This window comes from Rhinichthys klamathensis, unplaced genomic scaffold (assembly GCF_029890125.1).
Source record: "Rhinichthys klamathensis goyatoka isolate OS25496 unplaced genomic scaffold, OSU_Roscu_1.1 h1tg000029l_1, whole genome shotgun sequence".
NCBI lineage: Eukaryota > Metazoa > Chordata > Actinopteri > Cypriniformes > Leuciscidae > Rhinichthys > Rhinichthys klamathensis.
The window spans coordinates 1,243,802-1,301,891 of NW_026606579.1; the positions used below are offsets into that span (position 1 = coordinate 1,243,802).

The 58,090-nt window shown below is 43.6% G+C and overlaps 2 protein-coding genes across 2 annotated transcripts; one reads left to right on the forward strand and one right to left on the reverse strand.

The window, feature by feature from the left end:
- Window positions 1-18,304: 18,304 nt before the first annotated feature.
- On the forward strand, window positions 18,305-49,468 carry LOC130080098 (CD9 antigen-like). The gene is made up of 8 exons (XM_056245396.1): window positions 18,305-18,482; window positions 39,799-39,898; window positions 41,673-41,770; window positions 48,638-48,712; window positions 48,800-48,901; window positions 48,995-49,084; window positions 49,176-49,259; window positions 49,361-49,468. Exons 1-8 carry the CDS (start codon window positions 18,411-18,413, stop codon window positions 49,466-49,468), a joined length of 729 nt encoding a protein of 242 aa, XP_056101371.1. The 5' UTR covers window positions 18,305-18,410.
- A 1,554-nt stretch (window positions 49,469-51,022) lies between these two features.
- On the reverse strand, window positions 51,023-51,671 carry LOC130080122 (small lysine-rich protein 1). Its single transcript, XM_056245415.1, has 2 exons — window positions 51,510-51,671; window positions 51,023-51,381 (listed from the first exon to the last, which is right to left on the reverse strand). Exons 1-2 carry the CDS (start codon window positions 51,513-51,515, stop codon window positions 51,124-51,126), a joined length of 264 nt encoding a protein of 87 aa, XP_056101390.1. The 5' UTR covers window positions 51,516-51,671; the 3' UTR covers window positions 51,023-51,123.
- Window positions 51,672-58,090: the final 6,419 nt, after the last annotated feature.

Consider the following 58,090-nt stretch of genomic DNA (forward strand, 5'->3'; position numbering starts at 1 on the left):
ATACATTTCTGTGAGGCACTAGTAATATTCAAACAAACATTGTAATCTGGAAGATGTGGTTTTGCGATTATCGCAACATAAATGCAGGAAATTTCTTCATTAAGGATGCAAATTGTTTTTGACAAGAGAACATCAATGTTTATATCCTAATGAGAAGTCCTCCTCAGGCGGCTACTGTAACATAAAGGTAGGTCGTTGGAGTCTGAGACATATTGAACTGACACTCAAAAGAGCTCATAATAGTGAACTAATCCAATCATGTCAGCATCACTTCCTAATTATTACAATTTTTAAACATATTATCATTATTAGTATTATTCTATGTTTAAGTTTGAATTAAACAGAGAACATACGTCCATCCTTTGGTAAGAGTAGTAGTCACAATCTCAACCTGTAGCTAATGTATTTGGGGGGATATAATATGCATAAACTGGTTTCCACAATGAACCCATTTGAGGCACAAGCTTCTGAAATGTTATGACCATGTTAAGAGTAAAAAAAACACAATTGTTCACTTTTTAGACATGTTACTTTTGTGATTAGTAATTAATTGGTTATTCTTTCTTAGTTCACAAGTAGTTCTCAATGAGGATATATTTCTTTAGTAATAATCAAATACCTACCAAGGAACTACCTTTGTACTAAATTAGATATTACTTACTGCTTAGTTAATATTGCTTCCATATTAGTTAATAGTATTAAGTTCGGTGTTAATGCAGTACTACCTATACTTCCTGCATAGCTACTTGTTAACTACGGACCATTATTCTAAAGTGTTACCCTATTATTTGCAGTCACAGGCTTCTGTAAACCAGATTAACTTAATGTCCTACTTTAAGGTTTAAAGGTGACTCTCAGGACACGCCTCGCACTCCGTAGTGTTGTGATACGTCATATTCATGTAGCAGCTGCAGCAGTCATGATGAGAGAACGCGCTAGCAACAATTCAGAAAGGAGAAATCAATCTAGTCGACCTGGACGCGCAAATGAGGCGAAATCGTGTCCAGTGCACCGCGCTAAATGCGTCTCGCACCGCAGGACCTCCAGACCCGCGTCAACGCGTCTTTACAATGACTTAACATGGAAAACACTCGCTACAGACGCTCTATCCGCGTTCGGTGTGAACGGAGGAGTTACATAATAAAATATTGGTCACAAATGATTGGTCACTTTCTAAATAGTAAAAGTATAGCGCATCGACTAATAATTATATATGAATAAATCGTTTTTTACCGATGCAGATGTTAGAAACGATGCATCGCGATACAAATGCCAACTTGTATCCGATGCACACTTATTTAAATCGATGCATCGCATCGTTAGCTTTTATGCCGATGCACCGATGCGAATCTTACCATCCCTACAATGTACACAAAGCCCTGAACAAAATGGGCATTAGCACAAGTAAAAAAAAAATAAAAAAAAATGTTGCACTTTTGCAGGACACCTTGAGCCTTTCATGTTTTCCCTTCCACATATCTGTCATGGCAAATGCGTCCATGTGGAATGCCTTGCCTGGTGAAGTCAAATTGTGCTCCCTCACTTTCAGGGACAGGTATGCATTTATAACCTTGACAAACATGGCAAAACATTCATACAAAATATTAGCATAGCAGATGAAAGGGTTATCTGTCAAAATCAATGAAAGAGGATGGAGGTGATGGTGGGGGCTGGTGTTCATGTGACTTGGTGATGGTGAGGTCTACAGGTGTAAGTGAAGGGCATAACGTTTCTTGATGTGCTCTTTTATGTTGTGGTTCTTGGGTAATTCTATGGGGTATCCGGGGTGTGTCTTCTTTAAAGGGTTTGAGGTGGTCAGTGTTGATTTTGGGGAATATCTTTCCATTTTCATCCCTTAAATCTGCACTTATTTCTTGCAAATAAACAACTTCATATGGTCCCAACCAGCTGCGCTTAAGCTTGCCCCCTTTCCTCTGTTGGGTCCGTATGTTTTTTCGTAAGACCTTTTGCCCTAAAAAAGTGGTGCCTGATTTCCCACCGCAGCCACCCTCTGTCTCCTGTCCTGTTTTTTTCTTACATTTTTTTTTACAATGTTGTCCATGTTCTCCTTCAGAGAAATGGCCATTGAAATGGTGTCCTCTGCCATCACAGATTCCACTGTACTGTTGACCTTTAGAAACATTGAAGATTGAAATTATTTCACTAAATTGATGCATGATATTTATATGGAACAATGTAAATGATCACATACCTCATATATCTCCGGCACCTCAAAAGGATATCGTGCCTCCATACCGAACATTAAAAAGAATGGTGAGAACAAATCGGTTACCTAACGTAACCTCGGTTCTCTCTAGATGAGGGAACGAGTATTGCATAAGCTAGCTTACGCTGCGGGAAAGATGAATCTTTTGAAGCCAAAAAATTATCCTATAATTTTGTATCCATTGTCAACGCAGTTCAGCTGCAGCAGACCATGAGCGGGCTAGCTAGCAGCTCATTGGTTCGCTCACAGAGAACTGCTTAAGCCTATGAGGAGACGCGAATGAACTCTCGGCCAATGAGAGTCTGACCTGCTCTCATTGCGTCAGAGCCCGCCGAAACGGGCGTGGTCAGAGAGTATAAATTCGCCTCTCAGGCTGCAAACTCTGGTTTTCATAGAATGAAGCGAGAACGCTAGTAGCACAAGCACGGCCAGGAACGCAATACTCGTTCCCTCATCTAGAGAGAACCGAGGTTACGTTAGGTAACCGATTCGTTCTCTTACGAGAGGTTCTCTCGTATTGCGTAAGCTAGCTTACGCTGCGGGAACACCTGGTCAACGCCGTGCGTGCTAAGCATCCACTATGAGGCCCAGGGGAGACCCCAGGGAACCCTTATGAGTGGGAATAATATATGTACATGTGACAAAGGCCAGCAGAGTGGGCCGGGGATTGTGTAGTACATAAGCACATGATAGAGAGGGACAGAGCGAAACCGGTCTGAGTGAATAACTCCCTATAGTGCAGCTCAACCAGAAGAGATGTAACGTACTAGACAGCTAGTAGTTTAGCCTGCAAGGCGGGAACTTCCAGATTGTAAAATCTGACAAAGGTGGAGGGGGAAGCCCATCCCGCTGCCACACAAATGTCATGAATGGAAATTCCGCTGGACTATGCCCACGATGAGGCCATGCCTCTAGTGGAATGATCCCTGATGCCCAGAGGGCATGGCAGGTCTTTTGATGTGTATGCGGCTGCAATGGCATCAACTATCCATCTGGATAGAGTCTGTTTCGAGGCGGCCAACCCCTTGGTGCGCCCACCGAACGAAACAAAAAGCTGCTCAGATCGTCTGACCGGAGCAGTGCGAGTAAAGTATAATCTCAGGGCCCTGACCGGACACAGGAGATTAGAGTCAGATTCGCTATCGGATGCAGGCAGAGCCAATAGGGAAATAACTTGTTCCCTGAACGGGGTACCAATCGCTTTTGGGACATAACCATGTCTAGGTTTGAGAACGACTAAGGAGTCATTGGGCCCAAACTCCAGACAGGAAGCGCTACTGGACAGCGCGTGAAGGTCTCCCACACGTTTCAATGACGCGAGCGCGAGCAGAAAAACGGTTTTGAGCGAAAGGTATTTGAGGTCCACGGTGTTTAGCGGTTCGAATGGGGGGGCTTTCATAGCTTCGAGAACTATGGAAAGGTCCCAAATCGGCACCGAAGGGGGGCGTGGGGGGTTCATCCTTCTAGCTCCCCTGAGGAAGCGGATGACCAAGCCATCTTTGCCCAGTGGCTGGCCGCGCCGGGGTTCAGCGAACGCCGCGACGGCTGCCACATACACCTTGAGAGTGGACGGGGACCTGCCCTTGTCCAGCATCTCTTGGAGCAAAACTAGCAAGGAAGGGACCTCGCATGACCGTGGGTCCAAGTTTCTGTCGGTGCACCATTTTGAGAACACAGACCATTTAGACGCATAGAGCCTTCTAGTAGAAGCCGCTCTAGCCTGCATGACCGTGTTTAACATTCCCTCTGGCAAAGCAACGGGTAGTCGTTGATCACCCACGCATGAAGCGCCCAGCGCTCTGGGTGGGGATGCCAGATCGTGCCGCGAGCTTGGGAGAGGAGATCTGCTCTGACTGGAATGGGCCACGGGGCTGTCTGTGACAGCTGAGTGAGCTCCGGAAACCAAGTCTGACCCTCCCAACGCGGGGCTATGAGGAGCACCGAGTGGCGTGTTTCCCTGATTCTCTGAAGCACCTGCGGTAGCAGAGAAACCGGAGGGAATGCATAAAGCGGGCGGCTGGGCCAGGTCTGGGCTAGCGCGTCCTCGCTCTTTGAGAAAAATATTGGGCAGTGGGTGTTCTCTTCTGAGGCGAAGAGGTCCACCTCTGCTCAGCCGAATATTCGCCACAGCTTTTGGACTGTAAGAGTGTGCAGGGACCATTCCCCGGGGGGAATGGGGTTCCTGGACAGACTGTCTGGACTGTCGTTCAGATGGCCCGGCACGTGCGTCGCTCTGAGCGAGAGCAGGTGACACTGGGACCAAACTAAGATGCGTTCTGTCAGCCGGAAGAGATTTCTGGATCTGACTCCGCCCTGACGGTTTAGATAGGAGACCACGGCTATTGTTTTGATGATTGGAAAGGACTGTATAATTTGACTGGTCTTTAAAGGGTTGTGGCCACCAGGGGGCATCGATTAGAATGCAGACAAGATGTTCCGTTTAGGTGTTTTATTAAAATAAAAGTTTAATGTGTGTGGTTCTGAAAAACAGAGATACAGGCATAAATCAGTAAATGTAGACTCTCTATATAAATATCAAAAAGTTATTACATGCATAGCAGGTATATAATAAACAAAAACGATCAAGATATTACATTATAGTTTTGTTATGTATGACTTAAATGCAGTGTTATAATAAATGCTTATCACTAAGCAAATACAAACTTAGAAATGCAACAATACACTATATTCCTGGTCAAAGATTAATTTGCTGCACATTAACTGCAACAATATAGGCTAATTCAGCTGAATATAATAATTATGAACTGCAGAGTTATTCCTTCAAATAAACAATGTTACACATTGTGCAAGAACAACAGACGTTATTTCAATAGAGACACGTAAGGCTTGCAGAGCAACAGCGTTCTCAACAATTAAACACACAGGCGGTGAGAAGCCCCGCCATTATACGAAAACAAGCACTAACGTACCACGACATTATTGTGAGGTAAAACTGACAACAAACATCAGTATACTTACTGGTAGTTGCACGCATACAATTCTAGGAACTTATAATAAGTACAGCAACACTATATTATATTCTCTATATCAATCAATATAGACTACACAGTCTTTCAACATCAGCGCTCTTTCAAACTTTCCCGAAACTGAATGAAAGTCTTTTTCCGCGGACCGCAGAGCGCAGTACCGCTCCTGATTGGCTGATTCCCAAGCAGCCAGTTTTATCCGCCTGAAGAAGTCATTCTTCGTCACAGCCGCCCCCAAATTTGTTATATTAAATTTGCCTCTCTAAGAAGGACTGACCGTATCAGTATCTGGTATGGCAGGCAGAGCTACAAGGCGAGCGACAGGCCTCGTGAAGAATTTGTCCTTGACCTTGACTACTGCAGTCCTGACTCTTCCATCAGTTCCTGGAATAACCTCAGTGACATGACCTAAAGGCCACTGCGCTCTTGGCAGCTGCGGGTCCACCACCATCACTATGGTTCCAGTTTGCAACTGTGCTGGGTCCTTGTACCACTTACCTCTGCTCTAGGAACAGCACCTGTTCTATGTGACTTTTCCTCATGTCTCACTGATGTACATACAGTAGCCTGTTTGTCGACATGTACCACCATGTCATGTGAGCGTATAGGCGGAGGGCTTGATGAACCAGAAGGTGTCGGAGATGACTGTGGTGCTGATGTAATAGCCTGCTCTGGTTCATTGTCCTTATTTTCCTCTTCTTCCCTCAAGAATGATTTGATGTGTTCCATCATCTCGTTTCGGCGGTGCTTACGTTTCTTAAGCCGCTCTAGTTTCATGAGAAGATCGTCCATTTCAAATGTCTCCTCTTTCTCCCTTTCATGCATGGATTCCATGAGTTTTGTCAATGAGTCCATACTCAGTACGTCCGCTTGACTCGGACTGGGCGTGTCTCGATGTCCACCTTGGCTGGAGGCTGCATCTGCTTGACTAGTATACACTGCGGCTGCTGCTCCTCTCTGCTCCTCTGACTCCCTCTGAACAGGACTGGAGGAAAGGGCAGGTCGATGATGCAAGTCAAGGATGTAATCCTCAAGACGCTTGGGGGTTTGACATCGACGTGACTGTCTCACTTGAACATCCGCATGGGGAAGTGATGCTGGTTTGTCATCTGATGACATTCTGAAGCAGTCAAGATCCGGCTCGAAGGACCATTTGTTGGGGATTGCCCCACTGAATGCCGGTTCTTTAATGTTCGTAACCACTTCAGTACTCTGATCAGGGAGTAGGAGTCATCATATCTTTTCCACCTTTTATTTATGTGCAGGGTTTTACCATATAAACATATGAACTATGCATTGGAGGTAGTTTCTGCAATAAACAATTAAACAGAAGTAAATAACTAAATGTTAAACATACATGCCCACATACTGTTGTGATAAACAGTACATTACCAATTAAACAATTTCAACAGCTCTCTCAAAGTGTGTTAAGCAGAATAAGAAACAAGCAAACGTCTCGGGTTACGTCTGTAACGCTCGTTCCCTGAGAAGGGAAAGAACGCTGTGTCGAAAATCGACACTACGGGGAATGCCCTTAGCATGACGCGTCTGAAGCCTGAATAGAACTAGTCCAATCCTGATTGGTGCTGCGTGATGACGTCAGCCGTGACGTCGTAGGTGACGGTGAGCGGAACTATAAAACGGGCGCCGGAACCCGGAAGCGGCAGCTTTAAATAGTCCGAAGCAAGTCGTCTCTAGGGGCGCGAAGAGTGTGGCCGAGGGACGCAGCGTTCGTTCCCTTCTCAGGGAACGAGGGTTACAGACGTAACCCGAGACGTTCCCTTCCGAGGGAACTTCGCTGCGTCGAAAATCGACACTACGGGGAACGCAATGCCCACTGCGCCACACTAAGAGAGTACGCCCTGGTGTGAAGCAATCTGGCACACTCAAGACGAGAGAACCTGTGAACCTGGTGTAGAGGTCAGATCCAGACTGTAATGTCTTATAAACGTGTGAGGGGAGGCCCAGCCTGCGGCATCACAGACCTCCTGAAGGGAAACACCCGCAAGAAGGGCTTTAGAGGAAGCCACTCCTCTCGTGGAGTGGGCCTTAAGCAGAAGAGGTGAAGGCAGGTTGCGCACCTCGTAAGCTGCCGAAATAGCCTCTACAATCCATCTACTTATAGTCAGTTTGGAAGCAGGAGAACCCTTTTTAGGCGCCCCAAAGCACACAAAGAGCTGGTCCGACTTTCTCCAGCCTGAGGATCTCTGCATATAGACCTCCAGGGCTCCGACCGGCCACAGTAAATGAAGGTTAGCTTGCTCAACCGACACATGGGGTGGAGGATGAAAAGCCTGGAGGATAATAGACCGTGCCACATTTGAGGGCACTTTAGGGACATAGCCCGGTCTAGGATGGAGAATAGCCTTTACTTTGCCAGGAGAGAACTCGAGGCAAGAAGGAGCGACCGATAGAGCCTGTAAGTCCCCAACTCTTTTAAGGGACGTGATGGCAAGCAGGAATGCTACCTTAAAAGACAAAAATTTCTCCGACACCTCACCCAGAGGTTCGAAGGGCGCCAGGGATAACCCTTCGAGGACCACTGTTAAGTCCCACGAAGGAACTCTGGACTGGGTGACAGGCCTCATCCTCCTTGCTCCACGAAGGAAACGAACAATAAGAGGGTGCCTCCCCAAGGTGCCCACCCCTAAAGGCGTGTGGAAGGCAGCCACGGCCGCCACATAGACCTTAAGCGTGGACGGGGAGAGCCCGTCAGAGAAGCGGTTTTGAAGGAACTCCAGCACTGAAGCCACTGGGCAGTTAACTGGGTCCAAAGAGTGATCTCTACACCATAAAGAGAACACATTCCACTTCAAAGCATATAGTCTCTTTGTGGAGGGGGCTCTAGAGTTTAGAATGGTCTCAACAACCTCGGTTGAGAGACCTGCATTTATGAGCTGGTCCCCCTCAGGGGCCAGACCCACAGTTTCCATAGCTCTGGACGAGGGTGAAAAATTTTGCCCTCTGCTTGAGAAAGAAGGTCCCTCCTGATAGGGATCTGCCACGGAGGACCTGCTAGGAGGACCACAATGTCCGAGAACCATACTCGGGCCGGCCAGTACGGGGCTACTAGAAGTAGGCTGACTCCGTACCGCCGGACCCTCTCTAGAACCCCTGGGAGCAGAGCGATCGGGGGAAAAGCATACAGACGTAGCCTCGGCCACGTCTGTACCATGGCATCCATTCCCAGAGGACCTGGATGGGTAAGGGAGTACCATAGCGGGCAGTGAAAATTCTCTCGGGAGGCAAACAGGTCCACCTCCGCCTGACCGAACTCCTTAAATATTAACTCCACCGACTCGGGGTGGAGTCTCCACACTCCCCGGGCCTCAGCCCCTGCCTCGACAGGATGTCTGCTCCCAAATTGCTGTCCCCCGGGATAAACATTGCTCTGATTGACAGAGTTTTCCCTGGGACCATAGGAGAACTTGATGCGCCAGTCTGCACATAGGGCGCGACCTCAAGCCCCCCTGACGGTTTAAATATGAGACCACCGACATATTGTCTGTTCGCACTAGAACATGATGACCTCTGAGGTCCGAGAGGAAATGCCTGAGAGCCAGAAACACTGCCATCATCTCCAGGCAATTGATGTGCCAAGAAAGATGATGGTCCCTCCAGAGACCTCTGGTGTAGCGGCCTTCCATTACCGCACCCCAGCCTGTGAGGGATGCATCCGTGGTCAAAATTTTCCTCTGACACGGTGCTCCCAACACAGGACCCAGGGACAGGAACCACGGTTTCTTCCACATGATCAAAGAACGAAGGCATCTGCGCGTTACTTTGATCGTGCGAAAAGGGTTCCCCCTCGGGGAAAACCCTCTGGTCCTGAGCCACCACTGCAGGGCCCTCATATACAGCAGGCCAAAAGGAATAACGTTGGACGCTGCTGCAAGAAGACCCAGAACCCTTTGGAAATGTTTGACAGTGACAGCCTGGCCTAGTTTGATACTCGTTACTGTGGTCAGGATGGAGTCTATACGAGCGGGAGACAGCTGTGCCCACATCGTGACTGAGTCCCAAACCACCCCCAGAAAAGTTGTTCTCTGTAGGGGAATTAACGAACTTTTCTTGACATTGAGCCGTAACCCCAAGCACTTCAGGTGATGCAGAACAACATCTCGATGTTGAACCGCCAACTCCAGCGACTGCGCCAGTATCAGCCAGTCGTCGATGTAGTTGAGGATGCGAATGCCTTGAAGTCTCAAAGGAGCAAGAGCAGCATCCATACACTTCGTGAAGGTGCGAGGGGACAGTGCTAGGCCGAACGGAAGAACCCTGTATTGATATGCTACTCCCCCGAAAGCGAATCTCAGGAACTTCCTGTGCTGAGGAAGGATGGGGATATGGAAGTAAGCATCCATTAGATCTATGGTGACAAACCAGTCCTCGGATCTGATTTGACTCACAATTAGAGGTATAGTTAACATTTTGAACCTGTATCTCCTCAGAGACCGATTCAATACCCTGAGATCTATAATCGGGCGCAACCCCCCATCCTTCTTGGGAACTATGAAGTACCGACTGTAGAACCCGGTTTCCCAATCTTGAGGAGGAACACGTTCTATGGCCTCCTTTGCCAAGAGGGACTGAACTTCCTGTTCCATGACCTGACCCTGCTCTGGTTTGACCAGCGTGTGAACCACTCCGCTGAATCGAGGTGGACGATATTCGAACTGAATTCTGTACCCCTTCTCTACTGTGAGCAGGACCCATTGAGATATATCTTGAAGACCCTTCCAGGTGTCTAGATAATCCACTAAGGGGATCAGCCTCTCGGGACTGACCTCTGGTCTTAAAATAGAAATATCGGTGACCTGAAGCATTTGACTGGCAGGAACTAACCGACTTAATTTTCCTGCAGACCTCGTGAGAGGGAACACAATGCGCGGAGCCGCAAACTTTACGGGCGGACACTGCACCTTGCATTCGCTGGAAACCGATGCGTCCCGAAGGCTCCGTGAAGGAGCGAGCTGTTGTTGCTCGATCACGGAGGGGACCCCCCTCAGAGGCCTGCGCAACGCATCAGGACCTCTTTGACGAAGCCTTCCTAGCCTGAATGACAGTCCTCAGATCTGCCCTCGGTTTGGAAGACTTCGTTTGAGAGTGTTGCCCCTGGCTCCAGGCCTTCTTCGGGGGAGCACGAGAGGCAACACTCTCCTTCTGCTTAGAATACTTAGAACGACGGCGGGGGATAAGGTGTTTAAGTGCGGCTGACTGTCGTTTCGCTTCCTGGTACCTCTCGACGACAGTGTTGACTGCGTCGCCGAAGAGGCCAGTAGGCGAAATCGGGGCATCGAGGAGGAAAGCCCTGTCTTTATCCCCGATGCCCGACAGATTCAGCCACAGGTGTCTCTCCGTAGCTACCAATGCTGCCAAAGAACGGCCGATGGCACGGGCCGTCTCTTTGGTAGCACGGAGAGACAAGTCTACCGTACGACGCATCTCGCGAATATCGTCGTAGGCGACCTCCCCGCCGTCGTCCACCTCCTTGAGGAGGTCGGCCTGGTACGCCTGCAAAAGCCCCATAGTATGCAGGCATGCACCAGCCCGACCTGCCGCCATATAAGCTTTCCCAACCAAGGCCGAAGTGGTACGGCAGGGCTTGGAGGGAAGCGCCGGAGCTCTCAGGGACGATGCAGCATCGGGCGAGAGATGGTTTGCAAAAGCCTCTTTGACCCGCGGCATCGTCCCGTAGCCCTTCTCTCTCGACCCCATAATCGATGAATATAAATGAACATCGGGACTGGAAAGTCGAGAAGAGAAAGGCTTATTCCACGATCTCGACACCTCGGTGTGGAGATCAGTGAAAAACGGGAGACTCCGGCACGAAGGCTGTGACCGGGCTTGCAGGAAGCGCTCATCGAGTTTACTTTTTTTAGTCGCTTCCTGCACTTCTGGGGGCCAATCGATGTTTAATTTAGCCACAGCCCTGGTCACAACCTCCAGCAGCTCCTCAAAGGCAGGGGAATGTGGTGATGGAATTTCACAATCCCCTACCCCGATGCTGAGAACATCTAAATCCTCGGATTCAGATAGCTCTAGCATCGGTTCCTCTCTGCGGTCGGGAGAAGCCGCAGGGCGGGCTCCCGAACCGTGAGCGGGACCATGAGCACTGGCCGATGAATGCTGAAAAAGAGCCAAAGCTGTCTCAACATTATCAGCCAGATCTTTCTGCGATCCCCATGAATGCAAGCGCCGCGCTGCCTCGACAGACGCGGGACCTGATCCATGGGGAGCGCGAGCCTGGCCTGATTCATCGCCCTTAAGCGCTGCCCGAGCATGCTCCACACCCAAACAAACAACACAGAGCGAGTGTGTGTCACCCTCGCTTAAATAGCGTGGGCAAGGGGACGCACACTGTCTGAACTGTTTCACACTTTTCTCCATCACAAATACCTTGCTTTACCGAACAAACAACACCAAATAAGACAGACAGATTCACATATAACGCTTGCTGAAGGACAGAAAGCTGCCGCTTCCGGGTTCCGGCGACCGTTTTATAGTTCCGCTCACCGTCACCTACGACGTCACGGCTGACGTCATCACGCAGCACCAATCAGGATTGGACTAGTTCTATTCAGGCTTCAGACGCGTCATGCTAAGGGCATTCCCCGTAGTGTCGATTTTCGACGCAGCGGAGTTCCCTCGGAAGGGAACAGAATAACAGAGCATATAAACAACTAAAGGTACATTATACAACGTCCTCATTATGGTATTAAAGTATAACAAATATAGAATACCTTATACAGATGCATAGACAAAGTTAAACGAAGTATGGCCAATATTAGCAAGATAAGCCACGATGCTAGCGGCACTCTCACGTGCGTTTCACATGTCAAACTAATATACATATAGATCGCGAAACACCCGCGACTTACAAGCTTAATGTTAGAGAAAATCTCAGCAGTATAAACATCCAGTATTACGAATATAAAGTCAGGAAATAAACTCACTTCGTCAATAACTTTTGTCCTGCACTCAGAGATTCTGCACGGGTGGATAATTGCGTCATATTCTGACTGCTCTGTATTCGTAACTGAGAACGCGTCACTTACGCCAAAACAGTATCCAGTAAAATTGCGCACTACGTACTTTCCACATGTATTAAGTTTTCTACATAATACTTCTTTCTACATAATACCCTCAAGGATTCAAGGATATAGAATACAGCAGTAAATAATACTTAAAGACATAAATTGCAAAGAATTCACAACACAGAGCGATTGAGTGCACGCACTGAGACGAGAGAGCTATGTATCAACTCGACTTAGTTAAGGGAATAACATAGTTTAATATGAAAAAAACGGTGGAGTATCCCTTTAAGCATGACGGTCTTTGTCAAAATGTCTCCCGCAGTACCGCAGCCGAGCCGCTGCCTTGTAAAACCCGCAAAGTCAAATGCTGTATCCTTCCGCAAAATCAAATGAGCCATAATCTAGATCCTTCCATTCTCTGTAGCGATGCGCTTTTTTGTATTTACTACCAAAAATAGACGGCTTAAATTCAAGATTTAAAAAATTAAGCTTTTATATATTAAAGTGTTGTATAGGATCCATCCGCTCTCATAGTGCAGAAACGAAACCTCGACAATTTGACAAATGTTGTTTTGATATTATATCAAATGTTTATTAAATGTTTATAAATGTTCATTTTAATAACAAAACAACAAATATGTTCTGTTTTACGCATTAAAATATTGTATAGCATATAGCTGGCCTTAACACTTTTAGCAAATATTGGCTAGATTTGTGATTATTAGTCCAGTCAACATTAGCCATCCTAAAGTTGACTGGATTTGAAAATATCCATTCAATTATTATTTTTTTTCAAATATATTTTTGCAGACTTAATATAATGTCTTCTTATCTAGAAGAAGATAACTAATCCCAAGCATGAATATTGGTTCAACTTAAATATTTTTGCTCTTCCAACATTTTAATAATTGGCGTTTTTACAGTGTAGATTCGAGATCGACCTGTAATTGACTAATTCTGTAGGATCAAGTTGCTTAATCATAACCAGCTTAAACGTTTTTGGTACGTATCCTAATGACAAAGATGAATTAATGATATTAAGAAGAGGATCTGTGTGACCTCTGGAAGCATCTCTTTCAGTAGTTTAGTCGATATAGGGTCTAACATGTTGTCGATTTAGATGATTTAACAAGTTTATAAAGATACTCAGGGAGTATCCCCAGGATACCCAGGGAGACTACAATGCACTGCCTGATTCGATACTGTAGTAGACGGTTGTATAGTTCTAATTTTCTCCCTGATATTATCAATCGTGTAAGTAAAGAAGTTCATAAAGTCTTTACTGCTGTGCTGCTTGGAAACATCTGGGCTTGAAGCTTTATTTTTCGTTAATTTAGCTTCTGTTTCAAATAAATACCTAGGGTTTTGTTTATTTTCTTCTAGGGTTGAAAAATAAGCAGATCGAGCTGTTTTTAAGGCCTCTCTGTTACGTAACACAGGAGAAAGATGCAATAGCAAAAATGCTTTATTAGAGGTAAGTATTTAACTGTTTGGTCAGAGTCACAAAAACACAGCTGGAGAGGAATGGAGGATCGGGCAGGATCCAGCGCTGATGTAGAGTGACGCAGGGACTTCGGTGAACAACCAGTGCAGTGCTCCCAGTCCAGTGAAGATGATCCGTGAGTGAAGTGAATCCGTGGGAGTGCGAGGAACTCGAAGAAGAACGAAGACGAACAGGGAAATCCACAGGAGACATGAGACACCAGTTACTGAACAACATATAAAGGGTAAAACGGATTGAAGCCAGCTGGCGCTGCTGATCATTGCTGATCAGTGACCACGCCCCCAATTACACACACACACACACACACACACACACACACACACACACACACACACACACACAACAGCACGCAAGACGAGAGAGAGACAATGAATTCATACACCGTGACAGTACCCCCTCCTCTAAGAACGCCTCCTGGCGTTCCCAGACGGACTTACCCATCGATTGTAATCATCGATAAGGGAGTGATCCAGAATGTCTCTAGCAGGAACGCAACTTCTCTCCTCCGGACCGTAACCTTCCCAGTCCACCAGGTACTGAAATCCACGTCCCCTCCGTCTCGAGTCCAGAATACGGTTAACCGAATAAGTTGGTTCCCCATCTACGAGACGCGGCGGGGGAGGAACCGGGACTGGCGGATTAATGCGTGCATGAAACACAGGTTTAATCTTAGACACATGGAAGGCGGGATGAATTCTCCTGTACGCAGGAGGAAGTTTGAGTCGGACTGCCACCGGACTAATGATTTTGGTGACAGGAAACGGGCCGATAAATTTGGGAGCATGTTTATTAGATCGGAGAGGAATATTCTTAGTAGAAAGCCACACTTTTTGACCCACAACGTATACGGGAGGCTTCGACCGGTGGCGATCGGCCTTAGCCTTAGTGCGCGCCCCCACTTGGAGAAGAGTCTCACGGGCTCTCATCCAAGTGTGGCGGCACCTCTGGACGAAGGCGTGGGCGGAGGGGACCACGACCTCGGATTCCGTACTGGCAAAAACTGGTGGCTGGTAACCTAAACTACATTCAAACGGAGTGAGCCCCGTGGATGACACTGGTAAGGAATTGTGGGCGTACTCCACCATAGACAATTGTTGACACCAGGAGGAAGGATTCTTGGAAACCAAACATCACAACACTCTCTCCAAATCTTGGTTGGCTCTCTCAGTTTGACCATTGCTTTGGGGATGGAACCCCGAAAAAAGACTGACAGTCGCTCCCAGTAACTTACAAAATTCTTGCCAAAATTTGGACACAAATTGGGGACCCCTGTCAGAAACCACGTCTATCGGAAGGCCATGTAAGCGAAAGACGTGATCAACGACAGTTACCGCTGTCTCCTTGGCAGAGGGTAATTTGGGCAAGGGAATAAAATGAGCCGCCTTCGAGAACCGGTCCACGACAGTCAAAACGACCGTCTTGCCCTGGGAGAGCGGGAGGGCGGTAATAAAATCTAGTGCGATGTGGGACCAGGGTCTCGAAGGGACAGACAGCGGTTGGAGTAACCCATCTGGGGGTCGATTGGAGGATTTACCAATGGCACAAACAGAGCAAGCCAAAACAAAACTGCAGATGTCACGAGCCATAAGTGGCCACCAGAATCGTTGCCTGACCAAATAACTGGTACGATTAACTCCTGGATGACAAGCCACACTGGAACAATGCCCCCACTGAATAACGTTGGACCGACACTCCTCTGGCACAAACAACCGATTCGGTGGGCAATCAGGCGGAGGCGTTACCCCTTCTAAGGCCTTCATGACCTTCGACTCGACCTCCCATCTGAGAGTGGAGACCACTAATGTCTCAGGTAAAATACACTCGGGAGTAGACGGGCGTTCGGATTGGTCAAAAATACGAGATAAAGAATCGGGTTTGATGTTTTTGGAACCCGGGCGGTACGAGAGAGAAAAGTCAAAACGTCCGAAAAAAAGTGCCCACCGAGCCTGCCTAGAGTTGAGTCTTTTGGCGGTTCTGATATATTCCAGATTCTTATGATCAGTCCATACGTTAAAAGGCACCCCTGAGCCTTCTAACCAGTTACGCCATTCTTCCAGCGCTAACTTGACTGCCAACAACTCTCTGTTACCAATGTCATAATTACGCTCGGCAGGTGATAAACGATGGGATAAAAACGTGCAGGGGTGCATCCTGTCGTCTGTGGAAGAACGTTGGGAAAGAACTGCTCCTACCCCCACCTTTGACGCGTCGACCTCCACCACGAACTGACGTGATGGATCAGGGGTAACGAGGATGGGAGCCGAAACAAAGCGGCTCTTAAGTTTGGCGAACACAGCCTCGGCTGTATCGGACCACCTGAACGTCGTTCTGGGGGAGGTCAAGGCAGTCAGAGGCGCGGCTAGTTGGCTGAAGTTGCGAATAAAACGCCGATAGAAATTGGCAAATCCCAGAAACCTCTGCAGGGCCTTACGGGAATCTGGACTAGGCCAATCAATCACAGCCTTAACCTTGTCAGGATCCATACGCATTCCCTCAGACGAGACAATGAACCCTAGGAAAGGAACAGACTGTGCATGAAAAACGCATTTCTCCGCCTTGACAAAAAGCCCATTCTCTAGTAACCTCTGAAGCACTCGTCTGACGTGCTGAACGTGTTCCTGGAGAGAAGATGAAAAAATCAATATGTCATCCAGGCAGAGCCGGACAGTAACAGAGTACATTTACTTGAGTACAGTACTTAAGTACAATTTTGAGGGATCTGTACTTTACTCGAGTATCATTTTTGGGGAGTACTCATGACTTTACTCAAGTACATTTGAGAGGCAAATATTGTACTCTTTACTCCAATACATTTATATCCATAACCGTGAGTACCTGAGTAAAAAAAAAAAAAAAGTAAAGAAAAATCTCGGAAACCCTCAATTTGTTGTTTCCCTCTCAAACGTGATTGGATTGTGCAGGCGCCACTGATTGGGACAGCCTATCAGCAATCACTTTCAGTTTTCCGCCAAAGTCAACTCCATGGTCAGATTTTATATTGCACATTAATGTAAGCCAAGCATTTGGTTTGATGTTCTTGAGTATGTGGTGTGTTTAACACAGTCAGGTTCAAATGTGGCAGTGGCGTAGCCGCGAGGGATTTCTGATTTCTTAAAAAAAAAACTTTAGGAGGCAAAATATATTTTTACTGATTATGTGAATTACACTGCGCAAACCAAAGTAGGCTACTACCCAGCGAATGAAGAAGGGTTGGCGCTCAGTCTCCACAGTACATAAAATATTAATTTTGTTTTATTTGATTTTTCTGGTTTGCATTTATGAGGAAAAAACAATGTTATGGACGTGTTCTCCGTTACGGAGCGCTCTGAAAGCGGCATAAAAAATGCTTTAAAACTTTCACAGAGACATCAAACAGAAAACACAAAACCTTTCTTTAACCTGAATTTCGTTTTGCATTAATTGTATCTTAATTTGAATCAATGTTTCATCAACCAATTGCCTGGGTTTAATAAATAAGAAGTAAATAGCAGACGATAGATAAGAAACGGAGGCGCCGGCGCGTGAACTGGATCTCGTCTCATAAATGAACCGAAACTCAGCGTATAAGGTAGCCTACTTGCCTCACAGACATGTCTACTTTTATACAGAAAAATTCAAAACGAAAGAAAACAGACTACAGACTGCTCTCTGCTTATGTAATCCGTATGAAATGTGCATTTCTCTCTGGCGCGTTCACTACTGAAGATCGCGAGTCAGCATCGTCAACTTCATCTAGCCGACACTGACAAAGAAAACACTTGTTTATTAACAAGTGTTTATTAATAAACAATTGAAATATCTCCTTGCTATATTTTACATATTCATAATCATTCCTTTTGCCGGTTCTTTGTGACAGCTTTTAGGTGCTTTATTGGCAGCGCCACCCTTACATGTGGTGTGTGTGTGTGTGTGTGTGTGTGTGTGTGTGTGTGTGTGTTGTCCCCGCATTTAAAGATGGGACCCCCCAAAAATGTAATTAAATTAAATAAAGCAACATGGTAAAAAGATGAAAATGACTTGATTTTACTTTCAATTCCTTTTACATTCTCCAAGGTATTAACATTAACATTTTTCATAACTCCATGTAGGACGTTTCTGTGCATAAATGTAAGCACTGTGGCAGTAGATTAGTAATGCAATATTTAGAAAATCTACTTTTGTACTCTTGATACTCAAGTACTTTTAAAAACAAGTACTTTAGTACTTTTACTTAAGTAGACATCTGAATGTAGTACTTTTACTTGTACTTGAGTAAAATTTAGCAAGGGGTATCTGTACTTTTACTCAAGTAACAAAGCTCTGTACTCTGTCCGCCTCTGACCGTGACACTCTCTGTACGCAATCGTGCTCTCTTTCCATGAAATGCGAAATACCTCTAGTTTTGTTTTCTACCAGTTGCGCTCCACTTTTCTGTTCATTATTAAAACACTGCATGGTAACGTTCTTAGAATATTTTTAGAACAAAAAATTTCTAGCTGGGTTGTCCCTTCCTCATGTGAGAGGTGGGTGTTTACCGTTATAAACAGTCATTTCCCCTCAGGGAGCAGCATTGAGCACCAGACGAGCAACACAAGGACACACACAGACCTTTGGGAATTTAAACATCTGAGAACAACAAAAATATCGGTTGCTGTTTACTTATAACCTGGATCAACATGACGTCCCGTCTGTCCAGTGCTGAGCTGTGCATCAAATACCTCATATTCGCCTTTAATTTCATATTTTGGGTGAGTTTAATACAGTTCACTCCTGGATGTTTATTTATTGAAGAAAAAAACTATCCAAGCTCATAATGTATAATATAGACTTGTTATTCAGCCAAACCAGTCTTTGAATATGCTTAATAAATAAATACTTTTTGGGTTATTAAACATAAAAGGTGCGGCAAATATATACTAAAGGCTGATATTAATTTGTGGTGAATTTATTTATCATTGATTGGCTACATGCTATTTCGAAAAGCTGTGTAAGCTTTACTACCTACTATGGCGAAGGCTAACTTGTAAATATTGATTATGTAACGGGATGTTCAGCATCTTAATTGGTGAAAACAATAAATTGATATCCCAACTAGAAATTTTTGTTCTATAAATGTTCTGAGAACATTACCATGCAGTGTTCTAATAATGTTTTCAGCGGGTAGTTTTATTTTGGTTCCCAGAATGTTCTCCTAAAAACTAGGGTACCATTCTCTAAAAACATTCTAAATATGTTTAATGCTTACATTGTTATAACATTATTCCCTATTATTCTTAGAACATTTTCAGCGGGTAGTTTTCTTTTTGTTCCCAGAATGTTCTCTTAAAAGTTCTAATAACATTCTTTTAAAACATTCTAAATATGTTTAATGCTAACATTGTTAGAACATTATTCCCTAACGTTCTTATAACATTTTCAACGGGTAGTTTTCTTTTTGTTCCCAGAATGTTCTCTAAAAAGTTCTAATAACATTCTTTTAAAACATTCTAAATATGTTTAATGCTAACATTGTTATAATATTATTTCCTATTATTCTTAGAACATTTTCAGCAGGGAAGTTTTCTTTTTGTTCCCAGAATGTTCTCTTAAATGTTCTAATAACATTCTCTGGAAAATGACACATTCTAAGAACACATTCTAATAAAATGTGTTTAATCATCTATAAAGGTTTAATCATAACATTTTTAGAACATTATCCCCTAACATTATTATAAAGTTTTTTAGCGGGAAGTTTTATTTTTGTTCCCAAAATTTTCTCTTAAACAAAAAAAAAAATGCTTAGCTATAACATTGTTAAAACAATTGTATTAATCTCAAAACTAAAACATCAAAATCTAACATCATATAAATCTAGTTTATAAATGGCATCAACATAAATTATTAGAAGTTCTCCGTACAGTAAATGCCCAACAAGTCACTCATGCGTCTTGACTGCTGTGTTTGCTCAGAGCGCTCATCATCAGTCTTTGCTTCTCTTGGTTCTTGCAGAAGAGTAATCCAGTCATCTGTATTAATAGTGTTCTACTGTTCTTCTCTTCTAGTTGTCCAGCTGCTCTCCCAGTTAGCAGCATTGAGCTCTGTTCTCTGTGTGCATGGTAGAGTTTTTCCTCATAGCCTATAAAAGAAGATCATGCAAAAGTGTAAACAGAAAGAATACACATACATTAAGATCACAAGCAATATTGATATTGTAAACTTTCAGCCAGCCTAATTAGTAATCAGAAATTATGTAAAGACTAATTTATTGAAAGTATAAATATGATACCTTATGAGTATCCTTTTTGTTTCTGTAATTTAAAACATATACTTAATCCATTATATACATGTTAATAACACAACTAGAGGCTAAATCATGTGAACAAATATGATACTTGTTTCATCACATGATACATGTGATACTTGTTTCACGATACGATTTTCTCACGATTTTTTTAACAAATGAGATTTAAGACAAAAGTGTTCCTTTTATTATTTCTCAGACAAAATGCTGCACATTTCTTTTTTATTTAAAATATATTTGTCAAATAATAAAACTACATTAAAAAAATTCCCTTCAAGATTGTTTCAACTCAGTCTTTCTGTCTGTTTGGTAAAGATCTGGACACTGGTACCTTCGCACACTATGTAAAAGACTGTGTAAAAATAGTACCAGATTGACAGGGGTTTTACATTGTAATAAAGGCAAGATTCTAATTTTGTTATAATTTGTATCATTACACTAGTAAGAGTTAAAAAAACACATTTAGAGAAAGAGCTAGCTGGTAAAATAAATACAACATCTGGTTGTCACGGAAACACTGATGCACCTTGTGATCTCCGTGGCTCTCGCAATTGTCGTATTAATGACTTTTACATGAAAACGGAGGTGACTGGTGCTTCTCACGGCGGTGATTAGTCTACGGAAAGTCAAAATGCCGCCACACCTCCGATTTGAATGAGTCAACGTCAACATACGTTTGCCGTCGCCATGTCTACTGTTTGACGGCGCATGCACACCACACAAACTGGCGCGGCGCTAGCGAAGCAAACCGAGCGTTTTCAGTTAAATCCTATGGAAGTTGAGCTTGGTTCACACAAGATCAAGTTCCATGAATAAAGTGAAAACACTCGCTAGCTTCACGCCAGTTTCACGCCAGTGTGTGCTCGCTGCTATTGTGCCGGTAAAGCGAGGTTCACAACTTCACAGTAGGCTATACTGTAAACGCGACCTGCTGTTTAAAACGTGTATCGCGATTCGTTTAACATTTCAACCGACTTGAATCGTCACACATTTTTATCGATTTTCATCAGTGAATCGTTACATCATAGTGAGCACAGCTCCAGCACGTTACAGTGCTCGCTGCCCACGAGGCTAGTGCTCTCACATAACAGCAGTTATAGGGCCAGTTAGGGTAAAGCAACACTATGGGCCCTATTTTAACGATCTGAAACGCAAGTGTCAAAGCGTAAAGCGCAAGTAACTTTGTGGGCGGATCCCGGCGCTGTTGCTATTTTCCCGGCGGGATAAATGCCTCTTGCGCCTGGCGCAAATCTAAAAGGGGTTGGTCTGAAGTAGCTTCATTATTCATAGGTGTGGTTTGGGCATAACGTGAAATAAACCAATCAGAGCGTCATCTCACATTCCCTTTAAGAGCAGGCGCGCTTGTTCTAAAGCGGATTCCTATTATAACGGCGGATTTGCCAGGCGCGCGCCAAGAGCGGTTCACAGCCGAGGAGAGCAATGTTCTCATCAGGGCCGTAAAACACAGAGAAGTGACATTGGGGATGGAGAAACCCACCCAAATTAAGTTCTGTTAAACAGGCGTATGATAATTTGGGTAAATGTGTAAGCTACATGCTTTTATAATAAATTGTCTATCTATCTATCTATCTATCTATCTATCTATCTATCTATCTATCGTAATAATGTATGATTTGCAAAAATGAAAACTGCTGCTTAGATGAAAGAATCAATGTGTATGCGCGTTGTGCACATTGATTATGGCCAAGCATGCGCCCTTAAAATAGCATTATGAACAACGCGCAACGCGCCACTGACTTTAGACTAGTTTTTTTCTGGTCAGTGGCGCAATTGTTTTATAGAACAGCAAAATAGCATGAGGAAAAGTTTGCGCCGGAACACGCCTCCTCTTTGCGCTGAACCGCCCCGGGGAGCGCAACTGTATTTCTTAGTTAACCGACGTGCGTCTGTGGAGGGAAAAGTCCGCTTTGCGCGGGTGCAAAATAGGAATGATACATGCGTCAGTGTACAAAGTCATTTGCGCCGAGTGCAAGATAGGGCCCTAGTGTCTATGGATGGTTACATTTCTTACACATTTCTGCTTGTTTTAAAGGAGCTGTATGTAAGAAATGTATTTCAATTAATCATAAAATGGCCCTGATGTGTCTCTAGACATTAAGAAATCATGTTCATTTCAAATACTTATATCACTGACAACAGTAGTATGGCCACGATATTGTCATTTAAAAAGTGAAGTTGCAGCCCTCAACTGATGTTGATGTTGTCAACTTGTGTTTCGGCCTGAAGCCCATCCCTCCACCTATCTACCAATCACAAAGTCAGTAGTGTTTCGGCATCCGGGTTGCCAGCTCTGCTCTAGTTGAAAGCTCCTTGTAGCAGCCCACGTTCCTGCTGGATCCTGCAGCCTATCTGGCAACCTCGAGTCAGGGGGGAGAGGGAGGGGATACACCGCTCTACAGTAATTTGAAAGTGATTGCAGTACCAGTTTTGGGCACAATCTTACATACAGCTCCTTTAAATCAGATACAGATAAAGTAGCACTGCATTTGAATGCATTGGCGATAGAACAATTTCTAGAATGAATTAATTATACCTGTAAGTGCAGTGTTTCTTTGCTATTAGTGAAGCTGTAAGTTTTAGTTACTTCAAAAGCAGAAATAAATATATGCTAAGCTAGTTATTTTAAAGCTAGTTATTTTAGTCAATAAAGTTTTAAATATGGATATTTTTCTTACACAAATGCATCGCTTCGCTTCAAAAGGCCTTTATAACCCCGCCAGAGTCGTGTGGATTACTTTTATCATGGATGGATGCGCTTTTATAGACAGTCATTCACTGCCATTATAAAGCTCAGAAGAGCCAGAACATCTTTAAATATACCTCCGATTGTATTCGTCTGAAAGAAGAATGTCATATACACCAAGGATGACTTGTATGGAGGACCAGGAGTGCCACTTAAAAATAAAATGAAGATTCAATATATCAATTTAATAATTGAAACATAAAAATGTATATAAATAAATCACTTTTAAATGGACAAATTCATAGACATTTTTAAAGTTGTTTATTTAATTCGTGTTTTTAAATGTTGCAATAAAACCATAAAACAATAAATAAATAAAAACATTTTAAATGTATAAATAGACATTTAAAATTGTTTATTTAATTCATGTTTTCAAACGTAGATTAATAAAACAATAAAAAGTACTTTAATAAATCATTTTAAAGGCACATGTTAAATCACTTTTTTTTTTTAAGCATTTGGCAAACCATTTCTCTATCTATTTGCCAAATGCTTTTCTTTGTTGATTTGCCAAATGCTTTTCTTTATCCATTTGCCAATCGAGTTAAAAAATGCCATTGGACAGTACACGCGTGGTAGCAACCAATCACCTTTCGCCTGTCTCCCACTTGTAAATATAACACGCACTGTCATTGGACAGTTAGAGAGACCATACGTCATTAGCGGGAGTTTGAAGACGGGTTCGAGGCGAGCGATGCAAAAATGGCAGGTGAATCTGAATGTCAATGAACCGAAACTCAGCCTATAAGCTACTTGCCTCACAGACCTGTATATCTTTATTTACGCGCTCCTCCGTGTCCTGATTATATTGTCCACTATATTTGCTTCTTATTTATTAATCCAGGCAAATTTGTTGATGAAACATTGATTAAAATGAAGATACAAGTTATACAAAACAAAGTTTTCAAGCAAAAATAATATTCGAAGATCGCTGGTATTATTTGATTATTATTCGAAAATCGCACCCCTCCACCACATGCACGAACACATGAAGTTAATACAATAGACATAATAAATAGATATAGACGCCCTATTGGCCACTTTGGAACGTTGCTGCGATACGTCAACGGGTCTGCCGTTTTGCAGTGGGCAAGACTGCACTGTATGTAATCAAATGCAGTGAGACGTGAGCTGCGTTCCATTCGACCGTAAGTGGACTGCGCACTTCACAGGGTGTTTCGCCATCTTAAGTGAGATTTCAATCCGAAGGGAACGAACATGTTCAGTTCGAAGGGCACTGCAAACGGCATAGGGAATAAGGGAACATCGATACATCACTTCACAGGAAGTGGAGAGTGAAAATCAACCAACTGTCATTGTGTCACCAGTCTGAACTAACCATAGGGCAGAGCCGTTGGAAGAGATTTTATATTTAAATTTCTAACGGCTCTGAGTTTACGTATGCATAGAGTATTCATAAATATTGTTATTATACAAACTAGAGTATTTATGAACGGTTGGGGTGATGAATGTTTCTATAGGCCTATTATATGATTTTAAATTAGAAAGAAAAGTAAATAAAAAGTGATATCATAATCTGCGCGACCCTGTTGTTGCCTTTCTTTGGTGACGCTGCAGGGCATTCCAAATGAGTGATTATTGTCAGCGAAGTCCACTTCAACTGATGTACCGTGTTCAGGGAGTAGGGAGGAGTGAACACTGCGTAGGGACCCTGTCGAATGGAACACACCTACGGACTCGGGTGCACACTTTTTCAGGAAGTAAAGTAACCTGCGCATGCGTTTTAGCTTATTGTGATGTATTCAGTTAAATAAAACACTTGTAAGGGATGATAGTGTTGATGATTTACCTTGGATACGAGCGAGAGTGAGCAGTGTGTAAGAATTGAAATGGGAAGGTTTAAATAAAGTTACGCGAGATATCGCGAGCGTGAGGGAAAGGAAAAAAACGTGATAAAGAGGAGGGGTCGAGGAAGCGGAAGAGGAGAGATGGGGAAAATAGAGAAATGAACAAGGTAATCGGGTGTAACGATGCAGAGTCGTAGTTAAGAGAAATGTTGAAATAAACACTGAGTTCTGAGCACAGAAGTCTTGTCTGACTCCTCTATCAGGTGACCGCGACAGATACAGAAATAGTCAAGAACCCACGCATAATACTTGGTAAGCACGGATTCCTCAAGACCCGCGAATCTGAGTATTACACTGGTGGCAGCGCTGGTTGGCTATTTTTATCTTTCTGTTTTTTATAGACATTTTCTGCTTGACTCTGCACAACGTGAAATAGCCACATTAACCTGCAGGCACGTTAATATTGCCCATAATATTTTACGTGCTGTATTTTTGCAAGTTCGGATTACAGACAATTTTTTTTTTTTCTCGCCGTTGCTCGCACACACAAAATGTCTGATGGTGAGCATGATATCGTGGAGCGGCCGCAACCACAACCACATAACGTGACGGCTGGTACAAATTCACATGTGCCCTTCAGAATTGATCTCCCTGCTCCCTTTTCGGGCGATAACGCTGAACCATTTGGCTCCTGGATACAGAGATTTGAAGTTGGTCTTAATGTCTCTGCCACACCACCAGATAAAGCTAAACTCCTCCCTGCTAAGCTCACGGGACCCGCAGTTGCATATTGGCAGTCTCTCTCCCCTGCTGTTAAAGTGGACTATGATCTGACTAAGGCCAGTTTAGGTGCTGTTTTTGGACGTGCCACATTTTTGGCCACATTCCAAACATATTTGAATGCTCGTCCCCGCAAGCCTCAGGAGCCTCTCGAAGTTTATGCAGCTGAGCTCACCAGTTTAGTGACGGAAGCTTTTCCTCAGTATGATGTCACGGCTCGAAATTGTGAAATTTTTTGTAGATTTATTACTGGTTTAGATCCTGCACTTCAATTGAAAATACATGAGCATGGAGCACTGACCTTGGACAATGCTTTAAAAATAGCCAGTCAATGTGAACGTGCACAGTTGGCCATCAGCATAGCCAATCCAACGGCTATCATGCCAGTTACGGTGCATCAGCAGCCTTTATCTGCCACAACGACGCCAACACCCATCGCAGATCTGGCGTCGGCCATCGCTGACCTCCGGATGGACCTGCATACTTTACGCCAGTCTCACAAGCGTCGGACTGAAGACCGCCTGGACGTACTCTCACAACAGATCGCCAACCTTCAGCACAAGATGACAGAACCTACACACGCCTGCGCAGCTGTTGACTACAACATAACACCATGGACTCGCCAGCCTGAGTGGGATGACCATCACCATCGTCGTCAGGACTGCCGCTACCCGTCACAGCACCTACAGAGAGAACGACGACAACAACCTTATGATGACTACAGCTCCTCGCACCACTGCCGCTGTTCTCACGATCACATTACATCCTATGAAGACCCCCGTCATCAGAGCCGTCGCAGCTATTCTCCTCCTCCCCTGTGTTGTGAGTCACACACCCCATATCATTCACATCCCGATCAACATAGCTCCCGTAGACACAATAATACACACCCTAGACCAGACCGCTCCCCCTCGAGAGAACGCCGACCCCATTTGGTCTATGATGACAGACCACACGTCACTCGCTCGCCCTCACCAAACTCACATTACAGGCATTCTACTTATCGCACCCACCGCTCACCATCTCCAGCTCCGCATTACAAACAGCCACCACACTCTCACACATCCCCTACCCGCCATGTACATTTCTCTCCAGTCAAAAGAGATACTGCCCCTCCTTCGCCACATCAGGGAAACGAGTAGAAGCTGTCATTGGGGACCAAATGTCAGCTCCAGCACACTCGAAGGTCCACTCTGATAATATGCACTATACATCCACCCCACCTACACCATTCATTCAAGTTACGCTGGCTGGCACCGAAATCTACGCTCTAGTCGATACCGGTTCGGGTTTATCCCTCATTACCGACGACTGTCGTAGATCGGTCCCAGCCTTGGCATCTCAACCTATTAATAAGTCCTTTGTGTTGGCCTCCTCAGTCACAGGACAACCATTAGACATACTGGGCTCTGTAACAGCCCTTGTGCATATTGGGGATGCCACATTTTCTCACATTTTTCACATAACACGAACAGCAACCCATCCGGTGCTTATCGGATGGGATTTCATGGTCAAACACGCAGTTACGGTCGATATACCACACAAACAGCTACGATTGTATGACACTACAGTATTTCTCTCACCGCCACAGTCATTCATCCCAGTACAGGGCGCGGCGATCACTATCGCACAGGTAATTGTGCCGCCAATGTCAGAAATGACGATCTCAGTTTCTATTAAAGACGGTGCTGTCGCAAACCCCTTCACTGACTCATATGTGGGTATTTTAGAGCCTCAGTCTCCCCAGGTTGTGTCTTTAGGCATTGCGCGCACTCTAACGTTGATTCAAAACGGTAGAGGCATCGTTAGAGTCGTTAATCCGACCAGCCAACCGGTCTCTTTAGAGGCGGGATGCCCCGTGGGCCAGTTTTTCTCCATAACGGGAAAAACACAGGATGAATACGTACTAGTTTCATCTGTAACCACCTCCACTGACAAAACACGCACTGTTCAGGACACGCTTTTAGCAGACACCTGCTTAGATGCAGACCAGCAGTCGTTGCTTAAGGATTTGCTGACAGAATTTTCCGACATTTTTAGTTCACATCCACACGATTACGGTCGGACCGATTTAGTCACACACACTATTAACACAGGAGACGCAGCGCCAATCAAACTACGCCCATATCGCACATCACCGGCGACGCAGAATATTCTACAAGAAGAGGTGTCTAAGCTTTTGGAGCGTGACATCATTGAGGAGTCACAGAGCCCATGGTCAGCCCCGGTTGTACTCGTTCGAAAGAAAGACGGTACATACCGGTTCTGTGTGGACTACAGACGACTCAATGCAGTCACAATCAAGGACTCACACCCTCTTCCTCGGGTCGACGACACTCTTGATAGGCTGTCTGGGGCACAAATGTTCTGCACGATAGATTTGACTGCGGGTTATTGGCAAATACCCCTTAACCCAGCAGACAAAGAAAAAACTGCGTTTTCGACGGGAGCAGGGCTTTATCAATTCCGTATGATGCCCATGGGTATGTCAAACGCGCCGCCTAGCTTTCAGCGGTTAATGGAGTTGGTGCTCCGTGGTCTTCATTGGAGCATTTGCTTGATCTATTTAGACGACATAATCGTTTACAGCGCAGATTTCGCACAACATCTGAAACACTTGCGCGACGTCTTTGGACGCTTCCGTTCGGCCGGACTTAAACTCAAGCCATCTAAATGCCATCTGGCATGCTCCTCGGTTACGTTTTTGGGCCATCGTGTCTCCAGCCCCGGAGTTGAGCCTGACCCATCAAACATTGAGAAAGTTAAGACGTGGCCAATTCCAACATCTGCCACGCAGGTCAGGGCTTTCTTAGGCTTATGTTCGTATTACCGAAGGTTAATAAAAAAGCTTCGCTCATACAGCAGAGCCTTTACACCGGTTAACACACAAGGGTGTTGCGTTCACTTGGTCAGTTCAGGCAGATGAATCGTTTTGTGTCTTAAAGGAAGCATTGACTTCGCCGCCTATTATGGCATTTCCGAACCTTGCGATACCCTTCCTACTTTACACAGACGCGTCCTTGTATTCAGTCGGCTCTGTCCTCTCACAGCACGTGGATGGCAAGGAGCATGTTATTGCATACGCCAGCCATGTACTGTCTGCGTCGGAAAGGAAATGGTCCACTTTCGATCGAGAACTGTTCGCCATTGTGTGGTCAGTGCGCCATTTCCGCCACTACCTTGCATGCCACCCATTTACTATCATCACGGACCACAAGCCGTTGGTCGGACTAAAAAAACTCCCTTTGGACCATGATCCAACGGGTAGGCGCGCACGTTGGGCAGTCGAATTAGATCTTTATGATTGGTGCGTGCGCCACCGCGAAGGTGCCAAACACTTGAACGCAGACGCTATGTCTCGACGCCCACAGGGTGAGGTTGTTCAGCAAGATAATGGTAACGAACGGGAGTCCGCCAAGTTTTTGGTTGCCACACAGACCACATTGTTTGACCCTCAGTCAAACCCTGCGTCGACACCTCTGCAAACACCAAAAATGGATGTTAATTCTCTCGTAGTCACGCCTGTTCCAAATTATGTCACAGCGAACCTAATTCAAATTCAAAGCGACTGGAAAGTAGCAGAACAACAACGGTCTGACTCTGACTTGGCCGCTGTCCTCTCATGGGTAGAAACGGGTCATAAGCCCCCTCTGTGGAGGCTCCGGAACGCTCCCCATACGTTAGGAATTTGTGGTCACAATTCAGTCGGTTAACTATTCATGAAAATGTCTTGTGTAGACTGTCGCGCGAATCTCCTGTGGACGACGTCCTCCAAATTATTATTCCGACGTCTTTGGTTCCAGACATACTGACCCATGTGCACGGCGATCCTTCAGTTGGCCACTACGGACATGCTAAAACCCTGAATAGGGCTAGACGGCTCTTTTATTGGCCCTACATGTCTGCAGACATTTCTAAACATTGTTCTCGATGCGCGGCCTGTCATTCACGACGTTCGCCTGTGCCTCGACCACAAGCTCCGCTCATTTCGAAATCGTCGCCGCGGACATAACCGAGCTGCCTCAGTCGACTAAAGGCAACCGTTATGTTTTAGTGATGATGGACCTGTACACTAAATTTGTAAATCTGTATCCTTTGAAGGATCAGACAGCTATCTCTGTGGCAGGTTGCATTTTTGATCATTACATACCACAACATGGGGTTCCGGATGCCTTGCACTCCGACCAAGGCAGACAATTCGAATCTGATCTCATTCAGAATCTCTGTAAGTTATTGGGCATTAAAAAGCTCCGCACATCTCCGTACCACGCCCAATGCGACGGCGCTGTGGAGCGCTTCAATCGCACCTTAAAAGATGAGCTTGCCAAATATCTCTTTGAGTCTGGTAGGGAATGGGACGAGCACCTCCCCCATGTCGCATTAGCTTACAACACCATCAATCATTCCAGTACCGGGTTCACTCCATTATTTTTAGCACATGGACGCGAGGCCCGCGTTTCCTTAAACATGCTATTTCAGGACGGCACCTCTGTCACTTCAGCCACATCGGGTACGCCTGCAGCGTTTGCTAATTCACTACGACACAGATTATCCTCTGCTTATCGGTCAGCAAATGCCTTCCGGGACAAAGCACAAGGACAGCAACGACATTACTATGATCGTCATGTGAAGTACACTCCATACAAGGCGGGCGACTTGGTACTCCTTGATGACCCAGCCAACAAACATAATAAACTACGTCCTCGCTGGGTGGGTCCTTATGAGGTTTTACATTCAATAGCACCTCTTGGTAGTCTTACCCCAGTGGATTTTGCTGTTCGTGATACTTCCAAACCACACGCCAAGACCAAAGTCATTCACTATAACCGCATGAAGCCATACATCACTGAGCACTCACAAACACACGCACCCCCCTCACCTCAGTTAACCGCCAAACCAAACACTCTGAACACACTATTAGGTCTCCTTCCACCTCATGTTACGCCAATGGCCCCAGGATCTCCCGCTGGACCCCTCAGGCCACGTTTGCCGCCAGCACACCAACCTTTGCCGCAGTACGGCCCCTTACCTGATGTTGCAAAGGACAATGCTAGAGACATTTGCCCCGCACCTTCCTTGGTACAGCCCCTCCAAATGCCAACTTCGGTGGTATTGGGAGTACCCGCTGGTTCCCCAGTGTCCCCGGTCACTCAGTCCTCCACACCACACGAACGTCCAAGATTGCGTCGAATGCCGGCTTACTTGAAAGACTTTCAATTGTACTAAATTGTGTAGTTTGAGGTTCTGGTGTGATTTGGTTCTATCGTTATATGCATCATTCTATGCCTAGTATAAGTTTATATATATATATATATATATATATATATATATATATATATATACCACTGTAAGTTGTTTAACAGTATAACAAGTTCATTATTCTCAGGGTTATACAGCAGTGAAAAAATAAAAACAATTTAATAATGTGTACGTTTCATGACATGCACTGTTATAACACATGTTTTCTTATGGGGTTTTGTGTCGATATACATAGAAATGAGGACATTTCTTATAGGAAGGGGAGTATTATGTAAGAATTGAAATGGGAAGGTTTAAATAAAGTTACGCGAGATATCGCGAGCGTGAGGGAAAGGAAAAAACGTGATAAAGAGGAGGGGTCGAGGAAGCGGAAGAGGAGAGATGGGGAAAATAGAGAAATGAACAAGGTAATCGGGTGGAACGATGCAGAGTCGTAGTTAAAGAGCATATTGCAGGAAAAAAAAAAATCTAAATTAATATATAACCTTGTATGAAAATACCATATGAAAAGTTAATGCAGGATTTAAAATGTTTTAAAACGACATAAGGGCACTAATTTAGTAGATAAAGTGAGCGTTTCTTGGACTGCTCGTAAAAACTGCTTTTTTTTTCAAAATCGCGTAATTTTACGTCACGCTAGGGAGCCTCAGCCTCGGCTCAGTGCAGAGTAGGCTGGTATTCAGTGAGAGTGGCCGTGAGTCAGTGTGTTTTCGGTAGTTTTTGTATTTTAATTTATCATCGTCATGGTAAATTATTGTTTGTGGAGGTTGCAAAAACTCCGGCCTGTCAGGACATCGAGTCCACAGGTTTCCATAACAAGAAAAGGGACGGTGTTGTTGTATATCTTTCGTGCATGGTGCGGTTTGTGCAGGTGAAGAGACGGGATTTCTCTTCCGCATCGGCTTCGAGAAACGCGGTCGTGTGTAGCGTTCACTTCAGATCGGAGGATTATCATCCCGGCGATATGATGGAGTTCAAAATGGGATGCCGAAGCAAAAATATTGATCGTCTAATACTGTACCAATGGCATGAAATAGTGTGATATAGGTAGTCATGCCCTAAATAGAGGCAACTTGTAATTGAAAAACAAACTTACTTAGGTTGTTTAAATATTCAAATCTTTAATTTTCTATTTATGTTATAACCCAGGTGAAAAATATGTATTACAAATGTACTTGGGTATGTTTTTAGTACAATAGAAATATACTCAAGTATAGTTTTTATACATTTAATAGTATAAATCTACCCTAAAAATACGAATGTCTGCTGGCCTGATATACGATGGTAATAATCTGTACAATATTGTGAGCACAGTGTATATCGTTAGCGAACGTGTATATCTATAAGCACGTCTCTCACCAAGACACCTGTCCTGTTCTCCACTGGTTCTCACACCACAACTCATGGTGTCTCTGACCGTTCTGTCTGACATTAGTCCTGGCCTGTCCCTGCTCTCTTGGCAGCATAGCAGGCTCATAATTGTATGGCTGTGGTCCGTCATACGAGTAAGTACTTCCTCAGCGTCCGAAATGTCATTGCGATCCATTGTTTTCCTGTTGTTTGAATCAACCGCTCTCCCGCCCGTTATGTCACGCCCGCCACGCCCATTTTCAGACGCGGAAGTAAAATTTTCTCACAAAAACGACTCCAGAAGCTTCTGTAGCGTATTTATAAGTATATTTTAAAGAAAATCTAGTTCCTACATTATTTTTCTATACATTGACTCGTTGGGTCCTCTAACCTGCAATATGCCCTTTAAGAGAAATGTTGAAATAAACTCTGAGTTCTGAGCACAGAAGTCTTGTCTGACTCCTCTATCAGGTGACCGCGACAGATACAGAAATAGTCAAGAACCCACGCATAATACTCGGTAAGCACGGATTCCTCAAGACCCGCGAATCTGAGTATTACAAGTGTATTCGTGCATTGCGCGTGGAATCAGGGCAACAAAGTCTCCTCAAAAGAGTCCGTTTGCAAGCAGCAGAAGGCCACCTTATGTGACACACACACTCAGTAAACCTGTATTGTTCACTCAACTGCGCATAATAGCAGCGAATTAATAAAAAAACACAATATTGACCCGCGTTCTGTTTTCTATCATGCGCCGTGCACGTTTGCGATTACGTAATATGCACGCAAACGCAGGGTTTGATAGAATCAAGTGGAGTGTGAAACCAGACCAACGCTGCGGGGGGTGCCGGGAACAAACACGCTCGGGCTCGGACCGCAGCAAACGAGCCTAGTGTAAAAGCCCCCTAATATGAAAAAACGGTGGAGTATCCCTTTAACACACCGACAGCATATGAATGTTAAGGGGATAGTCCACACAAAAATAATAATTCTCTCATCTTTTACCTACCCTCATGCCGTCCCAGATGCATATGTCTTTGTTTCTTCAGATAAACATGAATGAAGAGAATCCATCCAGTGAGTTTATATAATGCAAATTAATGGGTATTTAAAAGTTGACACTTTAAAAACCCCACACAGTGACTGTAGTGGGTTATTAATACAACCCCAGTGGTTGAATCAATGTCTTCAGAAGTAAAGCAATAGATAATAAAAATACTAATAATTTAAACTGTTTTAACCATCACTTCTGACCAACTGTCATACGTTAATGGGCTACAATCTACTACATGGATTCACGGAGATGGAATATTTTCTGAAAAATCTTTGTTTTTCTTAATGTGAAGAAAGAAAGTCATAGCCTATCTGAAATTGGCATGAAGGTGAGTAAAGGATGAGAAAATTTTCATTTTTTGGTTGGAGTTTCTGTTTAGAATTGTGTATACTTCATTACAATGTACCATGTTCAAATGATCATTGGATAATTTAAAATATATATGAATATTAGGTAACGCTTTAGATTACAGCCCGGAAAGTACTGCGTAATTAAAGCAATTTTACAGCGTAACCTTCGGTAATTATAGTGTACCTATAATGTACTTACAATATAAGTATAAGGGAACAATATTTTAAGTTTGGGGAATAAAGGGGTAACAACCAGGAGAATTAAAACCTTATTTATACTGTAAGTATTATAGAACTAAGGGGTACTTATTCTACTATTATGATATAACAATCTTACATTTGAGATCAATTTAGCAAGAACATAATACTGCGTACCTTTTTGAAATAATGGTGAACCAGTACATACTGCATAGGTTTTATAAATGCACAGATATGTACCCTGTCATTTTTTTAGTGTAATCTTTTTAACAAAAGTGCACTGAAAACGAAAACTATTGCAACTTTTGCTTAAATATTGTGGAAAGATACTCTTGTTTCATGTAGCTTGTTACCCCTTTGTTCGATGTAGTTACAGGGTAAGTGTGACATTGTGAGCTGTAAATTAAAGTGGTGCTTTTTACCCTCTTGTTCCATGTAGTTACAGGGTAAATGTGACATTGCGGGCTGTAAATTGGTGTGTGAATGGGTGAATGTGAGGCAATATGTAAAGCGCTTTGGTGGCCATTGGGTCTGTGAAAGCGCTATATAAATGCAGTCCATTTACCATTTAAATTAAAGTGGTGCGTGTTACCCTCTTGTTCCATGTAGTTACAGGGTAAGTGTGACATTGCGGGCCGTAATTAAAGTGGTGCTTGTTACCCTCTTGTTCCATGTAGTTACAGGGTAACAATAAAAATGCATACACACAATCTTATATCACTGACTCGGAAACCTTTATTTACAAGTACCACTTACCCTGTAACCACATGAAACAAGATATATTTCCCAGTATTACAAAAATTGCAATAGTCTTAGCTTTTCTTGCCTTGAAACATGTTAGCCCAACTTAAACATCTGCACTTTTGCTATCAAAAAAATAAAAAATAAAAGTATAAATGCATAGTTATGTACCCTGTAATTAAAAAAAAAGCCTATACAGTATGTATTGGTACACAATTATTACAAAAAGGTACGCAGTGTTCTTGCTAAAATGCTCCCAAATGTAAGATTGTTGTATCAGAATAAGTTCCCCTTAGTTCTATAATACTTACAGTATAAATATTTTTTTAATTCTCCTGGTTGTTACCCCTTTATTCCCCAAACTTTACATATTGTACCCTTATACTTACATGCAAGTACTTTATAGGTACACTATAATTACCCAAAGTTACTCTGTAAATTCCTCTTAATTACACAGTACTTTCCGGGCTGTAATCTAAAGCGTTACCGAATATTGCATACATTTTGTGTATTATGTGTATTATGAGAATACTGAGGTCGGACTGTTACAACATCCAAGACTTTCACTTTCATACTTATAGTAGTGACAATAAAGAATATAATGAAATATCCTTGAAGGTCTGTATAGGCTACCATCCATCTGACAGCAAGCCACCGTCTGCTTGCAATTTTCATATTGTTTGAATTCCTCAGAATTAAGTGATCCTTAATTGTGATGGTGTAAGTGCGTGTGGTAACAATAATTATAGCATCAGGAACAAACAAATATTCTTCAAAAGCACTGGATATTATTCATTATTTTAATGTACTACAAGTATTTATCTAGACATTCTCTCTCGCACAGACAAATACTGCTCCTAAAAAGCTTATGCTGACATAGTAGTAGTAGAAGATAAATACAGATACAATTAAAAAACAAAACTATTAACTTTATATCACCTAAATTAAATAGGAAGCCGCTTACAGACGCTCACATGTAAACACAACACTGACGTCTTCACTTCAAGGTTAAGAATCTGTCCATCAAAAACTCAGTAGCCAATGAGAACACACCACTGTTAGCCCCGCCCCCACGATAGTTTTGTGCCTGAACCATAGGGCCTGAACCGCGACCAAAAACATCCCGGGTTACATATGTAACCCTAGTTCCCCAAAGGGACGGACGCTGCGTGTAATCGCAGTGGGAACGCCTCCAGCGTAGTGCGTCTGAAGCATGAATGAAATCAGTCAATGGAGAGAATGAGCGTCACAGCGAGTGACGTCATCGACCAGGAAACTATAAAGCACCCCAGAATCATAAGCACGCCAGCTTCTGATGTTACTGAAGCAAACGATCCAAGGGGATGCCGGAGAATGGCAGGACACGCAGCGTCCGTCCCTTCGGGGAACTAGGGTTACATACGTAACCCGGGACGTTCCCCTTCAGGGACTACCGCTGCGTGTAATCGCAGTGGGAACGCAATACCCACGTCCCCATACGAACAAGTCCCAGTCGTGTGTGATTAGGAGACACAAGCCGACGAGAGAACCTGAGCCCCAGGAGTGGAGCTAAAATCAAGAGAATAAAATCTGACAAAAGTGTGCGGTGAGGACCGGCCTGCCGCATCACAAACATCTTGAAAAGAAGCCTCTGAAAGAAGAGCTCTAGAGGCAGCCATGCTCCTAGTAGAATGGGCCCGTACAGCCAACGGTGAAGGCTGACCGGCCGAAACGTAAGCAAGTGAGATGGCCTCGACCACCCACTTGCTCATTCTTTGCTTAGATGCAGGACACCCCTTGTTAGGTGACCCGAAACAGACAAACAATTGTTACGATTTCCTCCACAGGGCAGCTCTGTGGACATACGAATCTAAAGCCCTAACGGGGCACAGCAAGTTAAGTTTCTCCTGGTCTGACGTCAAAAAAGGCGGAGGACAGAAAGCCTGCAGTACTATAGGTCTAACAGAAGTAGTTGGTACCTTAGAAACATAACCTGGTCTCGGAAAGAGAAAGGCCTTAACCATACCAGGAGCAAATTCCAGGCACGAGGGAGCCACGGAAAGTGCTTGGATATCTCCTATTCTATATCTTAAGAGTAAGAAACGTTTCCGAAACTTCCTCGATGGGCTCGGAAGGAGCTAAGGAGAGACCTTCTAAGACAATGGCCAGATCCCTAGATGGTACCCTCGTGCGAACTGCTGGCCTCAGCCTCAAGGTACCACGAAGGAAGCGAGATATAAGTGGGTGTCTCCCAAGGGAACCTCCACTCGAAGGGGCGTGGTAAGCAGCTAAGGCCGCCACATACACTTTCAGTGTGGAGTGGGATAACCCCGTGGAGAGACGATCCTGCAGGAACTCCAGTACTGTACTAACTGGGCAGTTAACTGGGTCCTGCTGGCGCTCTCCACACCAAGAGGTGAACATTTTCCACCTCGCGGCATATAACTTCCTCGTGACCACGGCCACGGATGTACCTCGGCCACGGATGTACCATCGCGTCCAACCCCAGCGGGGCTGGATGGCTGAGAAAGAACCACAGTGGACAGTGTGATGTCTCTCGGGAAGCAAATAGGTCTACCTCGGCACGACCGAAATGTTCCCATAGGAGCTCCACCACCTCGGGGTGAAGAATCCATTCCCCGGGCCTCGGCCCCTGCCTCGACAGGATGTCTGCCCCCTGATTTAAATACCCCGGGAGATAAATAGCTCTCAGAGAAAGAATTTTCCCCGGGGACCATAGAAGGATCTGACGTGCCAGTTTGTAAAGCGGGCGAGAACGCAGACCCCCCTGATGTTTGATATAAGAGACCACCAATGTGTTGTCTGTTCGGACAAGAACATGGTGGCCCCTTAGATCTGGAAGGAAGTGTTTCGGAGCCAGAAACACTGCCAACATCTCTAGACAGTTTATGTGCCAAAGACGATGATGGTCCTCCTACAGACCCTGGGCTGGGCGGCCACTCATGATCGCCCCCCAACCCGTGAGAGAGGCATCCGTCGTTAGCATTACGCGACGACAAGGAACTCCCAACACAGGACCTCGGGACAGAAACCAAGGATCTTTCCACATGATCAGGGCGCCATGACACCGTAGCGAACTCATGATCATGCGGAGCGGATTTCCCCTCGGGGAGAATCCCTTGGTTCTGAGCCACCACTGTAACGGTCTCATGTGCAAGAGGCCAAAAGGAATCACGTTGGACGCAGCTGCCATGAGACCTAACAGTCTCTGGAACTGTTTTACAGTGGATGACTGGCCTAGCTTGACCTGATCTACTGCGGCGAGAATCGAAGCAATACGAGCAGGTGACAATTGTGCCTGCATCGTCGTCGAATCCCACACTACACCGAGAAAAGTGGTTCTCTGTAATGGAGAAAGCACACTCTTCTTGTCGTTGAGCCTCAACCCCAATCTCTTGATGTGAGCAAGAACGACATCTCGATGCCGAACCGCCTGTGTTTCCGATTGAGCTAGAATTAACCAATCGTCGATATAATTCAGAATGCGGATGCCCTGCAGCCTTAGCGGGGCTATAGCTACATCCATGCATTTCGTGAATGTTCGGGGTGACAATGCTAGGCCGAACAGAAGAACCCGATATTGGTACGCTTCGCCCCCGAAAGCGAACCTCAGGAACTTCCTGTGTTGAGGGAGGATAGATACATGGAAGTAAGCGGAGTAAGCTTTTAGATCTATCATGACAAACCAGTCCTCGGATCTGATTTGTGACATGATCTGTTTGAGAGTGAGCATCTTGAATTTGAGCTTCCCTCCTGTGCGATTTAAGAGACGCAGATCTAAAATGGGACGCAACCCCCCATCTTTCTTCGGAACGATGAAGTACCGGCTGTAATATCCTAACTCCCAGCTGGGGGGAGGAACTCGCTCTATAGCTCCTTTCAGCAGCAGAGTGGCAGAGGGCACGAGACGCAACACTCTGTTTTTGTTGCACTCTTTTAAAGAAACTACTCGGCGACTGAGGCTGCCCTTGGCCAGCAGCCCCAGGAATTTTCACTTTAAGGGGCATAAATCTCTGAAATGCTGCTGACTGTCTTTTTTCTTCCTGGAACCTCTCAGTAACAGACTGCAAAGCATCACCAAATAAGCCCATAGAGGATACAGGGGCGTCTAACAGAACACATTTCTCTCTTTCTTGCATTTTAGTTTGATTTAGCCATAAATGCCTCTCTGTGGCCACCAGGGCTGCCATAGAGCGACCGATTGTTCTGGCCATCTGCCTGGTGGCTCGAAGAGCGAAATCAGCTGTCTGTCTGAGCTCATTGATAGTCTCAACGGAAATTTCCCCCTGCCCGCTAGCTTCCTTAAGCAGATCAGCCTGATAAGCTTGCATAAAAGCCATCGTGTGCAAGCACGCGGCTGCCTGTCTCGCCGCCGAATAAGCCTTCCCCACCAGCGCTGATGTATTTTTCAAAGTTCTGGTGGGGAGAGCCGGTGTTTTCAGCGATGATGCCGACTCGGGAGAGAGATAGCTCGCGAGCGTCTCCGCCCTGGGCATCGTCTCAGCAGAAGCGGGACCCGAGCCGCGTGGAGCGCGCACCGAACCGCCCTCCTTCGAAGAGCGATCGGCGAGAGCGCAAGATCCTCAAAGGAAGATGCTCACATTGCTCACAATCGGCCCCCTCGAGAGCCGACTGGGCATGCTGCTCTCCCAAACAAACCACACATAATAGATGCGAATCCCCGCCTGTAATGTATCTAGTACAGGGGGGAACGCATCTCTCATAATGAGGCTCGCTCGTCATTTGCTTTTGGCTCATCTTACTAATATATAGAGATATATAGACAGTTCAAACACACACAGAGCGCTGCTGAAGTAACAGAAGCTGGCGTGCTTATGATTCTGGGGTGCTTTATAGTTTCCTGGTCGATGACGTCACTCGCTGTGGCGCTCATTCTCTCCATTGACTGATTTCATTCATGCTTCAGACGCACTATGCTGGAGGCGTTCCCACTGCGATTACACGCAGCGGTAGTCCCTGAAGGGGAACTCAGGGAGCGTAAATGAAAACTCTGGAAGCGCATTTGTAACAGATCAGCGAAAGAAAAAAGACAAAAACAGTTAGTAAAACATACAGTGTATAAAAACAAAGTAAAAAAAATTGCCTGCAATTTATTTATTTTTTGGTTTCAAAGACATTTTATTAAATTTCAATTTATATTTTCATTCATTTCTTGAAAAGTTATGTTCAATTTTAAAGGCACAAAAATAATTCCATGGTTTATCAGGTTGGTGCCTGTATAAGGCCTGTTGAACTTCATTCTCAAAAAGAGTAAAGCACTTGGTTTGGAACCTGACTTCCTGTACTGTAAATAATGTCATGCTTGGTCTGCAGCTATATTTCTACTATGTTGTTACTCAGTTTGCCAATGTCTGTGTTTTCAGGTAGCACCATGCAGACTTTTTTTTTTTTTTTTTTTGCCCATTGTTAAAACTAAACTTTTAATAGGATATATTAAAATGTTTTGTTTGTTCCCACAGCTCGCAGGTACAGGAGTTTTTGCTCTTGGCCTCTGGGTACGTTTCAATGAAAGAACTAAAGAACTCCTTACTGCAGATTCCCCATCTGTGTCCTTCACAGGTGAGATTTGTCCATTCCCAAGCTAGATTCCTCAGTTCTTAATATCTTAATATCTCAGTGAATCAGAAATCCACCTTTATCTCCCAACACCATGATCGCACATGCTTCCTTTGTCACCTACATGATCAGGTCTTTGTGAGTTGATGTTTGGGAATGAGGTAAAATGGTTGTCATGGAAACCAGCCACACCTATTTCCAGGAACCAAACCATCTGTCATGTGAATGATGTGTCATGAACACTATGATTATAACATGAAGCAAATGAAAGGCCATTCATGAGTCTGAAGTGAGACGAGTTGTTTTGACTTCTCTATAGTTGATCAGAATATGTATGTATTACAGACACTACTGGTCAACTGTTTGGAGTAATTAAGTGGGTTTTTTAATTATTTTTTTTTATAAAGAAGTCTCATGTTCTGACCAAAGCTTAGTTGATCAAAAACACAGTAAAAACAGTACATTTATGAAATATTACAATTTAAAAGAACCGTTTTCTATTATATAATATAATTTATTCATGTGATTGGCAAAGCTGAATATTCAGCGTGATCTTCGGTGTCACATGATCCTTCAGAAATCATTCTAATATGCTGATTTGCTGCTTAATTTTACTGTTTTACTGTATGTTTGATCAAATGAATGCAGCCTTGTTAAGCATAAGAGACTTCTTTCAAAAACATAAATCTTTATAAATTATTCCAAACTTTTGAACAGTTGTGTACAATAACGACATCACCCTGACTTGGTCATTCAGCGTTCACTGAACAATCCAGTTCTTAAAGCAACGCAAATGGCATGGCGACTACAAAACACATCCAAATTCAAAGCACTCCATCTATTCTTCTATGCTTTGTTTGTTTTTATCAAAGGCCCAAAGATTAAATTCCTTGCAGAGAAAGACCACAAAGCAACAACCAGCGAATTGCACTTTAAACCATAAAAAGTTTATAATGGAGTTATAATGGCAGTGCTGTTTTGGAGGAGGTTGGCTTTGGTCCACACGATGTCACCTCTCTGCCCCTTGCCATCATCCTTTGTCTGTTTGTCTGTGCGGTGTCAATTGGCCTCATGGATACATCACATAACATTTGAATGGAATTTTGTTTTGCATATTTTGCTTTGCATAGCCTTTTCTGATAAACAATTAAGTAAGACTTTCGTTCATCTTCGGAACACAAATTAAGATATTTTTTATTAAATCTGAGAGCTGGATCACTCATCCATAGGCTTCTAAAGGGATCGAAACTGGCCGGCGCATAAAAGTTAAAGACATCGTTAAAAATAGTCCAAGTGACTACAGTGGCTCAATCTTAAGTTTATCAAGCGACGAGAATACTTTTTGTGCGCAAAAAAAACAAACAAAAATAACGACTTTATTCAACTATTAATTTCCTTCTCTGTGGGCCTCGAGATTTCACATAGTGAAACTGCGCAAAGCTTCTGTGTTGCATGTGATCCAGCTCTCAGATTTAATCAAAAATATCTTAATTTGTGTTCCAAAGATGAACGAAAGTCTTACGGGTTGGAACAACATGAGGGTGAATAATTTCATTCTGTGGTGAACCAACCGTTTAAGGTAGCTAAAGGAAAAAGTTATCATCTATACATTAAGCAAAATGTGTGTCTGTAATAAACTGAATCTGAGAACAGTAAAATTTACAGTAAATGCCCTTGATTTCAAGTATTTTTTCCAGATGAGCAGCCAAAGAAGTGAGATGAATGTAAAGGTACAGGGGAATAAGAGATATTCTGTCTTTCTCTGTCCTCTGTCCAGGGGTCTACATGCCCATTGTGGTAGGTGCCGTCATGATGGTGCTCGGGTTCCTCGGCTGCTGTGGAGCAATAAAAGAATCGCCATGCATGCTGGGAATGGTGAGTCTTCCTACATTCTTCTACAGCACAAAACAAAAAGATTTAGTTTTTTTACATTCGTTTTAGGGGGTGTATATGCAACATCGTTTTCAACAAACAAACAGAAAACTTTTTATGAAAAAACAATACCATTTTTTTACAACGATACCATTATCGTCTCCATGTAAACTACAAAAAAAATTGTGAAAGTGGTGATGTCATGTATTACGTGTTCAGTCTATAGATGCGTAGTGTTTCTTTACAAAGTGACATCGACAACTACTGGCCTGACAGCAGAATACAGTGCTTTTAGTCACTGATCCATGTAAACTGGAATTCTGTTTGGCAAAATTGTCATCTATGCGCAAAACTTTTCAAAAACATGTTTTTAGTACATTGTTGTCGTGTAAAGTACCCTTTAGGCTACAACGGGCACCAGGTAAAAAGTGCATTTGATTTTAATACATTTTGATGTCACGCCCATTACTCCAACCTGTAGATACCCACTCTTGGAAACATTCATGTTTCACTATGCACAGGGAAATTTGTCTGATTCTTTACACAATGGCAGGCATATATGCATACAAACACACATGCATTTTACCCAAAATACTATATTGTTACATATTAGGGCTGCACGATTAATCGAAATGTTACCGCATGCGATTTGGTAAAGGCTGCAAGTATTTTATGCGCAGCTTGTCAGTGAAGTACGGCTCTGTGTGTTCAGTAGTGAATGCTGCTTCCAGGATTAAAATCCTGCAGCGCACGCAAGGTCCCCCTGCTCAAGCCAGCGCATGTCCAGGCCCGTCTAAAGTTTGCCAATGACCATCTGGATGATCCAGAGTCATGTGGTCTGATGAGACAAAAATAGAGCTTTTTGGTCTAAACTCCACTCACCGTGTTTGGAGGAAGAAGGAAGATGAGCACAACCCCAAGAACACCATCCCAACCGTGAAGCATGGAGGTGGAAACATCATTCTTTGGGATGCTTTTCTGCAAAGGGGACAGGACGACTGCACCGTATTGAGGGGAGGATGGATGTGGCCATGTATCGCGAGATCTTGGCCAACAACCTCCTTCCCTCAGTAAGAGCATTGAAGATAGGTCAGGGCTGGGTCTTCCAGCATGACAACGACCCAAAAAACACAGCCAGGGCAATTAAGGAGTGTCTGTCGTAAAAAGCATCTCAAGGTCCTGGAGTGGCCTAGCCAGTCTCCCGACCTAAACCCAATAGAAAATCTTTGGAGGGAACTGAAAGTCCGTATTGCCCAGCGACAGCCTTGAAACCTGAAGGATCTGGAGAAGGTCTGTATGGAGGAGGTTTTCTTTGAGACTGTGGTCCCAGGTCTCTTCAGTTCATTGACCAGGTCCTGCCGTGTAATTCTGGGCTGATCCATCACCCCAGAACGTCTCAGGTTACGACTGTAACCTTTGTTCCCTGAGAACAGGGAACTCAACAATACGTCATCGACGCTATGGGGAACGCCTCAGGCGTGACAGGTGTCTGAAATCACTATCAAATCACGTCAATCACATTGACCGGCGACAGCCCGTGAATCATTAACGTGAATGATTAACGTACGACCTGGAAGTATATAAGGGCGCCTTGCAAACATGACAAATCTGTCTGAAGGGACTGTACGGCAGGCGGGCCCCGAGGCATGGCAGGGAGACGTATTGTCTCGTTCCCTGTTCTCAGGGAACAAAGGTTACAGTCGTAACCTGAGACGTTCCCTTTCGAAGGGAACTCAACAATACGTCATCGACACTATGGGGAACGATATACCCACGCCGCCATGCTAAGGGGAGTGTATGCACTCAGGCAGTGACAACTGTCCGAACCAGCAAATTCAAATGAAATGCTAGATCCACTCACCCTCAGGTCACACTGGGCTGTCAGTGACATCATTCCCTACGGTCATAGCCTAAGCTATAAGCCTCACAGGAAAACCTCCATAAACATAGTTAAATGAAAGGCCTACCTGGGCCTGCTCAAAGGCCTAGGACCACAACTTCAATTAGAAGGGGTCCCTTCTAGGGAATGTGGCTAGGGAACCCGAAGGAACCCCAGCCAGTCACTATTCAGGGGAACGTACTCACCCCGAAGTGCCACCAGGACGGCCTGACCTGGCGTCAGAGCATAGACACTTAGTCTGGCCACTTCCTGTCTGTCCGAAGACAGAGCCTCTGGACACTTGCCTTAAGTAAGGCATCCAACCCGAGGGACTGCGAAGCTGGCAGTGAACCACTCGGCCCGGATCTCAGAGACGGGATATCCCGGAGAGTATGACTCAGCAAGTGCTTTCCAACCCTTACCAGCGAGGGGAGTTTCTCTACTCAATCCATGGATCTACCCAGTGCTTGTGTTTCAAACACTGAGGAGGCCTGTGAAGGCCTAAGGGCTGATCTAACAGGGAGGCCTCACAAGAGGCCTACGACCGTCTCAGGAGTCCGCGTGCTTATAGTGACCCTCTGTGAGGGGAGCACATGGTCCGCCTGGTAAGCAAACCAGGCTGTAGGCAGGAAAGAGGTTCCGGGAGGGAACCAGTAGCAGAGAATGAACACTTTAGTCGAGCCAGGGCGCAAGCTCGCCTTCTGCAGCTGCCTGATAAGGCCAGCTGAAATGATAGCAAGAGGCCACTAGCTTCCTGAACCCAGCACCGCTAGGAAACCACTCACAGGGAGGCATGGAGAGGCCTACAACCTGATAACCAATGTGGGGACCCTCAGGGAGGCCTGGAGAGGCCTACTACCTGATAACCACAATCCGTGGGAAGTCACCTTCAGGGAGGCCTGGTGAGGCCTACTACCTGATAGCAACAGTATGTGGTCACCTACAGGGAGGCCTAGAGAGGCCTACTACCCGATAACGATAGTACGTGGGGAACTCACCCTCAGGGAGGCCTGGTGAGGCCTACTACCTGATAATCACAGCATGTGGGAACTCGTCTTCAGGGAGGCCTGGTGAGGCCTACTACCTGACAGCCATAATATCTGGGAGCTTTTTCTGCTACCCGATAGAAAGTCAGTTGTCTGTCCTTGGGCTTGTCTCCAGGGAGGCCTGGTGAGGCCTACTACCTGATAGCCAATGTAGGTGGGGATTCGCCTTCAGGGAGGCCGGATTTGAGGCCTATTACCTGATAACCATCTTAAGTGGGAATTGACCTTCAGGGAGGCCTGAGGGGCCTACTACCTGATAGCAACTGGTAGCAGTTGACAGTGCGGGTGACAGTTCCAAGGCGGCCTGCTGGTGCCTAATCACATTGCCCACGGCAGTGTACTCAGCAAGAGAGCTTAGCACCCTTAAACAAGGGGAGTACAACATACGCCACTCTGCCTCAACGGAGGCCCCAGTTAGTCAGGGGCCTACCATCTATGCATGGGCGTCAGCTCAGGGCAATGCTCTGGCTACAGGGGAGCGTACTTCGACCAAAGAAGAAGTGAAGGCTTACTTCATACTCGACCCGAGCCATAGTGGTGCGAGGTAGGATAAACAGAACTGGGAGTGAAGTACTCAGACCTACCCTGAATCACAGGGGAATACTCACACCTCACCCTGAGGTCACCAGGGGCGGGCCTGCCAGCGGCTCTAGGGGTGACAGAAATGTATCTGTGCCCAACCTAGGGGAGTGGGGCTTGAATGAACGCCAACCACCTACAACCCGACGCTCGAGCAGTAGCTCAGCGAGGTAAGTGAAGCCCATACTGGCGGCCTAAATCCGTAGGCCAGTTCTGCACGGCAGGGTCGGGCAGGAGACTCAGTCTTCTTCGTGAAGCAAAAGACGGCCTAACCCTGCTCAAAAGGACTTATATACCACGGAGGCCTAACTGAGGCCTACCATGTCCCCATAAACCATCCTCTGCACCACGCTGCATCACTCTAGTCACCCCAGAATGCAGAGAAGGGGGCGGGCCTTGGCCTAACGACTCCCATGGGAGGAGGCTGATTATACAGGGATGCCAAAAACCTACATTCACAATGTGAAGGGTTAGAGGAAGAAATGCTAATTTTAGCAGGACACCTCTAATATCCCTGGCACAGCCTAGGCCAGCTACAGAGGCGGCCCTGGTGAGGGCCAACCTGTAAGCATAGATCTATCTGAGGGCTCAGAGGAGCCACAGCCTACTAAAGAATATAGTCTGTATTATTCCATACAAAGGGCTGCAGAACGCCCAACCTAATGAAAACTCAACAGAGCTCAAGGGGCGAAATACTCAGAAAAGTCAAAACGGTCCCATGGGCCGGACATAAGATCTATCTGAAGCTCTAGCGTCAGTCAGCACTCTAAGTAAAACATTCTATCAGAGAGAGACCAACTACTCTACCCTGAGGTGGCTAATAGCCCGAAGGCTAACATAGTTATCGTTCTGGCCACCTAACGGGGAACTTCAGGGCCCTGATAATCCAAAAAAGTTATCTTACCTTATTACCTTGACATGGCCCCATAACTCTATACAGGGAACGAGGTCCGTAAAGAGAAACATATTATTTTTTAATCACAAAAAATACTCTTTGAAAGACTAGCAGCTCACCTGCGGCGTGCGAAGTGAAGACTCACCAGACAGTTCTTCATGAACATGGGGTCTACCACCTTCACATACCTGAAAGAGGCACTCTCACTAACCAAGCCGAGGCGGGCCATCAGAACATTGTTCTAACCATGAGCCCAGCCTCAGGCCTGATGTAAGAAGCGCCTGGGGAGTCGGGGAAGAGAGGAAAGGGCTAGGATATAATCACGCCCTCAGGGAAGATGATCCATGACCAACGCAACGTGCGTTTGTGCCGGATCACCTCCCTCAGATCCCTCTTCTTGCGGGAGTCGCGCCTCCTCTGCGACCTACTACTCCACGGAGGAGGCGCACGAGAGGTGACACTGGCTCTCTGGCCTCATCTAAGGTCCTCGGACCATGATAGGCCAGGCCCTCCCATCTGTCTGGGCGTGGACACGGATCTCAGCGGTATGTATGTCCTGGATACAGCTGAGCGCGCCTTCGCCTCTCTGAACTTTCCAACCACCGCCAACACGGAGGTGGCGAAAAGCTCAGAGGGCGAAACCAGCGAATCGAGGAGAAAGCCTTTCTCTTTCTTCCCGATGTCGGCCAGGTTCAACCACAAATGTCTCTCCGTGGCCAGTATCGTCGCCATCCCGGAGAGCTATATATATATATATATATAAATTTTTCATTTGCGGCGCAGCTCAGAAACCGCCTCAGGGGCCCCACCCCCTGGTCGAGATCCCCCAGCAGATCGGCCTGGTGTACCTGCAACACCGCCATGATGTGCAGGCTAGCACCGGCCTGACCCGCTGACGTGTATGCTCTGCCATTCAACTGGCAGGGTTTGAGCTCTCAGTGTCGATTGTTTTCCCATCGACGCATACCCACGCTCTCCTATCCCCTCAACATCAGCGAGACTAGCCTGCTGATGTTGGTGGATACAGGCAGAGTATGGGTTCTTCCATGTCCTCTCGATCTCAGTATGAGATCGGGAAGAAAAGAAAGGCTCACCTGAGCTGGTGGTTCTATGACCGGGGAAAAAACGCTCTCATCGCGAGCGATTTCTCCCCCAACGAGCAGCCACGGCAGCTGCAGCCTGTCCGCGGCGCGTTCTATAATACCAACCAGCTCAGCATACACGGGGCAGGGTGGCTGAGAAGATACAGGAAAATATCTTATTATTACCACCCTCATCAGCCATCTCCTGTTTGTCCGGGAGAGCGCTTGCTGCCGGACTAAGTTTTCCCTTTTTTTTTTTTCTTTTTTTTTTTTACTTCATCCAAATGCAGCTTCTCATCAGCTGCCGCATCGTCTGAGAGGATTACACCCCTCTCAAGGCGATCGGCGAGCTTCATTTGTGACATCCAGACGCTGAACCCTCTTCTCTCGAGAAGAGGGACACACGCGATCACAATTTGTACAGGCAGTTCCCTCGAGAACTGCCTGTGCGCGTCTTCCTTCCCAGACAGAAAAATGCACAGTTCGCGTGTGTCACCCGGCTTCAGATATCTTGAGCACGGGTCTGCACACTTCTGAAAGCATTTCATAATTACCTGATTTTCAAAGCAGTTACAGACAAAACAGTCCCTGAAGACGAAAAGATGATTTGTCATGTTTGCAAGGCGCCCTTATATACTTCCAGGTCGCACGTTAATCATTCACGTTAATGATTCACGGGCTGTCGCCGGTCAATGTGATTGACGTGATTTGATAGTGATTTCAGACACCTGTCACGCCTGAGGCGTTCCCCATAGCGTCGATGACGTATTGTTGAGTTCCCTTCGAAAGGGAACTGGGAATATATGTATATATATATATATATATATATATATATATATATATATATATATATAAATGAATTGTGATGCACCTGAACACAGTCAGCGATATTAAATAAAAAACTAAAAATATAAGAATTAACATATATACACACAGATACTAATATATATATATGGTAACACTTTACAATAAGGTTAATTAGTTAACATTAGTTAATGTATAACTAACATGAACTAACCATTAGCAATATATTTGTTACTGTATTTGTTAATCTTTGTTAATGTTAGTTAATAAAAATACAGCTGTTCATTGTTTGTGTATGTTAGTTCACAGTGCATTAACTAATGTTAACAAGATTTTAATAAAGTGCTGTTCATTATTAGTTCATGCTAACTAATGTAGTTAACTAACGAACCTTATTGTAAAGTGTTACCATATATATATAATCTTTTTTTTTCTTCATTCTGAAGTCAGGGTTATTTTGGACAGACCGAATGAAAATTCACATGCACGTTAGAGCGTCTTTGCCAAGAAATGATTTTTTTTTTAAAGTCCTTTTTGCTGATGTCCTTGTTCACCTCATCTCTCCCTTCTTCTTGCTGCCTCCAGTTCTTCGTGTTCCTGTTTATCATTTTTGCTGCAGAGGTGGCCGCTGGAATCTGGGGATTTGCCATTCAGAAAAAGGTGGGTCACATTCATACTCTTTTTCGCCTGTTACTCGTTCATTTTCTCACAGTTGGTCCTCTTCTTTATTTCTCTCTTCCTTCTCAGGTCGTGAAAGAAATCCAGGATTCCTACAAGCAGACATTTGACAACTACAAAAACACTAAACAGAAAGCGCTGAGGGAAACTCTGAAAGATTTTCACTATGGAGTGAGTGTTCATTTTTATGGTTTGTTCAAACCAATGGAGGACAAAAAACGTAACTTTAATCTGACTGATGTTTTTCTGTGTGCTTTTGTTTAGTTGAAATGCTGTGGAAAAACAGGACTGCCGATTGATGGAGTATCTGACATCTGTCCCAAAAAGGAGGGAACTAAAAACGTTGTCACAACGGTACCAGAAACTCAATAAATAATCTTTTATCTCTTCAGTTATGTTGTGTTTTTCCCATGTACCATAGTCACCTCTTTTGTTTCTGCTCCAGAGCTGCCCAAGTGCTATTGAGGAGAACTTCACATCTAGGCTTCAAGTGATCGGAGGAGTTGGGATTGGCATTGGGGTGATCATGGTGAGTAGATGCTCCTGTGCATGGTCACCTGAGGAGATTCTTGGGCAGGTAGCCGAGTCACACTGGTGTCAGATATTAACCTGTGTCTCTTTGGTTGGCAGATCTTTGGCATGATCCTCAGCATGCTGCTGTGCCGCGCCATCCAACGACCCCGGGACAACGACAAATACAGAGTGCATGTATTTGAAAAAACTTCCAACAAAGCCTAGCATTAGTCTTACACTCAAACTATTACATGTCGTTTAGACACTGAGTGTAATAATGAATTGCGCTAGAGGCTGCTTTTAGTTTCTTTGGTGTCTCGACTAACGTTCATTTGCCTCTTTGAATGTACTTGCAAGCTTTTGATATTCTTTTGTAACCGTTTATGTGGCTTTTTTATGTACCTATGGGTGTCTAGAGAGACAGTATAGTAACACCTAGTAAATTACCAATAAAGTTGATAACTAATTGACTAATGGTAGTTATTTATTTATTTTAAGGAAACCCAATGATTTGCATTTTTATGCGCGTCGCGTTAAGTCCACTTCACTGCCATTCATAAATCCTCTCCCGTGGCCTCTTGGGATAGTAAAGTGTCCATCGTATGCACACTTCAGAATCTTGCCGTAAGAAGTAGGTCATCCGGGTACTTTTTACCTTCTCTTTTATAAGTGCTGTGAATTGGAACACACTACTTTTGTCACATACTGTTTTTCGCCTTGTGTGGAGCCATCCGATTTCAGATGCAGCTTTAAACTTACGAAAAATGTACCAAGCACAATGTTCTCTCACCATTCCTGATTTCTAACACACACTCGTGGCTATCAGAGCAGAAACGAAAGCTGCTGCTCTCCGTATGTTTTTCCGTCGTCTCCTTTCTAGTTCTATGTAAATTGCGTTGAGCTTATTTTAGATTTACACGCTCATAGACCCTCCCCTTCAAGAAATCAGGACAGAAGTGTTTGAAAGTGGACAAAAGAGACGGATTAAAAAATCAGGTGTAAACGGGAACGTCTTCCTCATTTACTTGTGTTAGCTTGTGTTAAAACACCTTTAAATAGTTTCAGAAAACCAGTTTGAAAGAATACACATTTATTGGATTTCAGAAAACCAGTTTGAAGTAATACACATTTTTTGGATTGTAATTTTTAAATAATATGATAACCCAAAAAAGAAATTCAACTTAGATGTAACTTTCTGTTGTTTTATTACAACTGACAATTTGAAGAATTGAAACTATCTCTTTATACACTACTGTTCAAAAGTTTTAGGTTGGTAAGATTTCTTATTAACTACTTCTTTTGAAAGAAGTCTCTTATGCTAACCAAGGCTGCATTTATTTGATCCAAAAAAACAGGAATATTGTGAAATATTTTTTACAATTTAAAATAAGTGTTTTCTATTTTAATATATTTTTAAAATATATAATTTATTCCTGTCATGCAAGCTGAATTTTCAGCATCATTACTCCAATCTTGAGTGTCACATGATCCTTCAGAAATCAGTCTAATATGCTGATTTTCTGCTTAAGAAACATTTCATATTAATGTTGAAAACAGTTGTGAACAATTGTCTTTTTTTCAGGATTCTTTGATGATTAGAAAGTTCAAAAGAACAGCATTTATCTGAAATGTAAAGCTTTTTTAACAAATATAAAAAAAAATATTTTTTTTTATTGTAAAAATATTTCACAATATTACTGTTTTTGCTGTATTTTGGATCAAATAAATGCAGCCTTGGTAAGCATAAGAGACTTCTTTTTAAAAAATAATTAACTTTTAAAAATAATTTACTTTAGTAATTAACTTAATTACTAATCTAAAACTTTTGAACAGTAATGCATACATATATAAGTAAGGTTTAATTGGCACAAATCTACATGTCATTTTTTGCTTTTTAGTTTTTTGCCCTTTTTTTCTTTCTTCTTGGTGGCCCCAGGCCAGCCAAATCCTCTGAACTCCAAGCAGTCCACTGCATTATGGGAGATGTAGTAGATGTTCTCCATGGCTGCTGGACTCAGAATATCCACACTTGTCTTTGTGGATTTGGCACTGACAGACCTCTTCTTGGAGGAGCGCTTTCCTTTGCTCTTTGTTGCAGGTCTGGCACTTTGAGGTTTTGACTTCTTGGTGCCTGAAGGCTATAAAGTTCATATTATGAGATTTAGGAAGAGAATGAAAGAAATCGTTAAAAAAAAATGCACCAGATTTTTGTCTTTTTGACTTTAATGAAAATGTAAAACATCGAAGGAAGTGAAACATTTCTCACCATCATTGAGTGCCTTCCTCTCGCACAATAGTTGGATGCTTGAATGCACTCAAAAACAGAAATACTCTGAACTGACCCTTGTCAATGCATGTAAGGAAATGCTTGAAGTTTTCCTAGATTTTAAACTCATTTAACGTGATTTTGTAATCAGCTACCCAAAGGCATGTCACCAGAGAGTAGCCGTTCCCTATATGAGGTCTTTTGTTGTGAGCTGTTGTTTATCTGGGGTTGTCTTAGTGACGGCTCATGGGAGAATGGGACTCATCCACAACTGGCTTTTCAGGTCGGCCCGGGATCCTTTTTTTGCTGTGACCCTCCATGAATCTGCTCTGTTTCAGTACATGTAAGAATAACCAGATTCCTGCTAGTCATTTTAGAGTGACATTCAGATTAGAATTATAGGAACATTCCCTGAATTTAAATAGTAAATAGTCTAAAAATTAGAATATAAAAAGTTAATAAGAATGAACAAAAAATAAGTATAATAATCAATAAACAAACAGAATTAGAAAATTGGAAAAGTGTTTTGTCTTATTGAATACGTTTGTACACATTATATGACACATTTAAATATATTAATTTTACGTATGTATATCTGGCAAACAATAAAATAGTCAACTATTTATATAAAATTATTTAACGAAATTAGATATATATTTATAATACATATTTTATTTATAATGTATATATTATATTTTATATGTATTATTATATTTATATATAATAATGTATACACACACACACACACACACACACACACACACACACGTGTATATGTAGCCTAGAAATCTAGACGCACCCTAGAGGCCAGGCTAGTGTGTATGTATAGTAATCTGAAATGATTGATTAGTCCACCCTGACCATGCGCTGAGGAAAGAGACGGGTACCACGTGTCTTCATTGAAGCTTAATTAGATTTCGAAATAAGATAGAATCAAACCACACGGCTCAAGAGGTACAACAACAGCTATAACAATCGGAGAAGATATAAAGGTACAATATACTTGTATAGCTGGGCCTTGTCATCACCCTTTTACGAAAATAAACCATGGTTTTACTAGTAGAAGTGTATAGTAATAGATTTAGGCGGTTATCGTTTGTAGCTAGCCTATAACCACATTATTGGTAAAACACAAATAGCATGGTAAACAATAGTGTAGTAAAACCATGGTTAATTTGTTGTTACCATAGTTGAACAATAACCAGCTAGTTGTAGTAAAACCATGGTTAATATTATAGCAGCGATTTCATCAAATCGGACGCCAGATCACAACTGATTATGTCATGCAAACGTGTCAAACGTTAACACCCAGGCAATACATTTATTATCTGCCGAACTGTATCAATACAAAAAGCGTTTTAGCGTATTTAGGCATCTCTTCTTATGCATTAGGCATTTTTTAAGCTAAACTTGGGAGTCTCCCTCTAAAGGGAGGGGCTCTGATGTAATTCACACATTTCACCACAGGAGGGCGTTCAGTTGCTTTGGTTTTGTATTACAGCGATGCCCGTATCTGCTCAGCAAATGTAATCAACATCTGAAAAATTACAGGGTAATCCACAATTTATTAATTATATATTTTTAAAATCAATTCAAATTAATGTAATGAAAGCTTTTCCTCTGGCTCCAGTTATCTGCAAAAAATAAAAACAATTTAATGTAAGGCAATTTTTTCCCCTCTGTCTTTAGTTATTGGTGAAACAACTTGCAGCAAAGTAATTCACACAATTAATTCTGGAACGATGTAAAGTATGATTCAAGTCAAGGTTTTCCTGTGATTCTATAACTCTAGCTCATGTAATTCACTCAATTCACCACAGGAGGGCGGTGATCAGCTGATTTACACTAATTCGTATATATATCTAGCAATATAAATTAACAGACGTAATCAACATCTGCCAAATCACGTGTCAGAAATAATGATTGAGGCACGAATGAAATAAAGACTGGATCTAATTGCAAGCAGTTGATTTTTAATGAAAACAAGCTCAAAATAACACCTCAGATTCTCAAAATACAAACACACGGCAAACAGAACAACCACTAAATAAGATATGACAAAGAACACTACAAACACAGGGCTATATATACAAAAGATAATCAAAGGGGAAATATACAATTAAAAAAATTATATAATTATCCTTTGAAAAAACAACATCGATGTAATTCACAGAATTCACCGCTGGAGGGCGTTACTCGGTTGATTTCTGACGACTTTTTTTTTTTTTAAACATGTATCACAGATCTAAGAATATGTTTCTAACCATGTGGCGAATTGGCAGATTAAACAAACATCTGGCACGGGCAAATCAGATGGTAATCAATCGTTTATTACCTAATATTTAATCAATGCCTTAATAAAGTCTTTACCAAATGGTAATTCACTCAATTCACCACAGGAGGGCGTTAATTTGTTGATAACCAAAGTCCCTGTAAGACTGTATAATAGCTCTAACTTCTTTGCTTTGCTCTAACTCAAATATAACAAGATCAAAGCAATATACATTGGCAGGACGCAATCAGCATCTGCTAAATCACATGGTAATCAACAATTTATAAAATAATATTGAATCAATTAAAAATGATATATCCTCTGATCTGATTCACATTTTAGCTTCTTCAATGTAATTCCTAGTTGGTTAGGATCCTTTGATTCGTATGTTTTTATATATGTATTTTATCAAATCGCGAGATGGATAGAAGACAACAATACTTAAGAGTGATTTAATCCATATAGTTAGACTAAATATTGTTCTTTATAACAACAATATTAAATAAAATGAATATTAAAATATATCCTTAGATTTGTAAAAAATTTCGCAAAGGATAATAAATAGTTTATGAAATAATTTGTAATCAATGTAAAATAATATAATTTAAGGTTTTCTTCTGGCTTCAGTTATAATCGTAGAGAAAAAAACAGCAATGTTACTCACATAAATCACCACAGGAAAAGTGCTCGGTAGGCTACTCATTTGACTGAAATTTTTAAATATATATTACAGATCTAATATATTTCTAGTAAAAGAGTTACTTTGCCAGATGATTTATTGCTTCATATGGTAATCAAAAAACATTTGAAATAATATTAAATGAATGCAAAAAATATAATGCATGCAAGGGTTTCCACTGGTTCAAGTTGCTGCAGTGTAATTCACACAATTCACCAGAGGAGGGCGATACTGACTCAAATGTTTAAATATATCTAAGAATATATTTCTACAAACCAAAAGGTGTATATATATTTTTAACAAATCATGAGATAGAACACAACAAAACATGAGAATGTACAAGAAAATTGTCTTTTGTTTTAGTATACTGATATATAAAAAATTTTGAAAAAAAAAGAGAAGTTTGCTGGATGTTTTGCTGCAGTAATTAATCATTTTAGTATAATGTAATTCAAGGTTTCCCTTTGGCTCGATTTATAGCAGTAGAAAAAAACAGCAGTATAATTATTTCACTCAAGTGACCACAAGATGTTGCATAAATTGCATTCTGCTGATTTAAATTCCTCAAAATTCCTTAAATTCCTCTTCCTCAGTTGTACCCACACTCACGCACATCATAAACACCTCTCTTCACACTGGTACCTTTCCCACAGCTTTTAAGCAGGCTCGAGTAACCCCACTGCTTAAGAAACCCAATCTAAATCCAGCACATCTAACAAGTTACAGACCGGTATCTCTTCTTCCATTTGTCGCGAAAACACTTGAACGAGTTGTTTTCAACCAGATCTCCTCCTTTCTTACACAGAACAACCTCTTGGACGACAATCAGTCTGGTTTCAAAAGCGGACACTCAACTGAGACTGCCCTGCTCTCAGTAATTGAAGCTCTGAGACTGGCAAGAGCAGCTTCCAAATCCTCAGTCCTCATCCTGCTGGATCTGTCTGCTGCTTTTGACACAGTTAACCACCAGATCCTCCTGTCAATCCTAAAGATGAAGGGCATCTCGGGAACTGCACTCCAATGGTTCGAGTCTTACCTCTCAGGTAGGTCCTTTAGGGTGTCGTGGAGAGGTGTGGCGTCTAAGACCCAACATCTAGCTACTGGGGTACCTCAGGGCTCAGTGCTTGGACCACTCCTCTTCTCCATCTACATGACATCACTAGGATCTGTGATTCAGAAACATGGCTTTTCCTATCATTGCTACGCTGATGACACGCAACTCTACCTCTCATTCCAGCCTGACGATCCGACGGTAGCTGCTCGTATCTCAGCCTGCCTGACAGACATCTCTGGCTGGATGAAGGACCACCACCTTCAACTAAACCTTGCGAAGACAGAGCTACTTGTGGTCCCGGCCAACCCAACACTTCATCACAACTTCTCCATTCAGCTAGGCTCGTCATCCATAACTCCATCAAGGTCAGCTAAGAACCTTGGGGTTGTAATTGATGATCAGTTGAAATTCACAGACCACATTGCTAGAACTGCCCGGTCCTGCAGATTTGCCTTGCACAACATTAGGAGGATCAGGCCCTTCCTTACAGAGCATGCCACACAACTCCTTGCCCAAGCACTTGTTTTATCCAGACTGGACTATTGTAATGCTCTCCTGGCTGGTCTTCCAGCTTGCTCTGTCAAACCTCTACAATTGATCCAGAATGCTGCAGCCAGAGTAGTCTTTAATGAGCCGAAGAGAGCAAACGTCACTCCTCTCCTCACACAATTGCACTGGTTGCCAGTTGCCGCTGGCATTAAATTCAAGGCACTGACGTTTGCCTACAGAACAACCACTGGCACTGCTCCCTCTTACCTAAACTCACTACTTCAGACTTATGTGCCATCCAGAAACCTGCGCTCTGCTAGCGAATGTCGTCTTGTGGTACCATCTCAAAGAGGCACAAAATCTCTTTCTCGGACCTTTACCATGGCTGTTCCCTGTTGGTGGAATGATCTGCCTAACTCAACCAGAGCTTCTGAGTCAGTAGCCACTTTCAAGAAACTGCTGAAGACATATCTTTTTCGGCAGCACTTGATTCAGTAGAATTAACACTTTCTCTTCTCTTCTATTCTATAAAAAAAAAAAAAAAAAAACCTGCACTAAAATTAAACTGAGAGGGGTTATAGCACTTACGTATTGTTGTCCTACTGTTAGTTTAACTGCTTCTATTGTTCTCATTTGTAAGTCGCTTTGGATAAAAGCGTCTGCTAAATGAATAAATGTAAATGTTAAATTACAGATTATAGTACAATCTGATTATATTAACTATATTAACTTGTGATTGCTTCAGTGTAGGCTATTCATCAATATATGAATATCAAATCAATGCAAATAATTTAATTCAATGTTTAAATGAATTCAGCATAATTCACACAATTCACCACAAAAGGGTGTTTAAGTTCTTTTGACTTGCATGTTTAGAAAATATATTTATTTTAACAAATCATGAGACAGAACACAACAGAATGATGCAATCATTTTTTTTACTAAAATTAATGTTTTACAGATTTAAGAAATTAAATCGGTTCAGTTCAGTTGCATTATGATGTCATGAATCTATCATCACATCAAATCCTCATGATAAAATCGAAAATGACACGATGTCTTATGACAAGACTCAGTAAACAGTGAAAATGATTCACCTTTTTGGAGTTTTGTCTTAATCATAATAAATCCCACAAGAGTGCGATGCAAATCTCTGTCACATGCAGTCAGAGGTTTAAGTATCGCCCTCATGTGGAGAATCCAGGTTGAAAGCTTGTGAATAATGAAGTCAACACTCCATTTGCAAAAAAGTCCATTTGCAGGTTCCCCAGTGGCTCAGTGGTCTGAGTGTTGGTTATTGGTCTGGAGAATCCAGGTTCAAATCTCACTCTTGGAGTGAAAGTCCAAAAAGATCCAAAAAAAAGAGGAGCAAGTGTGGAAGTGCCAGTGGCTCAGTGGTATGAGCATGTCCTCTTCGTCAGGAGGTTCCCGGTTCGAAACCGGCCTGGTCATGGAAGCGCGGTTGCGGAACGAATGGTCACCTGATCATGAGGAGCGATCGGATTGTGGCCGGTGAGACGAGAGAAGGTCGGAAACGAAGGGGGAGGTAATATCCAGACGTCTCCCCCTGGGGTCTTCTGAGATGATAACCAGCAGTGGTTATACGACAAGTGAAAATGTTTACTTATTAAAAAATATCCTAACTGGAGACTAAGTCAACAGTTTTTCAGCCGTCACTCCTCGATAACCCACCACTCCGCAGTCTTAGACGCCTTCCACCTGGATCTCAGCCGACAGTCCTGCCACTGCTCATGTTCGGAAGGGCATCTCGCAACCGCGCTTCTGTGACCAGGCCGGTTTCGAACCGGGAACCTCCTGACAAGGAGGACATGCTCACACCACTGAGCCACTGGCACTTCCACACTTTCTCTTCTTTTTTTTGGACTCTTGTCTTTTTTTGATTCATTAAAAACCAATGAAACTAAAGCATTCTTCCACTCCAAGAGTGAGATTTGAACCTCGATTCTCCAGACCAAGAACCAACACTCAGACCACTGAGCCACTGGGGAACCTGCAAATGGACTTTTTTTTTTGGTGTTGCCTTCATTATTCATTTTAAAGTTCACAAGCTTTCGACCTGGATTCTC

Coding starts and splice junctions, on each gene's coding strand:
- LOC130080098 (XM_056245396.1), top strand. CDS start 18,411: ATGACGTCCCGTCTGTCCAGTGCTGAGCTGTGCATCAAATACCTCATA. Junction 48,902..48,994: donor TGAAAGATTTTCACTATGGA/GTGAGTGTTCAT, acceptor GCTTTTGTTTAG/TTGAAATGCTGTGGAAAAAC. Junction 49,085..49,175: donor CTAAAAACGTTGTCACAACG/GTACCAGAAACT, acceptor TTTCTGCTCCAG/AGCTGCCCAAGTGCTATTGA.